This window comes from Fringilla coelebs, assembly GCF_963513975.1.
Source record: "Fringilla coelebs genome assembly, chromosome: 15".
Taxonomy (NCBI): Eukaryota; Metazoa; Chordata; class Aves; order Passeriformes; family Fringillidae; genus Fringilla; species Fringilla coelebs.
In genome coordinates this window covers 18,980,220-19,052,308 of record NC_140041.1, presented here as the reverse complement: position 1 = coordinate 19,052,308, position 72,089 = coordinate 18,980,220, and the positions used below count along the sequence as shown (strand labels likewise).

The window sequence follows — 72,089 nt, the reverse complement described above, 5'->3', positions numbered from 1 at the left end:
GTTCAACTGCCATAATTGAACTGTTATGAGACATGTCTCTGCTCTCTCATGTTCAGTGGTTTTATGTTATGCTTATACCCTCTAGTGGACAAAAAATAATTCACAACCCTCCTAGTGCCGTACTGCCTTTAGATCAGCACTGTGCTAATGGGGTCTTGGATGTTAAAATGCTGAGTCAAACCCAAGCATCTCTAATTTGAGATTCATTTCAGAAATAATCTAAGAGAGGAGTCAGAAATGATGAGTTCATTAATGCAGTGCTTTCCCAAATAAGGCAGCAACACAAACACAGAAAGTTTATATTCAATACTAGGTTTGACAATCAGGAAAATTTCTCTTCATTTTATAATTTTAGTCAAATTTTTTGAATTCTTTCTTTTTTGTAACTTACTAAGCATTACTTGTCATAAAAAATTAGTTCCTTGGTATGTAAATTTTTATATGCTTGCCATCCAGACTAACTTTCCTCCCAAACTTACTACAAAGACCATGATTGAATGCCTTACCTTTGTAAGTCAGTATAGCAATGCATTTCCACTGCTGCCAGAAATGCTTTAGTGTTTTACATAGTCTCAGACAGTTACATATTACAGAAGACTTGAGCTTTTGCTCCTTTCGTGTTCACTTATTTTTGCATTATTCCCATAAATGTTACTTTTAACATTATCTGGTTAAACGCTGACAGAATGCTCCTGTCCAAAGGGTCTGCAGTAAGCACATTTCAGCCAGAATCCACTGGAAAAAAAGGGAAATTTGTCAAACTACGCTATTTGCAATAGATGCTTACATTCCACCTGGGAATCTAGCCTTAGGCCTTGATGTACCAGTTACATGTATCAATCTAGGTCACAGGTTTAAATGAAAAAAGCTAAATTACAGCTCTAACACAGTATTTTTCAAGTCTCCACAGTCAGTAAAATGGAAGTCAGCCCTTGCTTAATAAAGAGTAAACAAAAAACATAACCAATTCACAGAAGAACAGGAGCTCTGAAAGAGAGCAAAAAAATAACAGCCTGCAAGGGGCTTTAGGCAGAGATTTTAGGCATATAAATAGCAATGACCTAAATCTACCTGCAAAGTTGCAATAAGACCAAAAAAACACCATTTTGCCACTGTTTCTTTTCACTTTGTATGATTTTAATTCCTGTTATCAGAAATAGAGCACTGGACATTCTGACATTGAATTGTGGGATTCTACAGATAATTGCGTGTATGAGCATAGCTAAGTCCAGCATTGGTTCACCCAAAAATGCAGGCTTTGACAGGGGACAAAGAGTAGAATTTTCCAGGCAAACACATCCTCTGAAGCTTCCTGCTAGTGCTCCAGTGTAACACATCTACAAAAGTGACGAGAGATACTTGATATTCATCTGGTCCTCCCTGCAGATCAGTTGCCTGCTGAGGTAAAAGTAAAACTTTATTGCTCTGAAGGGATGAAAGTTTAAAGAATCTTAATGTATGTAGCTCAAGCCCAGTTTGAAAGGGACGGGGAGGAGGGGGGAAGCAAAGGGGGAAGAAAGGAGGGAGACAGACAGACAGAGACTGTCTTCAAGTGAGAAATCAGGCTCAAAAAAGAAATCAAACTCTCATCTGTAGAATGCACAGTTTAAGTGTTGCTTGAGGCTCAGAAAGTTAGCAGTATTTATTGGACAACTCTGCAACATACACAGCTCATTTTCTACTCTAATGCTATCTATCTATCTATCTATCTATCTATCTATCAGGAAAGGTTCTTAGCTGCTATGCAGTTATTGTCTCCATTTACTGTTAAAACCAACTGTTTTCACAATTTACTCTGCATACCTCAAGATCTTTTTTGAGGCCTCTAGGCTTCTTTACACTACCGATAAAGAACATAAGAATGAGTTATGTTTATAGTGTCTTACAACAGAGCCAAATTCCAGATAAAAAGTGACCAGGAAACATTTCTCCTCAGTAACACTAAAACACATTCCCATACAGCATATGCATTTCTGCACATATGATCAGCTCTTAAACATTAAACTCAGCAGATTCCAGACCAGAAACAGCACACAGGAACTGGCAGTGGGTGGCTCTGACTGAGTTGAGAGGTTGAACCAGATGACCCTCAGAGGCTCCTTCCAACTCTGACACCTCTATGGTTCTACAAGCTCATGTAACTTTGAAGTGCTTTCCTGGTTTTTCACATCTCTGACTTTGCAAGACAACTCACAAAGCAGCACCACAAGATGCTTCAGTCAAACAGCACATTGCAAATTCCTAGTGGCTAAAGCAAGAAAAGCTATAGTACAGACCAGTTACATAGAGATGTCATTCAGCATCTGCCCAGCAAGCAGTAATATGACAATACAGTGTCCCCATTAGAATACAACTTTTCCCCCCAGATTTCTCTCTTAGGGAGCAATCCACACTTTCCAGCATTATATGCAACTTTGGAAGACAGAAAGGAAACAGCTCAATTCAGCTGCTCTCAAACACACAATGACACTTCACAGTTAACTTGTGAACCTCCTTAATACAATGCTCTGTGTAGATCAGAGAACCAGCACAGTTCTCCATAGATATCTTACTTTTCTCCTAAGGCACTAAATTTCCTGCTGATTAAGATGGCACAGAATAAATAACCATTTCTGGAAAGTTGTGGTTCTCGTGCTTTCCAAGGAAGTATATTGTGAGGGAGTCATACTTCCAAGAGCGATGTATAAAAAAAAGCCCAGCACTGCAAAAGTACTATGAATGGAAATCAATTCACTAAAATGAGGGAAGGTGAAACTTCCCCAGAACACGCTTTGCAATTTTAAGATCACCAGCACCCCTCTCTATATATACACTCAACCTACCAAGGAAATCATTCTAGTCTAAAGGAAATCAGTCCCAGAAATGCAAAGCTGGAGAATCACAAACTCCATTTTAAAAAAGTAGGTAACAATGATGTTTAGGTAAAGCGTAAAGGTTTAAAACCTGACAGTCGTCTCCCCTGTTTTTTCATATTTCTTACCCACCACGGAGGATTACTGCCAAACAAGAAAACATTTTCCCTTTTATGAAACAAATCATTAAGTTTCTCACACAGGAAACCACATTTCAGTATTTTCTTTTCCAACAGCAGAGCACTGACTTGTACTACTACAAAATATGAAAGTAAAACATTTCTTTTCAAAAGGCAGTCATGGCTTCAGCTTTGTATGTCATGGTACAAGTATTTTAAGATAACCTTTAGGCACACGAAGTTTGACACACACATACCACCCTCTTCAGCCCCCACCTTCAAGTATCATTTTCTGTTACTGTACTTCTCTCTATGGCCAGGCAGATTAGGAGAAGGCTCTAAACATTTACCAAACACAACAGGGTTCTACTGCTAGGTGAAGATTTAACCATTTGCTTACTTGCATGATGAAGCCCACAGATGATACTGAAAAGAAACTACATTCCAGCATTTCCTGCTGAAAACACCGAACAGCAGCTGATAAAAGCATTTATCAAAACAGCACATTCAGTGTTCTCATTTACAAGAGAATTTCTATGCAAGACAGTGCATCCAATGCAGAATTATATCTAGAAACTCACTAAGAGGTCACGTGGGTGGTGGTAGATCTGCAGTGGCTTTGATCAAGCAAAGCACAATCTAGCAGTCACATGTGTACTAGAAGAAGAAAACAGTATCCATGCTAAGACATTGGTCTTGCTCTGGGTAAGTTCTGCTGCTTGACATCATCAGCTTCATATCACACACTAGATAGTCCCACACTAGATAGACTCTACTGTAGACTCCCCTCTTGCAACCAAAAGCCAATTCCCCTGTATAAAGAAAACTCAGAGTAAAACTGACCCGTATTTACCCACAAGCTAACAACATCAAGCATCAATGCTAAGTAAAAGCTACTTAGCACAGGCCCCAGTTCAGGAAGACAAAGATAAATCTAAATACCAGAACTGAATCTTCAGACATTCTTCCTGTGCGTCAAAGCAGAAAAGCCATTACAAATAAATGAATTCTAGAAAAGATTCTGGAAAGTTGCTCTGTGGAAACCCAGTAATCGTAGACTATCGTAGTGCATGCACAAGGCAAAGGCAAGAAGAACAGCACAAGGGGAGACTTGGCTTCCAAATCAAGTCCCTCAAAATGATTTATATAAATAATTTGCTATGCACAATTTTAATTTTGAAAAAAAAAATCAAGAAACATAGTCATAGACATACTTGGTACATAGAGAACAATGGTTCTCTCTTGCTCAGTACAGTAAAGTCTAGGATAGCAATTCCTCACAACTGGATCTTCCACATAACCATGAAAGAATTTATCTGTTGTCTGGAGAGAGGAATTTCCTTTGGAACCAGAAAATATTCCAGCTTCAGGACATGCATTTGCATGTGCAAGTAAGACATGAATATGAAGTTTGCTAATAAACCAAAAAAGAACAAAACAATTGGGTTTTTTTAATGAAACTCAGAACCAAATCAAGGATTTTCTACTGGCTTCTGGATAAGGCCTTGTGGATAATTTAGGACAAATATTTCTGACAAGACACAAGTTTCTAATATGGATTGTAAAGTTTAAATTTTTAAAAGCTACAAAAAATAGTAAACCAAACTTAATTGGCTTCCTGAAATAACTGGTGAATTCAACAGCAAACAATTTGCCACCAAGATAATGGAAAACAGGAAAAAAATTCAGTCCTAATCTTCAACTTTATAAACTTTTGAAAGGCTATTCCCTAGGACATAAATACTTGTGGAGCATTAGCTGCAGAATTGCTTCTATACCTTGTCAATACCAAAATACCGGGCTCTGTGAAGAATTCACTGTGTTTTCAGAAATGTGACAGCAAGTCACATTTGCATCCCAAAAGTATGGGCTGCAAACACTTGCATGTAGGAGCCAGGTTCCTTTGATAACTAATTTCAGTGAAAATTAACACCATCAAGTATTCATTCAGACATCCATATCTATAATGGTGCACCTTCTTTATAGATCTTGATAACAAGAACCCTACTCTTAAATTTTCGTAGGCTCAGCTGGCACGTGTACAGGGGGGTCTCACCTTAACAACGCTCAAGAGTCTAGTGTGGCCCGTCATTATGCAAATTTTCTTCTAGCACTACAATTTCCCTCCCAAAATACATATTCTACATTCCTTGTAGTTTTCTGTCCCAAGCATTAAGTATTGCTCGAATCTCAGGACACTGATAAGCATGGCATATGTCAGACAGAAAATCTGTGCAAGGGCTGCAGCAGGATATAGCAAGAGGACAGATTAATCGGTATTCACCAGTACTGTGCCCTAGTGCCCGCTTTTTATCCGCCATAAACGAAATCCTGAAGTTAGAGGGACTCAACTGTTAATAAATCAACTGTTTCAGTTCTTATGTCTGGAGGATTGACTCTCCTAAAGCTGAAAGGTGAGGGCTTCTGAAATTTACAAGTATGTCCGCAGACTATTTTGAGACAGATTTTCCCCAGACATCTGCTAGAATAAAAGAATTTGTCTGAAGTAACAAGCAACACAATGACATGAGTTCAACCACTAAAGGGCAAAGCCAGTATGCTTGCCATGGAACTGCATGAGACTCGCCTCATTCTGATGATCTCAGAGGAGTCAAAGTGAGCATTAGAACCTGAAATAAAATTCAAGCAGTTTCAAAGAGCCAAAATCTCAGAGATGCCAAACTTTCCTTCTCAACTGTAACTCCTACCTACCCCATCATATAATGTGCATGTAATAGCACATTCCCTTTATCAGCTTTTCCAATTATCTCCCTTCCAGAGAAAATAATCACCTTCCAGAAAAAATAAAATGAAACCAAATCTCTTCATCTTCCAGTATGAGTAGTGGGAATCTAGCATATACCTCCCATGAGCCAGTCCTTTATGTTCAAAAGCACTCAGCATACATCACTTCAGTCACTTTCTCAAAGGCAATGGACATATCAGGGATGGTCCATTATTAAGCAATATGACTCATGGTGGGCACTTTGTAACAACACACAGCTGCAGGAGAATACCCAGAGCAAGATAAGACATTTTAGAGCCACCCACCCTATGGAACTCCAGTGTCTAGCATTTTTCCAGCTTCTGTGCAATGGATGTCTCTAACCCTAGTCAGTTTTTCCAGCAAAGATTCTCAACTAGAGTTATACAGTGGAAATTCCAAAGCAACTGGCTATGTACAGACATATCAGCATTCCCTCCAACAGAGAGATGAAAAGGAGAAAATTCCTGAGGATTTGTATCCTCTACTCTGCTTTCTGAATCCCAGCCTCCCCCTTGCCTTGGAATGAGCTCTGTAAAGCAGTATCGGTTATGTACAAGAATCTCAGCTCCCTTCCTTTGGAGAGTTTCCCCATAAAAGCGAAAGGCAAATCCCAGGACAGAGACAGGTGCTGAGGGGCGCAGGTCGCCTTAGGATGACTCGCCAGAAGCAAGAGAGCCAGCAGCTTTCTTCTTAGGGCGGGCTTTTACACTTCTCACTGGAAGCTGAGGAGAAATAAAGAGGCATCTTAGGCTAGTTCTGATGTGTAACAGAAAGATGCAAGAATGCAGAGTGAAAAATAAGACAAAACAACTACAACATGACCCTATTAATGTCATCTGTTGTCTCAAAATGGTCTATTTAACCACATTTTAATTTTTTTTACAATAAACAAATCACTCAACGTATCCATCAAATAGCAACCAGGAAAAGGCATTCTAAAACAAGGTATGTACAGTAGTAAAATCAAAGCCAGCTGTCCAAACAAAAAGTTAAACACAAATATTTCTGACTGGTAGCATTCACGTAACATTTCACTGCTCTAACTTTTCTGCTTCTTAACTTCCAGCGCAATTCTCTGAAAGCCGTAGAAACATCCTGAACTAATTTGCACACTTTACTTCTGTGTCTTTCATTCTAGATATCGGTGATGCATTCAGCCCTGGCTGGCAATCTCAGAGATCTCAGTCAAAGACCTCCTACAAGTCCTGCATCTGACTCAAAGATCCAACAATCTGAGCATAAATACCAATACACCTGCAAAGGGCTTAATCAGTACTTCTGTACTCACAACAAACAGCACAGAAGAGTTCTTTCTGTCTTTTCATAATTTCACTTTGAAAAGTCCTCACTAAGAAGCTTCCACTCAAATTTTGAGCCTCTTGTTTCCCTGTTCCTGTCTAATACAGAAGACAGGAATGAAGAGTGGACAACTCAGAAATAAGCCATAGAAAGATCCTAGGTTAAATTAAAACACATCTTTGGACAGAGATGTCCGATTTTTTCCGTTGGAAAAAAATCAAAAGCCACCTGTTCCTGGTCCTGGGAAATGGTTCTACACAAGCAGTGGGTTTGAACCAGGTGAACTCAAAGAACACCTCCAACCTCAATTATTCTCTGAGTCTATTACAAAGAGCTCTTAAGCACAAGCAAAGGTTTCCTGTACACTATAAAATCAGGTTAACAGTACAACTTAAAATCATGCCTGAAGCAATTACTTTCCTTCAAACTATTTAATATTTAGCCTGAATAGCTTGACAATGTGAGTCAGTTATATAGCATTCTTTATCTTAGATAAAAATAATAACATTAGAAGTCCAAGTTGAATCAAGCAAATAGGACCCCAACTTCATAAAAAGGGAGAAGCATTTTATCATGTGCAAATCAAACTGTAAGAAACAGTCAAGCAAGTGTCAAAACCTGGAAAGCAGCACCTCAAAAAGCATTTTCTACAAAACACACCTGAAAACATCTGAAAAAAACGATTGCTAAGCTCAAGTGATTCTTGGACACAACTGCATTTACTTTCATGTATGGTTTATTTTAATAATAAGAAATCAGGCATCTCATGTCCCATCTGAATGGCTGTAAATACCTTGGATCATCATGTGAACATAAGGAGACAACTGAGCAATCACTAGTTACTCAAACTTCGAGAACAAACTCCAGGAATGGGGTAGCTGGGGACTGGTGTGATTTCCCATACCTAATGTGTAAAAGTCAAGGGAGGCCTAAGAGGGCATACAACTGCTGCATTTAGATTAAGAGAAAACGGCCGTCCCAGGGAAAAATGTCACTATTATGTATTCAGACTGTAGCAGACAGGAGAGGATAATGTCAACGAATATCTATCAGGCATGATAGATATTTTTATCAACAGGCATGATAAAAATGCAAAAGCTAGAGACAAGTACAGCAAGTAGACAAGTCCTCTGATGTAGGACTCAACTAGAAAAGACAGTCCAACAAAATTTATATATACAGCTTCTAAATGCTGAGACTATAATGCTAGAGCCTTCTGACCAAGCTCACAAATCAGTGTCAGTGCTGGAAATTATCTATACACCAACTCACTTCAGCTTTCATCACCTTTTTAGGAGTTTTGAGACTCTGGGTACGTTTAGGAAGTTTGTCTCCTGCATCTTCATCTGATGGGTCTGTTCTAGTATCTGAAGGGGACCGATGTGCCACACTGCTCTCCTCTCCTGAGGAGTAACAGGAAGCTAAGGAACAAGAACAAAAGCTTTAGCAAATACTTTTAAAGAATCTCATGAGGTTTAAAATGGCCCACCCTCAAGGAACACATGACAGAGAGACCATCTTGAATAATGATTATGGGATAAGTATGGGATAAGTACAGAGATGTATATTAAATGAGAAGGCTCTAGGGAAGACAATGCAACTTCTCCCAGATAATTTACAGTCTGGTACTCCTTTCTGAGACCCAAGGCTCAGGGAAGCCCTCCTGGCTCACAATCCCATACAATGGCCCAGCAGGTGCTCTGTACCTGAGTCTTCAATAGTTTCCAGAAGACTCGAACCAGAGGGGTGCAGCTGTGGATCACGGTTTTGTATATGCACAGTATCTTCATCTCGGATCAGAGTGAGATCCTGCATGCTGAAACTTCGAAGCTTCTCAGACAAAACTCCCTGGCCCTAAGAGGACATAAAATTAGGATGAAAGGCACCTCACCAAGACCTCACATGGAATTATTCATTCAGAAGAGGAGCAAAGGTGCCCTATTCCCCACTAGGGTACTCTGAAAAAAACAGAGAAGGGAAAACAACAAGTAAGAGGTTAAAGCAAAATCCACTCCATTCCCCCTCTACTTTTTCTAAGTCAAAGGATGGAATTATCTGTAGGGTGAACTGGAAGGAAGGAAAAGTAGGTTGCTGGCAAACAAGTACTAGTATCCCTAAGAGACCCACAGCACCTAACTGCTGGTACACAAAAATAAACTGCTGGTGAATTCATGAATATTACAGAAGGCACTGCATTACCTTTGCAGCTGCAGTAACTGCTGCATTGGCAGCAAGGTTTAACCCTCTCTTGCCAACTCGCATCATGGTTTCGTAGCTCTTGTCACAAGCCTGAGTAATGTATTCATCAATTTCCTAGGAATACAACACAGAACATGGCATTAAGTTGTTCATTACAAACATCATCAAAGTTTCCCCATCGTCACCCTTAAAAACACAAAGCTCATCTGGACACTCTTTTTTCAGAATACTAGCATCAGGTGTCATTGATCACATAACTTGAGTTTCTCTGCTAATTACAGAAAACATGTAAATGCAGCTTTAAAATACAGTACACTATTTCCAAATTATAACTACTGAAACAAAGCAGTTGCTTATACCAACAATGTGAAAAAACAGACAGGCTACAGAACATGCTCCTCCTATCGTGATTCAAGAGGCTTAACTACCGACAGTGACTGTAAGGGCTCATGACACTGGGTTAGCCAAACATGCTTTCTAAGCATTAGGCAAACTATTGGCTACACTGCAATCCTCAGTAAGCTGCAGTATGACATCATTGTCAGACACAGAATCATTCTACATTCACTAAGGTCAGCACAAGCAAGATTCACTGATTTCTGTTTTTATTGTGGCATAACTGAATTAGAAGTCAGTCAGGTCCCACACAGGTCAGTCATCTTCCAACAACAAGCAAGTACCTTCTCCTTATTGGAGAGCGTTGGGTGCACAAACTTCCTGTAGAGGACACTGGAGCCCTTGGTGTAAGGGGAGAGCAGCCAAATCACAAATGCAATTTTCAGCTCGAAATAAAAGGGAAACCTGAGAGAAAGAGGAAAAAAAAAAAAAAAAGAAGAAGAAAGAGAAAGATGGAGAACTGGAATCAAGATCAGCACAGAGACAGATGGAGATAACTAGCAAAGAGCAGCACAGGCAGAAACAGTGTAGGTAAGGTAAAGGCTCAGAAACAAGAGAATCAATTATTCAGGTCAGAACAGCAGAACCCTTTTTAGAATCCTAGGACATACCTTCTTCGAGTATCATTTAGTCTTTCATCCATAGCCATGAAAACTCCATAAACAGGGCATCTCTCAGCCCTGCAAACACACCAAATTACAATCTCATAGCTACTCTCATAATTCTGAAGTTTCTTCAGAGAGCATCCACCGGATGTTAACATCACATTAGTTTCCCTTCTCAATTTCCAAAATTTTCAACTATGTATCTCAGTAATGTCACATTGCTGCTAAAGCTGATGGCTGTTTCTGAAACTTCCAACAGGTATTCCTCAGATAAGACACAAAAGCAGGGCCAGTGTAAATGAAAAAGAGCAGGCAGAACTTATGCCTGACCTCTCCAACCCTTATCCAATATAGTCTGAGAAGATACAACAGCAGAGATTGAAACAAGTGAATGCAAATTCTCTACCGACTCAATTAGTAGGAAGAAACTTCTGTTTTCAGAAGTCTTTTAGGTGAATAAGCTGAAGTTCTTATACTTTTTCGATCTTTATCTGCTTTTCAGATTTTATGCAGGTAGAAACAAAGCTGCTGAGCACTTTTGTAAGGCATGTATAGTACTTCATGATTCTTAAGAAGATGAAACTCTAGACTAACATTGTTTCAGAGATGTATGCAAAGATCAAACACTAAAGCAGTGAGGCAACTGAAGATACCTTGTTTCAAAGGTTCAGTTGAAGCCCTCTAACAATGACTTGTCATTTTTGGATGCTTCCATATTACCAAGCATGACACAGAGCACTGAATGAAGTAAGAATCTCCTTTCTTCTATTCCAGTCTGTCCCACCCTTCCTAGGGAAAGCAAACTTCATCATGCAAACCACTCACAGCACCGACATGCGTGTGATCTCTTGTTCTACATAAAAGGCTGTCAAAGCAAAATAGGTCCCTTCCTTCTACCATTTTTAAGGTGTCTTTTAGATTATCATTTTTCAAACTGTATCAGTTCACATTAACAGCTTCTCAAAAGTATTTCAAGTTATGAATGGATGAAGACCCTTTTACAGATACTGTGCATTTACCCTAACTTTGCAAGCAAAGGAGTTGAAACAGCTAAGATGGCAGCTGCTACCCACAGTATCTCAAAACCTGCTAACTCTTCACAGGGACTGAAAACTCCCAAAGGAGACAAGAGTTTATTTTCTTAGCATCCTAATACTTCTCCTCTCTGCTTAAAAAAAGGCAAAAAAACAAAACAAAGACACAGCAATAACAAAAAAAAAACCCACAACATGCCACTAAGGAACTCACCAAGAAAGAACAATGTCTGTGAGTGTTTCTGCAGTGGTGAAAAAGGCAAACACAATCCAGTACATCATCCACTTCACCTGCAAAAGAGCAGTCACTCAATGGACATACATCAGAACCAAGAAAAAAAGTAAAATGTCTTCTCAGTATAAATGACTCATCTCCACACACTCAGATGGATTCAAAAAGAAGGCATATATAATCTGTAATGGACACATACTAAACGGTACATTTTGGTCTGAGAAAACATGTAGGATTACTGTGCTCTAAATAAACACATACAGATACACTGATGAGAATGCATGCCCTGGAGCAACATTATGGTGCAACAGCGTTAAGGTCCCAAATGACCTATCCAAAAGGATTTATCCATTCACTTTAAGAAGTTGCATTCTTCCACATATCATGAATACCATAAAAAAATATATAAACACACATATGTAAAAGCTTAAGTTTCAGCTGCAGCCCTATATTTTCCTGATGTGAAGTTTTTCCTTAGGAAAAACCAAAAACAACAAACCAGGAAACATATTATTTTGTGCTAACATACTAGCAAGCATTCTTTGCCTTAATCATTATTCCCAGAAATCACACAAGTAATTCATTTTTCTTTTTCAATAAAGGCTCACTGAGAGAGGTAAAAGAGCAAAGAACAAGCCACATCAACCTAATCTTCTTGCCTAAAGTTTAGAGCAGATTCATGTACTATTATGACACATTTGGACACCTTTTCTCTATCTCTCTACTTCCTCACACACTTATCTGGGGCAGTATTTCTTTCAAAGCACAAAATAATTTCCCCCTAACAAACACAGATGCACGCTGCTGTTTTGGCAACTGGTTTCTCAGCTACAAGCCAAGAACTCATTCAGCTGACTCCTTAAGAGGAGTCAGCTGAATTCTAAGGGAAATTGCTAGTTTTCTATCCTGTTGAGAATTAAAAAAGAGCATAAGTAGCAGATAAATGAAGAGGACACCTCAATTAAAAGCAATTTAACACTCAGTGTCATGGAGAATGGGAAAAAAAGACTAAACTGAATCAGGGAAATGCCACATACTAAATCCATACATTAATCAATCTATTAAAATTACATGAACAATTATGTTCATATAATAATGACATGTTGACAATCCTTGTTACATCAAATACTATAAAAGCAAGTATTTCCCCAACCTTGCATGTGCTGGAAAATTTGGTCATTTGTTCTTGAAAGACCCTCCACAAGTTTCTCATAAAAGAAAATTAATCTGCCTCCAGCTGCTCTAACACAGTGAATGAGTTGTTAATAATACAAATTATTTCCACTTTACTGCAAACTCTCTTTTCAACAGAAAATAGCAAAACCTTGTATGGCTCTCTCCTGCCTTTTTTTTTTTTCTTGTATCATCAGTTTGGACAAGACCAGGTGTCATTCAGCTGATCTAAAGCAACTTTTTGAAAAGAACAATTAAGTCATCGGTGCAGCAACGTGAATCAGCTCTTGTATGAAGAAGTGTGTGAATAATGATAAATCTAAATTTGCAAAAAGGGATCCAAAAGGGTGAGAGATTTCAGAAAGCCTATACAAAACAAGTAAATCTTACTTCAGCATTAAGCGAAATGAATGCAATAATAGTAATAAAAACAATTAGCAAATACCTACATACATGTAACAAAACAAAGATTAAGGGCTTTTTTCAGAAAAAAAAATTCACTATTATAGCAGAACTCTTTGGTTTCCATAAGACTGCGCTAGTTATAGTGCTTTCCTTACAGGGCAAGGGTTTATGAAGTTTCTAAATAGTTTCTAACAGGTCTATACAAACACTTAAAGAAACAAAATCATCAGGGATAAAAATGAAGGGACTATTGAGGATTAACACTTGGTTAAAAAAAAGGAAACAAAGGATAAATGGCCACTTTTCACAATGAGGAAAGTTACCAGTGGAATCCCACAGGAATCAGTGTTGAGATCTGTGCTGCTCATCTTCATGAAACATCTGGAAAAGGCTGTGAATAGTGAGATGACAAACTGTGTAGAAGACACTTTTCTATCCAAAAGATTAGATAGAAGTTGATTAAAGAATTCAAAAAGGGATCCTGATTGATCTCCAGCTGACATTTTGTCTCTAAATGGGATTAAATACAAAGCAATGAATTTACAGTGTCTCCTTTTTCTTAGTGAAAACTACTGCATTTACATATATTAGCAGATGTCACTCAAAAGGGGTCACTGTAGAGAGCCTTAGTGTAAGCTTTGTGCTTATTTTTCACTCCACTAGCAGAATGCTCGGAGTATGAACTGAGAACAGAAAACATTGTTTTGGTACTGTTTAAATAAAATTCATGTTCACATCTTTGATATTGGACACAGGTCTCTTGCCTCTGTCTCCTACTGGCACCCTTCACCCTATGCCCTAAAGCCAAAGAAAGAAAAGAAGTATAGCTCCTAGACAAACTAGAAGGATCCTACTTCTAGTTTTAGAAGTCTCTGCAGATGACCAGAAACTAGAAGAGCAGAAAGCAGATGGGAAGAAGCCCTATTTTTTTCCTTATGACAGATTACAAACACCTTCCAAACCTGTGGGTTGAATGAGGCTGCATTTTTTTTTTTTTAATTTACTAAAAGAAGCCAGGAGTCATTTGCTGCTCACCCTGATGATGACCAGCTTCAGGCACACATTTAGTCTCCCCAGCTTGCACCAAGAACCTAAACAAATTCAGCAAATGCAAAAGCAAAACTGGAACGCAGACTTGACCAATGCTGAAGACATGTAAAAAGAAAGAAATTGTTTTTAGGACAATCTGAGCTACTAGAAGTAGTTTGCCACAACTGATCAAGGATTTATCCTGAATTTTTATCACGGTGGTAGAGAACAGTAAATTTGCACTGTACTCTGATGTCACTGATGAACTGTTTGTGGTAGCTTTGTATCAAGTCAAGCTTCAATACACCACTTAAGCACAGATACACCTCTAAGACCTTTCTCCACCACCAAACCCTAACCAATGCTGGTTCTTAAGCACTATGAGCAAGCAGTAGTACATAAAAGAGCTAGATTTGAAAATGGACAGAACAGCATTCAAGTTTTCTGCTGACTTTTCACATGAAGAACATTTTGAACAGATATTGCCCCTTCTGCTATGTTTTCTCCTGTCTTTCCACTTGTGTTGAAAAGGAAGAAGTGTTTCAAATGTAACTGAATTAGACAGATGACAGTCCAACATCTAACTGCCTATTTCTGATGCAGTCCCCTCAAAGAAAAATAATTAATATGCAAGTTTTAGCCGTTCAAATAAATTTTCTTGAACCACTCTGCTGCAGCAATCCAGACTAACTACTTCAGGAAACCAATACCATTGAATCACTAAACAAAACCCAAAAATTAGTGCCATACTTTTCCCACATCATAGGTCTTGTCTCAAGTGATCTACTTAGAACATCACTTGTGTAAGAAGGGAACACACTACCACAAAAAAACATCTGGTGTTGTAAATAAGGTAACTGCAGCAGGGGTGTAGACAGAGAGAGGGAAACCGTTCCAGAAGGGAAGGAGAATGAAGTTTTAACCAATATAAAACACTGATCTCAAGCAAAGTTGATAGGAAGCCACAAACCAAGCAGGATTATTCAACCCTTTGAAAAAAGAAAATAAAGGCAGTACTGAAAAAGCAGTAAAGAACACAAAGCAAGGATAAAGTTACAAGAAAGAACTTGTCCTGGACTTTCATATGCTTCCAGACTGCAATGTTACCCCCACTTTCCCTTCCTCACTCAGCATCGCCTGAGAAAATACTGCCCACATATACGGGTTGAAACCTCTCATTTCAGTAAGCACCCATCCTTGGCAGCTTTTCCAGAGACGACTGGAGCTGCTGCTCGGGCGGCCTGGCCGACCCCAGCCCCTGCGGAGCCGGAGTGCCATCGTCCCGGGGACAGGCCGGGGGCTTTCCTGGCGGACGCGAAGGACGAGGCGGGCGCTGCGCCGGCACGGTGAGCCCGTACTCACATATTCCTTAACGTTTTTCGTCTTCACGGCCTTGTAGGAGGAGTATGCGGGGTAAAGGGTGCCGAAGATCAGCCTACGAGAAGAACAGAACCCCTCAGCGCCTCGCGGCGCCCTGCACCGTCCCCGGCCGCAGTGGCGGGCACTCCCCCTGGGATGCCGGTGCCGGCGTGATGCCGGTCTTCGGGCGGGGCTCAGCCGCCCTCACCGCGGCACCGCCCGTGGGCCGCAGCAGCCCGCGCGAACCCGCCCGCCTGCGGCCGCAGCCGCCCGCGAGAGTGCTCGGCCCCCCGCCGCCCCTTCCCGGGCGTAGGGTCCCGCGGGGCAGCACTGACGCCACCGCCAGAGCCCCGCTCTGGGCCGCGGCCCTCGAGGGACCACCGAGGAAAGGCCCCGCGCAACGGCCCACACCTCCCCGCGCCCCGGCCGCACGCACTCACACCACGAGGCGGGAGATTATCCAGGAGACCATGGCGGCACCGGGCGCGGCTCAGGACAGAGCAGCGGCGGGAGGCGGCTCTTAAGGACAGGTTCCTGCAGCAAGCGCAGCTCCGCCCCGTGTGCTCGCATGGGAGGAGCCGACGCGGCGGAGGGAGAGGCCGTAAGGCCCTCAGCATCCAGCCGCGCTGCGGAACCGCGCGAGTCGTGCGGCCCGCCCCCCGCGGGGGGAAAGCCCCGCGTTCGCTCGCACCAGGTCGGGAGGTGCGGCGGGAACCCGGGAACGGAGCTACGCCAGCAGAACGGCAGCAGCGAGGTAGACAAGTGGCGTTGTTGGAACGATGGCAGAGAAGCAACATGCGCAACGTAATGAAAATTACAGGAGAGTGCTGAATTGAGATCACGGGCACTTGGGAGGACAGAGTAAGACAGACCACAGAAGAAGCCATCTTCCCTCCAGTTGCCTCTTCCAGGGAAATCAAGGCAACAGCTATTACATGCTACAAACAGGGTAGTTAAGTGTGAAAGCGTTTCAGAGTTCCACGGCTCCGAGTTTCGCCCAAAACAGGATGCAAAACAAAACTCAACTAGCCAATACTTACGTTTACGTTATCAAACCAGAAGAATAAATGCTGTTTCTTGGGAGTTTCCAGGTAATTTCAGTGTTGCCAGATACTCTTTCTCGTAAGCTGAGTGCTGAAGAATTCCTTTGTTAACTACACAAACGAGGCTGAACAGTGTATGTGTTGGAATATCCTTAGTGCAGGGTGGAAAATGTGTATAAATGTGCATACTTAAGCATACTGGAGTACCGGAAACTTTTGTATTTTAACAGCTCACCCAGGAATACTGTTAAAAGAATCTTCCTCCTCAATCAATGCCAGAGTTCATTACTGGGTCCCTGGGAGCCTGTATGTATATTACAGTGATGGATTGATTAGGCCCTGTACACAGATCTCTGAACCATTACATAAGTTGGTTTTTAATGGAAAAAAAATCACTAGAAATCTACCATGGTTCTTCAGCTAACAAAAAAAAAAAAAAAAAAAAAAACAAAACAAAAAGCCAAACAAAACACCAACAAACAAACAAACAAACAAAGCCCCCACCACCACTAAAAACCAAATCCAAAAAATCTCCCCAAAAAATCTCACAAAAAACCCAACCAAACAAACAAAACAAAAACCGAAGAAAGGCACTACGGCAGTCTCATTAGTTGCCGATGGTTGCTGAAGAGCCTTTATGAAAATAAATGAGACCAAGGAAAGAGTCATAACAAAAACAAAGAGCTGTTTGGGAAGAACTTTCTCATGAATGCATGAAACTCAGTATAATGAGCAATGATGACAAATACAAAACATTGACAACTTCCCATTACATGCAAGAGATGAAAACACAAATGTCTCTACAGACAGCGACAAAGAACATTTTGTCACAGTCTGCTTTTGGATAGAAATGGCCACAAAATAATTGCATAAGGGACTCCATAATTTACACCACTGATGGCATAACTGACCTACTAATAGGATAAAAGGAATCTGCTTTCACACATCCAAATAACACGCAAAACCTTCAACAAAATAACTACATTTCTAACTGCATCAGTTTCCTATTGGTGACCAACACAGCAACAGGTCTGTTACTTCAGTAATTTGTTCATGCTTGCTGCGTGGAAGATACAAACAGAAGAGGGAAAATGCAGAGATCTGCTGAATAACACATATGACTGTGTGAGAGTGCTAAATAACTGCAGCATGGGTAAGTTACACCTAAATAAAATGTGCCTTAGTGTTTTAAGCTATTTAATGTGCCAAGGGGCATTATGAAAATCTACAGTGCATTAGACACAAATGGTGGTAAGAAAAACAGAATCTCAACATCAGTAGAGAAGGTGGTGTTGAAAATGTAGTGCCAGCTCACTGCTAAGTAGCATGTTAAGCTTTAGAAAAACTTCAGAAAAGATACTTTAAGCTAGCAATTTACATTTAGCAATAAGTTGTTCATTTTTTTCCGTATCATAAATAAAAATGAAAGATTAATTAATTAACTTACCTTTCCACAAGAAGAAACTACTGGTACTTTAAGGGCTATTTTTGCAACAAAAGTCAGCTGCAGGTTAAGTGAAAATAAAAATATTTATTAGTAGTATTCTTTTTAATAATTAAGTAATATTGTATAATGCTGTGTAATTAAGACCTACCCAGAAGAGCAATTCATCACTTGTTTTCAAATTAAGGCTGTATGGTTGTTTTTTTTTGCAGCTATGCTACTGCTGAAAGAAGTCATGATAAACTTGTGTTCTACAAATAGTCCAAGTAGGTCACCAAATATCTATCAATCTGCTATGGCTAAAGAGTAAAGGATAGAAATCAAATAAGCTGTTACTCAAATAGAGCAGCTTAAGCAAAGCTACATTAAGAAAAATACTAGGTCAGATTCAGAGATTCTGCTGAAGCTGAGGTTCAGGCAGAAGCCGCTATGATGAAGAAGAAACAGCAATTCATCACAGCTCAAGAAGACAGGATTCCTTCTGGAAAAGTTTAGCAGACCATACATGGGTCCTAGGAATACAGGTGAAGTGGAAAAACACAATGGGAACCCTCTCTGAAGCCCAAAAGTGCAGAATGTAGTGGAAGAGTATCAAAAGTTGAAAGAAGTAAGGAAAACAGAAAATGTGCAAGCTGACAGCCAAAAAGAAGTTGACACTGTAAGAGCTGGAAATTGTTCTGAGAACATTTCTTTTAACAGTTTTACTTTACGACAGAAAGCTGTTCTTTTAGAAGATACCTTCCTAGAGGAAACAGCTGTATTTTGTTGTATCCAGCTCTTGAAACTTGTATTACCTATTAGACTATATAAAGGAAGAGAGAAATAAAAAGTTCCCCTGCAAGGCAGGGGAATGAGGGACATAAGAGAAAAAAGTAAGATGATTTCTCCCTGGTTATTTTTCAAATACTTGGTGCAGGTGCAGCTCTTTTTCAAAGTTGAGAATAGGAATCTTTAAGATACTGCCAACTGAGAGGAAAGAAGCTGTGGGCTGATTTTAGATTCTGAGATACACTGGAAGATAGTAAACACAAGCAGGCATTGGCATGCATACCAGCTATTGGGGTAAGTTTGGGGAAACACTGAAGTTGACAATCAGAAGATTCCTTACCAGTAACCAGAACTGGGAAGATGCACTGTCAACATCTCCTTCTATGCTATGCTTCACTCACATGCTGTGTAGTTTCACAATCATTTTCCACTGAATCAATGCTTACAAGGTGTGGCTGATGCACAAATAAATCACTAGTATGTCCATACACCTCAATCATTACCTCAACTGTAGAAGCTCGGAGCTATCAAAGGGCTATCAGGAGTGAGGAAGAAGGAAATTATACATACAATGGAGCAATAGTTTTAAATAATATCCATGCCTCGGAACTTCTTTAATCTTATTTGGATTGTCGGTAAATTCAAGTTACTGCTTAGGATCTAACTTCACTCCTCCAATTCTGATTCCACATCTTCATGTTATACAAAAGGCTGTCCAAGAATCTTTCACAGAAACAACACATGGTGCATAACTTTAGATGTATTACGTACTTATTTTTTTTTCCTATATTTATGTTGCCTGGTACAGTTGCATCAGAGTAAAGATTTAGGTTTTGTAAAATTAAACCTTGCATGCTGCTACATTTTTATTTAGTATCAAGAAAAGGGAGTCTTTTGGTTAAAAAGAAGTGAAATCTTCAGGCTGGGGACATTATGGAGACATTACACCTTTACATGGCTGAGTACACACCAACTTTCAGTATTGTGAATGCAATCTAAATTCACTAGGGCAGACCAACAGCCATATAATCCTGAATTCTTGCTTCATCTTGTTTGTAGTTACAGAGGACATTGGCTAAAAGACATCAGAGTTTAAAGCCCATATTCTAAAATGGTGCTGCCCACTGTCTCATGCACCTCCATTTAGTAATGGCAAGAGAGCATTAGATAGAATAAATGTGATGACCGCAGCAAACTATATTAAGTCATGTAACTCAAGTTTCTATTCTCCCTCTGCTAAAACCCCTATGATTTATGATGTCTGCTTTAATCTGCTTACATTCTATGTAACATACCAGCTGCCCCTTAAAATCTTGATCTAGAAAATACTGGGATAAAAACTACTGATTTAATATCTTAAGTCAATTTTATAACCACTTTGGCTGGCTACTTGTGGTATAATCTCTGTATGATATATGTCAGAACAATTTGATGATCTTTAAGATCTCTTCCAATGTAGGCCATTTTATGATTCTATGGTATTTCATAATTTTAGTAATCACTCTGATTTTGGCTGAATATTGCTTCACGTTGATTGTACTCCATGATTAGTAAAAAAGAAAATTCAAGAGGCAGAAGCAGTACTTGATAGACTCAAACTAAACAAAGGTTTAGAATGAGATGCAAAACTCTTATTGTAGATCACTGGATTCAAAATTATTCATGCTACTGTATTAGATATAGCCAAGTCTCTACCCTTTTGATCTTTATCCAATTCTAATGCTTATACACACAAATGAGGGAAACATCTCAGCTATAATTAATCTGTATGCACAGAGTACAACAGATGTGCACAAGAAATTGTACACAACAGAATACAGTGAAGCTGAATGATTCATCCACCTGGAATAACCCTTTTTATCTCTAGCAGATAAATGAGCCCATATTCACAGGATAGCTGCAAGGGTATGAGGCAGCAAAGGCCTGTGACTGGACTTCGCATCTAATAACCAAACTGAGAAGCTGCTAGAATGCCACATGTCAGTGAACAGAACTGCTGCTGCCATCACAACCTCCAAGGTCAGAAACCACAGAACTTTTACCAGCCCATCCATATCTCCATTGGAGAGGCCATCTCTGGACCTGCTGGGAAGACAAAGACGGGAAGCTGCTAGGAAGATAGAGACGGGAAGCACAGTACAAGAGATGTTTTTTATGACAAGACAAATCCTCTACCCAAACTACCTTGAAGAATCAAAAATTAGCAGGCAGCTTGGCAGCACATACTCCCAGCACATACTTGGGATGCCCTAAACCACACGAGCCTTCTGGCCAAACACAGCAGGTCAAAATTAGCAGGCAGCCTACACTACCAGGGGCAGAGGCTGAGACAACCTCAAGGCAGGAAGATCAGTGTACAGGTATGAAAAAAACTGCCCAGGCTGTTACAGTAAATGACTTTTATTTTTTAAAAAATGAAATAACCGTGAACATATTAACAGGCCTGCAAGTGGCACTACAGTACAGCTGGAGATAAAGTCAATACATTTCCCCATGTACCTGGACAATGAAATCCATTGCATCAATGCTGACATTAGTAAATTCTGAATACAGTTCTATCAAGCAGGAACATTTTACTTAAAATAGTTCTGGACAAAGTTGACACCAAAAGTTAACTTTTCCTTCACTTTGGAAAGGATATATGTTTTATAGATGTTTTCAGGTAGCACTGGTATTGGGTGAATATTGCCTCCAGTCACCAGTGCAGGGAGAGATGTACAACATCTCCTTCTGAGAACAGGGTTTATACTCCTTTTTACTTTTCATTCTGAGGAAGCAGGGTGATGTAGAGAGAGCAGGGAAGATAGGTGAGGTAATATGGGGAAGGGAGGTGGGATGTCAATTTCTATTCAATTCTCCTTTGGCTGTTTTTGTGCTATTTTGGACTGCTTTTTAAAAACCACTTCTTGATTTTATTGAAAGGAAGACTAAATGTAATACACCTTTCCTTGAAAATCCAGGAACAATTGTGGTACTTCAAAAATACTAAAAATATCTACTTTCATGAAATATTAACTGTTTCACTACAAACCTATTTTTTCACTAAATACACAATTCTCTTATTTCTGGAGTCTCCCTGGGGAAAAAAAGTGGATTCTCCCTTTAGTTCTGCAACTCTACAGTGTATAGAGAAACGGCTAGAAGAAGGGGAGTGCAGAGAATAGCTTTATCCTTTTCCTTGGCCAGTATCTCACACAGGGAGTTAGTTTGAATTTCTGCAGTTGGGCTACTGTCGGTCACATTCTTTCAGCAGTTATCAACCAAGTCTGCAGTAGGACAACCCACCTCCAACACGTTCTCTCTAACTTTGTGGAGACTAAGTAGGCATGAGGGAAAAAACCATCCACACTCTTTCTACCATTTTTGATCGTAATATGCAGGAACACCAAGTGGTTTCCATGTTCTTTCAATTTGCAAAAGGCCACAGGAAAGGGATATGGCACCTTTTAGAATCTGGAATTCTGCATTTAAGAGTGTGACCTTCCATTAGACCTTCAGTGTTGAGGCAGCGTAGAAAACAGTGGCTGAAGAGTGTAATACTGACCACACCAGCTCCCAGTGAGAAGCTTTTGCTCCTGCAGAGGCAGTCGTGTGCAGTCCCTGTATATACCGTGAGCAAAAGGCCTACTTGACATGGCATTTGGAATTAGCAATTCCTACGATCTAGCTAGTTTAGATTCATGAGCTTTCAGTGTGCCAACAGCATCTTTCACTGCATGGTAGATAATGTTCTTCACCTGCAACAGGAAAAAAAAAAAATCAACTTCTACAGACTAACAAGGAGAGTCTTACATAGCTATGCAGTCAATTTTGACAGCTGAATTTGTAATAGTTGGCAAGTATACATAAAATATATACTATTTTGCTTCAGAATACCAACAGCACAAATTTTAACTGTCACAGACGACAAGTATCTTAGACACCTGCACTGATTTATTAACTCATTTTCTGGTCACCCAGCAACATATATTTATTCGTGTTGTGTTAAGATAATTCCTTCTCTTGTGAGAGCTAGGAGGAAGTGCAGTTATACAAAGTTATATATATATGAGTTTATTTTGAAAAAGTCCTTGTGATCCAAGTCACTTAGAGACTCACGTGAATCAAATCTGAAAGATGCAAGAAAATTATATGGTTTAATCCTATGAAAATTAAGATGATGCAACAAATCATCCTGCTGTCTTTGCATGGAGGCTAGAAATACTTCAAATTTGTCAATCTTGCAGAGAGACAAGCCCAAGATGAGAAATCCACTAGTACTCACTGCTATCTTTTTCACAGTTACCTATTAAAGAATCAAAGTTCTGTCTAGTTTCTGATTTTTTCTGATCTAAGTTTATTTGAATTCTGTTTCCAGGTGCTGAACAGAACCTCCTAAGTGAGTGGCTCAATTGCACTTGCTCAACTAACAGCCAACCACCATCATCTTTTCCTGATGTACATGTGACCTCATTTTTGGTATAATTTATGCAGCTGTTATTGTCTCTGTGTATTTTAACATATAAAAATATAGACAGAGGTTTATATAAAAATATACATTGAAAATTACTTTTTTTAAAAAAAAAAAACGACTGAGACAAATACAACCAGTATTCCTTTTCACAGTATTACTGAGTTGCACTTTGTGGGTTTTTGTTTCTTGGTTTGTTTTTTTTTTTAATAATAAGCATTATTCATTTGCAACCTCTTAATTTACAGAAACATTTCCGCATTTGTATCATCACAGCTGAAGAGGTACAGTGTCAGATGCCAGAATGAGAGTTGATACTACTTCTGCTTTCCTTTATAATCCCATGAAAATTCACATAGAAATTTATAGCAAACTTTCACTGAATTGGTATGAGAGAATTAACATTGTAGATTCTGACATCCTTGGGTGACATTCTGGAGAGTAACCATATACTGTGTACTTTGATGAGGACAGCCATTCTGCAGATCTCCACCCTCCTTCCTTTCACATACATGTAATTACTGATACACAAAAAATGCTGACGACAAAATCTGCAAACTGAGCAGTTACTAAAGTTGCTTCAGAAGCATTAGACAAAATCCAACAAGATCTCCTATGGTCTTCTCTCTGTAGAACTTACTGTCTTACATCCTGTGTCCTTGTGTATCTATTATGTTTGTGCATAATTATTAGTTGAAGCAGTCACGGTTCCTCAAACCAAATCACATTTAATTTTAGGACTAACATATGTTGGACAAGACCTTTAAGATCATTGAATCCAACCACACACCTAACACTGCCAAGTCCATCACTAAACCATGTCCCTGACTTAAATAAAACATTGGCTTTCAGAGGAGTTTTCCTTTAGGAAATAAAGAAACAAACTTAAGTGTACTTGGTCAAAAAAAAAATCTCTTCAAAACAAAGCACTGCTCTTTCCTTTGTAAGATTTTTTTTTTCTTCTGGTCTGTTATGCTGTCATTAGGATTCAGCCGTTCAAAAACTTATTAATACCAATATGTGCATTAGTCTAATGGGGGAAAGTTCTCTGGAAATGCAGAAGTCTATTATTAATTTTTGTTTACATAGTACTGTAGACAGAAGTACTTAATTTAATTTAGTACTTAAGTAATGTACCTATCAAATGAGAACCTCCAGATTTGTGGGAAGTTGTTACTGTTTCCTTAGACATACATTTCTAGTACTGAAGTAAGCTGGCCAAACAGGATGTATTTAATGTTTACTGACAAAAAATGGTTACCTGCAGTTTATCCTCATGGTTTGTATGAGTATTAGACAGATGCCTGAACTCCTGTGTCAGACGGAAGCAGTGCTTCACGTGTTCGGGAGATACAAAATCTTCTGCCACTTTAATGCAGCTGTACAAATTATGAACCTAAAAACCCATATCAAATGACTGATATATAAAGACAATGAACCATACAAAACAAAACAAAACCCCAAAACACAAAAGAAACATCAACAACAACAAAAACTAAACCCACAGAAACCCCCAATAACCGCCCCCCCCCCCCCCATATTTAGGCTCTGCTACATTTACTCATGAAAACCAGAAACTGACAGAGTTGTATCTAATAGTAAAATGAGAACAAAATACATGACATTTAACAGGTTTCCTGTTCTCCCATATACATTAGTGTTCCCCAAAGCAAGTTCTCTTAACCTTTGAATTTGGTTTCCTTGGCTGAAGTTTCACTACACAGAAATGCTTTCCCTCCATTCACCCCAGCTTTTTTTTCCCCCTGTAATTTCATCACAGTTATGTACACATCATTCATATATTTACATAACTTTTAGTAATATAAGAACTGCATTTGTAGGAAAAAAAAACTTTAAGTGTGCAATATTAATTACCAGTTATTTTAAAGCTGCAGCTGTTGTGCCTCCAATTCAATTCTATCTGTCAATATGGCCTAGAGTTGGTATAGTTACCTGATGGGGAGCACCTGCAGGAATGAACACGGCATCGCCAAGGAACTGCACTATTGCCCAGCCTTGCACACCATACTCATCATATAGTCTCTTACGTAAGGTCTGGTCCAAGTACCAACTTTGGTCATGAATGGGATCATGATCTGGAGGATTTTCTTGGCCTTGTTCTTCTCCAACCTAGGGTCAAGATATGGGGTGGAAGGAAACCATGACACAGCACCTTGATATTGCTGGCTCACAAAATGGTCTGTACCTAAAAACTTAACAAACTGTTTCAAGGTAGAACATTATTTTCATTAAGGTCATTTAGGTCTTAAACAGCAACATGCATTAGTATGAAGATTCCAGACCAGGCTGAAAACCTGTGAACATAGTAACTATCAGTGCCCTCAAAGACAGAAGTGCAATACCTACGCACTTCATGTTGACAGCAATTTGAATCATTCAGGTGCTATAAGCAAGCTAGTCAAGGAACCCTGTAAGCTCAAGCTTTCTTTGCAACCAGCATACCTTCCGGAGAAGTTCCCGTATCTTTTCAGCATCCTTGGCAGCATAGATGTGCCACAATGCTCCAGGTTTCTCTCTTCCTTCATGGATTCGCTGCTTTGTTACATCATCAGCATCTCCCTCATCAATTGTTTTCAGAACCTCTGAAAGGGGAATCCATGTAAAAGCTGCTCATTTTTTGACACAGAAGAGAGGAAAGAGCATTTTGAGCTACTAAATTCAGTCACACTGCATCTGTGGCATCATATAGTGCCCTTTCTAATGCCATCAAGCTTCATTTTAACAGAATTCAGTGAATGTGTCAATTGACAGCTAATCACACAGCTCGGTATTGAATTTAAACTAAGCTACAATTATTCAAATAAAAGGAGAAGAAAGGGGAATAAGCTACTCTTTCTCCTTTTTTCTTCAGGAATGTACCTAATTTCTTGCAAAACTCTGCTGCTCTCACAGTTGGAAACTAATGAAGCATTACTGCACTTTTAATTATGCGCTGCAAATGTATCAAATTGTATATCTGAATTATCTTAGAAATGACAACCTTAAATAATAAAAGATACTCTTCTTACAAACACAATTGATTTTTAGTGTACAGAAAATAGCTTTCCTTAAGCATTACCATCATCATGGCTCCCTTCCCCAATGGGAATCCCAACATACACCATGACGTTAACAGCATCAGAGACGTCCAAGTGCAGGTTTGTGGTACCAACTCGTCTGTCTTCTGCAGTAATTAAGCCTATAATAGAGCGCAAAATAAAATAAAATTCTGTGACTAATCTCTTCTAGAAATAGCCTAGCTGAAAAATCTGTCTGGAAAGCTAACTTTGTACAGCAATGAGAGCAGAAAACAAAGTCAAACACCAACTGAAACAGGTATATTTATGTCATGTGTAGCGTAAGTAAAAAGTTTACTGATAACCAGTATTTTTATTTTACATGAAAACAGAAACCTCATTTACCCAAGTCATGAGAAAACAAGCATTTTAACACCAAAGCCAGACCTTGTACTTTACAATTCTGAGAGTCGTTTATACAGCCTGTACTAGAGAACTTAGCTATCATAAGCACAAAGCAAGTCTTCCTATGCTTGGAGGCATGAGAGAACTGCTTTAAGTGGCATTAGCATCCTACTGTGTGCAGCAAGTCAATGGTCTGTTAGAAGTATAAGCCTCCAGCCATTTTTTATTTTCTCATACCAGCTGCAAAATCCATGACCAGTTGAATTCACAGCGGTTAGTGATCAACTCATCATTAACAATTCAGATTACAATTCAGTAAGAAGAAACACCTGCAGACTTAATTGCTTGTACCTTTGCATGTTGAAGGAACTTATGTCTCTCAAGTTACTGTAAGTAATGGAGAAAGATTTCAAATGTTTGCTTCTTAATTCTTTGACCTTCTTATTAACATGTTCTTTTTTTTTTCTCTGGTCTTTCAATAGCACCCTCTCTTTCTACCTTTGCTTAACCATCTCTAGCAAGTAACATGTCAGGGATCCAGAATATTATAAAAAAAAACCCCAAAACTTTGTATCAGGAAACAGTAACACAAGTGTGCGCCCACAAGAGTTTTTAGGATCACGATCATATTTATCTATTTTCTGTTTAAAATACAAGCTTCTGAAGTTAGGAACTCAACTCACTGAACAGTACCTATCATAACAGACTAGAAACAGGTCAAAGTCCCCAGAAGGTGGGTAATTTTAAATACTTCAGTTGCTCTCAAACACATACTAACTTTTCCTTGAACCCTGTATTGGTATTATGCCTGTTGTATGTATTAATAATTGTTTGCAAACTTAACTTACTGTATGTACATCTATCTCTTGGATATGCAAGGCAGAAAAGGGCACATCTGACAGAGAGAGGGCTAATGTAAGAATAGATTTGCAGGACTAAATGAAAAAAAAAAGAAACAGCAGGTTCTAGGATAAGCACTGAGTTTTGCCACAGCCATAGCCTTGTGTAATGCCACAGCCTTGTATTTGCCCTAAGTGTAATAAAGAGTCACAAAAACCAATATCTGCAGACCTATACTCACATACCATACGCATTGTACATTTTGGGACCCAAGTCAGGACGGACAAAGTAGCTTGGCAGCCTAGAAGCCAAATTCAGTCTGCCATCTCTCTTGGTATATTCAGGAAGAGGAAGATTTTCCATCAAGTCCTCAAACCTAGAGAACAAAGACAAAGGCGGGTTATCCTCCTGTAGCACCTACAGCAGTCCTGTCAGCACTGATACTAAAGGTTACTTACCTTGTAGGCATCATATCTCTGAAGTCCTCCCCTGGAGGCCAATCCTTTAACTTTAGTACCATTGGCTGACCATCATCTGACCTGAGCCGTTCTGCAAGAAAAAAATTAAGATTTCTTCACGTAGTATCTTTTTACCACAGTCCACTACCTTGTTAAAGCTGTAAGGGTTTTTGTACCTCTTACAATGCACAGCAAAATGGATCCTGGTATTGTTTTGGGCTTCAAAGCAATATCATAGTATGACCGACAACACTTTAACAACTATATAAGTATACATACACAGATATAATCACTGACAGCAGAAGTTTGACAGATCTTGCACAGCTGCTAAGTTTTAGAATAGTTTTTATTCAGATTCAAAAGCCTTTCCAAAACATTCTTGATTACTCCTTTTACCAAAGTCTATGGGAGTTTTATTATTAATTTCAAGAGAAGGGGTACTTCTATAAAATTAAAGTTATTGGTTCTTGTTCTGAAATCAATCCTTACTTCAGTGTAAAGCAAGAAACAATCGTACACTACATTCAAAAAAGGTAAAAGGCAGCTGGTCGCAAAGGAAGACAGCCTTTAGGTTTCTTTAACTCTTCTTTGCTAGAGGAACTCAAATTAGCAGAGTGCCAAAACCAAACATTTTTCCTTCACTTTAAGACTTTTACAGGAGTCCTGACTGGAAACAGAAAGCGAGCAGCACAGAAAGATGGCATTACATATGCAACAGTGGATGTATGCTACGACAGCAGTAACCATATCAACTGCTGTTCTACCTCAGATCTTAGGGCTAAGACAGTCTATCTGGAAGTGGTACACAAGTAACTGAAAACCTACTGTAACATTTAGAGAAATCCATAGTTCACTCTTCTACCAGATTTTTCACAACTCTACAAAAAGCCACCAATTAAAAAACTAGGTGTACAGCAGTCTTAAGACCTTAGCATCCCCATTTCCCCAGAGAGTAACACCCTTAACTGCTTCCTACCTTACTGAGAATTGTCAGCCAAACTGATCTAGCAGAGCTCCTGACAGCATCGGAAGAGAAAGCATATCTAAGAAATTAGGACTTGGAGACCTGTGAATCACATTTGTGTTACATATCAACAGACTACAGAAGACAGCCTGAGTTAGCAATATAAAAAAAATCTTCTTGAAATTAAAAGGAAATAAGAACCAGAGATATGTAAACTGAAGTGACTAATTTAAAGAGAAACTTTGATAAGCTACAGATTTTAGAGAGGCGAGTGAACTGAAAAGCTCAAGGACTTGAATTTCAAGATGTTTCACAACTTCCCATATTCAAGATTTTGAATTCATCAAGAATCTTTGCTCTAAAGAAGAAGCAGCTTGTAGAAAGGCTATTCAGAAAGGACAGAGTGAAGAACTACTTGGATGATAACATACAGATCTGACAAATCACATGAAACTGGACAAACCCCAGAAAATATCTCATACACAAAGAAAAGCAGGTGTAAGAAGGATCAAAACAAAAAGTCAGACCTTTCAAAAGTCCATTTTGAGCCCAAAAATATTACAAGAAACAGCAAAAGATTGAAAATAATTAAAGTATCATATAGAATAATCTCAATAACACCTCTAAAGTCAGTGGCTGTTCCACATCTCTTTGGTAACTTAATGTGAGGGTGGGTGCCAGCCACATATTTCAAAAATTTAGAATTCATGTAATGCAGGGAAGTCAGAGACATTAGGTAATTTACCAACAGTTTTCATAAGAATTAGAATGTGAACTATCTGGACTAGCAGCAAATAATATTCCTCTATCCTAGGGATTGAACATGGCTGAAGAAACTCTAAATAAAATATATTTTAAAACTATCTAGAGTGATAAGGTTTTCCAACCTAGGTCATTAATATTTCTCATGTATAGTGTGGTAAAGGCTTTGTCTAAAAGAAAAGCCAAAGGTGATTTTGCAGAAAGAAGCATATCTGTCTGGAGACAAACTGCAAGTAACATTTCTCAAAGATAACTTAACTCATACAAATTCACTATTTTCATTCATGACCCCAGCAGAGAAGTGAAGAGTTTGTGAACTTTCCCAATTACTGTCAATACACAAAGACCACACCATTATATCCTCCAAGGCCATTTATTTCTGATTAGTAACAAAACCAGTATGAAATTTAACAGTACAAAATATAACACTCTGTACTAACCATATAAAAAAACAAGTCAAAAGCAGGAGTTTATTGATTGGAAAACTACTAGGAAGGGAATATTCTTGGTCTGCAAATCTATACTTTCATTGACTGTTGAATGAACATTCCATTAAGTCATCCAACAGTTCACCATTTCGGCAATATGCACACAGCAATAAATACAGAAAACATTTTATACACAACTCTAAAATCAGCAACATTACAATGAACTTTTACAGCTCTAACACCTGTAACTATAAGACCACTCAGATCTAGATATATACAATCTAAAATGGAGTACTAATCTTTTCAGAAGCTCTTTAACCTGGCCTGTTATGTCCTCAGAAATTTTAGGGGTTAGTTTCCCCATCCCCAACTTCACAGAAGGTTTTCTCAAAGAACTCGAGCATTAAATAATGTCTTATCATGTGAGGCATGCATATAGCATTGCTATCCATAATAGATATAAGTTTGCATTTGTATGTCAAATTTACTCAACTGATGTATTCCACCAAATCCAAATTTTCATATCAAAAGTCTCCATCTGTTTTAGCAGAGCAGGTTCCCTGTAGTTTTACAATAAAAACTGAGGTTGAAAGGAGAACGAAGGTAGACACATTACTTACTTTCTTAAAAATGGTAACTGTGGATTAATTTTACTGGGAAAAGTTAAAAAAAACAAACAGGCAGTTTCCCATGAAATGAAGCATTGTTTGACACATGAAAGTTACACACACCAACACACTGCAGTACAGACAGTTCTCTGTGACAGTCCTGCCCTAATCTTCACCAATAAAGTATTTTCCAGGGTGTGCTACATGTAAGGAGCAATGGCTTCTTTGGATGAGACTGATAAGTATTAAGATTTTTTCTTATATTATTTTTTAGGAAAATAGGGGGAAAATGAAGAGTTGACGATAACAAGACAGACTGCTCAGTTAAACTAGTCAGCCATAAATATTACTTACTAGATATTATCTCAAAGCCATCCCAGAAGTCACGCACTTTCACGTCTGAAATTATGGCACAGTTCCTGCAGTTCACCAAATCTACATCTTGATCTCCAAATTCCAGGCTGAAAGCTTCTGGTTTCCAAAGCTCTGACTTCAACTTCTTATGGACACCAGATACCAGCACGGGCTGAGAATACAAAGATGAATGCTTACTCCACCATAACCAATTATCTTACATATGCAGCCAAACTTTCTTAAGAGAGCCAAGACTCCTGGCTACCATCATACAAAAGACACCACAAATCTATTTTTGTCATGTCTAGCTTTTATTTTATTTGCATCAAGCAAATAACCAGAGTCAAAGCAAACTTTAGTTCCACGCCATGTGCAGTTGCCTTAGAAGTGGCGTTGGATTAGACTTGCCATGGCAAGTGCATTAGGTCTCCATGGCAAGGTGTTGGCAGCAGGTATAAGCTCTCTCAGAGGAGGCTGGGAGCTGCCCCATGGTGGACACAGATGGTTCCACCTGGCTCAACAGACCCATCACTGGCCAAAGCTGAACCCATAATTGATGCTGGTAGCATTCTCTGTAATAATGAGAAAGGGTAAAAAGTTCTCCACAGCTGATGCACATGTGTGCGCGTGTGTGTGTGAGAGAGAGAGAGAGAGAAAGAGAGAGAGAGACAGGGGGACACACGGATGGCAGGAAGGAGGAAGGGAGAGAAGCAGCTCTGCATACACCAAGGTCGGTGATGCAGGAGGTGCTAGCAGCCCATTGAAGAGAATGGTGAGGTAGGCTGTCCCCTGCAACCTGTGGAGGACCACAGTGAAGTAGAGATGCACCTGCAGTCCACAGAGGATCCACTACAGCAGAGGGATATTTGCTGGAGGAAATCCATGGAGAGCCCATACTGGAGCAGGCTCTGGCAGAAGCTGTAGGGAGAATCCCACTTATAAGCAAACTTTCTGGAAAAAACTGCCCACTGGGGGCCCACACTGGAGCAGCCCATGGAGACAACTCATGGTGGAGCCATTTGTGAAGGACACTATCCTGTGAGAGGAACTCCACACAGAGGAAGCAGCAGGAAAGTGTGAAGAGGAAAGGGCAGCAGACATTGTGTTGTGAACTGACCACAACCCCCATCATCCCCCTTGTGTCACTCCAGCAGTTGTGGCAGGAAGGAGGTAGAATAGTCAGAGATGAGAGAGTAAAGCTGAGCCTTTAGGAAAAAGTTGAAGTGGGGGGGGAGAGGTAAGGTGTTTACTGATTTTTCTTCTCTCCTAGCCTACTCTATTTTTAAGTGGCAATAAATTAAACTCCTTTTTCATAAATTAAACCTCTTTTGCCCATGACAGCAATCCCTAAGGGATCTCCCTGGCTTTATCTTGACCCAGAAACTTCTTCACCTGATTTTCTTCCCATGTTCTGTTGAGAAGGGGGAGCGAGAAAGCAGATGGGTAGAGGGGTCTGTCAGCCAGACAGGGTCAATCCACCAATCCACCTGTGTCAGTAGAGTAGGTTTAGAATCCCACTACCTGTCCCTTTTTTTAAGCATATGTGCAACTACCACTAGAAACAGCATTTGTACTAAAGCCTTCTCATGTGAAATTTTTGTATTTTAATAGGAATTGTTTACTATTTCACTTATTATTTATGCATAATAATAGATCAACATTAACTCTGTGGGACAAAACCAAGTAGTGGAAAAAAGGCCGCTCACTTGCAGAAGGGGTTTTAAGATGCTTAGGCTAATAATGTACATATATTCCAAACAGACATTTCAGTGGCCTCTCCCCATAAAAGCATTTAAAATGCTTTAATTAATTAAATTAATTTATTTAATTAACCTCAAAGCATTTGCTAAACTGACAACAATTGGGAAAGCTATAATAGACAATCCTCCCAACACTGCCAAAACCTTTTCAGTTCTTCTCACCCTGCCATCTCAAAAGACAGTTACCAAACTTGAGAGAAAACAGAGAGGGTATGAAGTGAACTTGCACATGGACTACTCCCAACTGAAAAGCTTTAGCTTTTGTAACTGTTACCTATGTTCAAATGGCAGTTCCCATGCCTACGCAAGTTTAAATTAATTCCAAGCTGTGCCCTATACATTAACAATGATCTGATGGTGGGTCTTGGTTTATTCACATGAAGAGCTCAGCACAGCCCTGAGAAGCACACGTCCCTAGATGTAATATCAGCGTGCTAGGCAAAGATATCTAGAGAGCTATATACAAGCAACTTCAAAGTTATGCTGCTTAAACACACTCCAGTAACTAACAGCTGCTTCTTTTGTATTGTCCAATAGCCTCTAAAAGGCCTAGTTTTGATTTTAGTCCCTAAATGAGGACAATTATTGACTCAGAAATGAATGTAAAAATCCCAAGTCTGGGGATAACAGAAATGGCCTTGGTTTTCAAATACAACACAACACAGCCATTAAGTTCTAGAAGGCAGCAATGAAACCTCAACTTCAGAAGAGTGAGATTTAAGAAAACAAAAAGGGGGAGGTTTACTTTACTCCTGTGAATTTCAGGGGAATTAATAAAAAGCAAAAAACCCCACAGAAACATTTTGACTGGAAATGACTACCCTCACACCAAAAAAGAGTATTCTCTTGTGTTGAGGCTGAACTTTCTGCACCCACTCCCACTTCTCCTGTCAGTGGGTACTGACAAGAAGAGCGTGGCTCCTTCTTAAAATTTCCTCCCCACATTCTCCTGAGCCTCCTTTTCTCTAGGCTGAACAGTCCCAACTTGCTCAGCCTCTCTTCAGCTAAGTGATGCTCTAGTCCTTTCATCATCTTTGTGACCCTTTTCTGGGGGTCCCTTCCCCTCCTTTGAATTGGGGAGCCCAGAACTGAACACAGTAAGGTGAACCATCACTTCCTTTGACTTGCTGACAACCCTCTTTCTCGTGAGGACAGATTCTTGGCTCATGGTCACTCCCTTGCCCACTGGAACCCCAAGATTCTTCTAGGCAAAACTACCTTCCATATGGTTGCTTCTTAGTAACTGCTTCAGGATGTTATTCTTGATGTACAGGACATTACGTTTTCCCCTGCTAAACATCACCAGATTCTTCTTGGTCCAATTCTCCAGCCTGTTCAGACCCTCTGAATAGCAGCAGAACCCATCTGCTTTATCAGTCATTCCTCCTAGTTTTGTATTGCCTGTAAACTTGCTAAGGGTGTATGAACCCTATCGCATCTAGGTCACTAATGACATGACAAGTACTACTCACTGCAGAAGTGACCCCCTATGATATACCACTAGTGACAGTGCTCTCACACATGGCATTTCAGTCAATTTTGAGTCCATCACACTGCTCACTTACCAAGTCACTTTGATGACATTATGACAGTGTAAAAAGCCTTTATTAAAGACAAAAAACTACTTTCCCTTCATGTACCAAGCCAGTCATATTATCACAGAAGGCTACAAGGCAGGTTAAGCATGATTCAACCAGTATTCCTGAGCTCCTCTTCTTTTCATGACCATATCCCCACGGAATTCTTCCAAGCAAGTATCTGAAAAGGCAAAAGCCTGCTCTCCCAAAGCCCAAATTTGTGATCATGATTTTTTGTTTTGCTCCCTCCTCTCAGAATCTTGACCTGAATGCCACCATCTAACAGTCACTGCAGCCAAAGGTACCCCGTATCTCCACATCAACCACCAGTTCTTCCTTGTGTGAAAGCACAAGGTCTAGAACAAGCACCCTTCCCTAGCGGTTTCCTTGATCAGCTGTTTCAGAACATTGACATCAGTGCACTCAGAAAATTTCAGGACTGCTTGTGACCTGTTGTGTTGCTCCTCCAGCAGGTATCAGGGCGGTCCCATGAGGCCCAGGAAATGTGAACACAGGGCTTCCTCCAGTTTTCTGAGGCCTTATCACGTTTTTATGGTCAGTTGGTCTGTATGAGAAACTTGTCATAATGTTGTCCATAATTGCTGCTCAATAATCCTGGCCCCTAAGTTCTTGGATGGCTCATCATCAGTTCCTACACAATTTCAAGCATTCTACATTCTTCCTCACAAAACCAGCAATGCTCTCTGCTTACTTTTCTGGCTTGTCATTCCTGTGTTGTCCTTCCTTAACAGCCTCTACCTATTCCTTCCCATACCACACCTGCATGAGCTATTGCACCACTTTGTCATACCAATGAGACCATGGCTGTGCTCTCATGCACACCAATTCCTCCTCTTTGTTCAATGTGCTGCACGCATTAGTGTACAGGTACTTCAGAAAGACATCAAGTCATGCTGATTTCCCAGAAACAGTGTGAGAGCTTTCTTAACAATGCTGTGATGCACACAGACCCTTACTTACACACATATACTTGAAGTGGACATCTTTCATCCTTGGTTTCTTGAGTACAGGATTATTCCTATTCACATCACCTCACACTGCTTGCTCGCCAAATCAATCAATTCCTTCCTTGGATCACTGGTCATACTCTCCCTCCCTTGTTCCTGCTTATAGCTTTCCTCATAAGGTTAGCCAGCCTGTTGGCAAGGATGCCTTTTTTTTTTTTTTTTTCGCTTAGATGAATCCTATCTCTTCCACACAACCCTCAATCCTCAAAGAGGTTCCCCTCTTGGTTAAAACCAGCTGTGCAAACTATGGTTGACATGCAGCATCTGTCCACTCCCCTACCCTTCACTGACAGGAGAAAACCATGAGGGCTCCATGGCCTTGATTAACACTTCCAGAGCCATACAGCCACTTCTGGTACTGTCCTGGTGTCCCCAGTAGTACTCTGAGTACCAATATGGAAAAGCAGCAGAGGGCACATGCTTGACGGACAGATAAGCTTTGGTAGTCTTCCCACTAGGTCCCAAATGTGACACCCTGACAAGCAGCAAACCTCCCTAAGATAACAAAGCAAATACAGCAATCTCAAATCTGAATATACTCCCTCATCCCAGCAAAAATGGTACATTAAGGCAATTAAAAAGCTTAAGTATATTCTACAACAAACACTAGGGATCACCTATGACTAAAATAACCTTTCTCAGTACCTCTCACAGGATGTGTAGAAAGCATTGCCTGGTAGACTTTAAGCTGATAGCTAAACCAGCTGTCTCCAGTACAGAAAAATGACATTTTGATCCCTGCTGTATTCACTTGACCACTTGTACACAGCAATTAGAAGAAACCCCAAAACAACCAAACTACTTAACTTAGTAGAACCCTTCTGGCTATTAAGCAGCAAATTTGCAATGGAAGAAAGAAAATATTCTCTCTAGTAAATAACACAGATAGGGCTTCAAGATGAAATGACAGTGGACTCGCCTGGTAGACATCTCCTGCCAAATCTGTTCAAACTACAGGGAGATAAAAATAACAAAAAACACACCAAAAAAAAGCTCCAGTACCATACCATATTTTCAGTGTCTCAAAAAAGAGAAATCCTAATATGAAAAGTCATAAAATACCAGGTTGTTATAGGATGAGAATCCTAACAGTATATCCAGATGAGCAACAACCATTTTCAGGAGAGCAAAATGCTCTTTAAAAACAACTTCAAGAATTACTCTCAGTGAATTCTGGGATAAGACAAAGTTTAACTTATTTCTCACAATTTCTAAGATGAAGGACTCAAAAAATATTGCTTTTTTTGAGTGACACTGAAAGAGTGCCACTTATTATCTAAGAATTAAGGGAAAAGAATTTTCTCTTCTAACAATTTAGGATGCCATCATATCCAACATCTTCATATGGCACAGACCTAGTGTCCAGTGCGGATTTATTGTGCTGGGGAAGGTGGCTAAGGGGTTTTTTCCAAGTAACCTTCCCCAAAACACAAAACAGGAAGGGGATCTGGGGAATAGTGGTAGAATTAATGTTCTTTCACTTCACTTTTAAAGATGCAGCTGGGATGTACACGAGGATGTAAGCCAAGGAAGAACAGTGACAGAGAACAGTTTCTTCAGAGAGTGTCTGCTTGAAGAAATTCTGTTTAAAATAACCTTGTTGAGACAGTAACACCTGCCTGGGTCACATGCTCTCTCTTATGCAGGAACAAGGAAGGTTGTTCAATTCCTTTTCACATTTCAAAGGGAAACTCCAATGACTGCAACACCACCTTGAGGATTGCTGAAAAGGACTTGCCTAGTCTGCTCCTATTCAAGGGGTCCTCTGAATGATAAAAGAAGCAGAAGCATCAACAGCATACCTTGGGGCAAAGGCTAAAATAGCAGGTCACAAAGAGTACATGATCATGGCAATTGTAGCCAGTGCCTCAGGGTGTGCGCTGCACACTGCAAGCTGCACATCAGACACAAGATCCATAATCACATCTCTAGACTCCCTAAGCAGATCGCCAGTCAAGAACCCCACGGTCACAAGCAGCATCTTGCACATGGTGATTAACCAGTCTCACTGGCAAAGAAACTGACAAGCACATTTTTTGTAGGCATTCCTAAGATGTTTAGAATCCTCCTAGGAGAAGTAGTAGTATTTCCTGACAGAAAGTGTTGAGAAAATTATCAAAGTGTGCTAACCAGAAACTAAGAAGCTCTTAGCAAAGAAAAGCAGATTATGGACACCACAGCACTGCAAAAGAATGATCTGAAATCCCTCGTAAATCAGAAAAATATAACAGGATGAAAAATAAAATTTAAAAAAAAAAAAAAAGAAGAGATTCCTATGCACCCCAAAAAAGTCAGGACAGGAAGGCAACTGCACTTAGTGGGAAGCTGGCAGTGAAGTTTCTAGTCAGACAAGTGAGGGCGTGCTGCACAGTACCTTCCTCCAACTATTAGGAGCTGGCCAGAGGAATCATGAACAGAAATGAGGTTCACGGCACAACATCCATCTTTGCAGTTCTCACGGCTATGTGCTAGCTGTGCTTGTGCCCAGGCAACTCAGAGAATGTGCAGTTCCATGGGACAGGCTACATTTAAATGAAAAGTACTTCTGTCAGGACAGTGCCAAAAGAGGTATATGCAGCCTGTTCCTCCACCACACCTCAGCACCTTGTGAAACACCACAAATAAGTATGGAATATGACTGCCAAGCGCATTAGCACTGTAACAATAAACTATCTGACAATAAGCACTTCTCCAGAAAAGATGATGACGGACCTAATGGTTTAGCACTAATGGCCTCAATTCTTAGTAGTTAGTGAAGGTAACTAACTGTCAGAGGCAGCTGCAGAACCAAGTGCCAAGAATACAGTTTGAACGGCAAGGGCCATTATCCTCTGTTAGAGCTGTGGGTGCACTTCCTTTGCAGCAGCAATTACTCAACCATTTTTTAAGATTCAGGTTGTCTGACCAGGCTGATCTTACTGACTCTCTGGAGAAGTCTAAGCTGCAGCACTACAGACTGACATCTGAAAAAGTGGCTATGCTGAGAGCGGGTCTAAGGTATAATCTGTTGTCTGAAGGCCTAAGTGTTTGATGGCACCTCAGACAATCCATGAGAGCGCTCCATGCATGAGTTGCTGAGTTCACAACAATACTTGGCTTCCCACTTGCTGTAGGGCTCAGGATGAGACACTGTATCAAGTACATTCAAAATTCAGTAGACTATTGCATGCAGCATTTTCACTCTTGTACACACTGTAGCTGGAAGGAAATGCATCTTTCCCTGAGGCTATAAAGCACCAAGTGTGGGGTAGATGCTAAGGTGCACTCAGGAAATCAGAGTGGATTCACTACTGGGCTGTAGTTGAGCAGAGGAGGTTCAGCACAAAGCACACTACAACTAAAAGGGCTGTCACAGCAAACACTCTCATGATGGTAAGCTGAGAAAAGCTCAACATGCAAGAGCACATGCACCCAAATTAATATCGCATAAAGTGAACAGGGCTGTTGTGTCCCCTCTTTATAAACCTACAGTTGAAATATTAATTCACCATATTCACTCAGGAGCCAAAGTTTGAACAGACTGTTTTTACCAACATACAGACTGCAATTTCAGGACACTAATAAGCAGCAAAGGTGGGATACTTATCACCCACCTGGCCTTGTTTCCAGCATTCCCTGAAGATCTTCCAGTTGTTTTTGTTGCTGGGATCATGAAGGCAAAGAAGTCTACCATCACAAAGCCAAGAGTGGGAAGTGTGTGGATCCAGCACATTTAATCCCATTACCATTTCCTTCACCTCCCTCTGTGGGTCAGCTAAATTACTAGCTCGTTTTGCAGCATCAGACGTCTTCTTATTTTCCACCACAGAAGCAATGATATGGTCCAAGAAGTTTGGCAGGCTGGCTTTACCTTTAACCCCCTAGAAGATGTAAATCCAGAGGTAAATTTAGTCTTACAACAGTACAAGGTATTAAAGTATATATGGTCTCCTTCAAACTTTAGCACAGACACCTAGCTACCAGGAAAACATGCATCAGAAACAAAGTAGCTCAGAGACAGACATGTATCCAAGTAAGAACAAAAATGGCTACGGCTCTGTTTTACAATTGTAGAATTTAAAATAACCAGCTAAAGGCTACCTAAAAAATATTATGCAGACATAAAATAGAAAACTTAAATTATCTAAATTCAGTTACTTTGATATTAAAAATAGTTAAATTGTTCATAGTTTTCTCAACTTCATTAATATCTCAACTCTATTTCCCCATTTTCCTCATCCCATTACTAAGGAAGTGAATTCAACCGTGGGACACATAAGCTGATGGATATGTGAATACTAACCAAACATGGACAGAGAAAGGAGAAAGTGTTTCCTGTATGTTAGTGGAACCACTAGTAGAGAGACTCTCTGGTTCTGGTTGCCATGCTCCCCAAGGAACATTTAAAACTCAAGAGGTGTTTAAAATTCGTAACAGGTTATCAACACAATCTTAAAATTTCATTTTTACCTTAAAAAATAAAAAGCCTGCCTATAGGCCTTGTTTATAGCAAAATACTTAAGACACTACATAGATTTCATATATTCAACAGAAAATAAACACTTATTGGACCTTGTTTCACACATTTGTGGGAGGAAGCAGGGCAGTGATAGATTTCTGGTAGAAAAAACCTTCTCATTCAAGTGAAAAACAAAACAAACATAGCAAACCAATCAACACCACTCTCTCCTCCCTCCCAAAAACTCCCATCATCTTAAAAACTAAAATTCAATAGATAAAAAATTCACCATATATAGAACTATCAATCTAAAACATAACATTATTCATTAATGGTCTTAAAAATGTACCATTACTCTGACTCACTAGAGGCTGTAAGATAGATAACTATTAAAGTTTAACTATTAAAGACAATGCTAATTATTCTTCACAAAAGACTACCAATGCTCCAGAAAGATCAAGATGATTCTCTCCATGAGCAGCAGTCTTACTTCTCACAATTTGAGTAACACACCTGCTTCTCAGGCTTGTTTTGTTCATTTTATATGAAGCATCCAGACATTCAAGTCAGGAGATGGACCAGAGTTCTCCATAAGTTCTTTAAATCTAAATTACTCAGTGAAGATCAGAAATCAGGAAAGTGAAAAAACACATTACACAATACATCTGATTAGATGTGGTGAGACAATGCATAGAGTTGCCAGGACAGGAACACAAGTTCAGACAGGCTATCTCAAGCCTTGAAGGAATAAATTGCTTTGAAACAAGTGACCACAATTTCTTTGCCTGTACTCAGTGATGAGAGGCAGAAGTATTCTTGGATTCACTTTCCTGTAGCAGCACCGTATTTTCACATACAGTTCCCTCTCCCAAAAGCAACCAACATGAACTATTATCAAGGTGCTAGCCAGGCAGCCTGCCTGGCAGAGAGTTAAAAAAAAAATCCACTATGAGACAAACCATTTAATCTTCCTTCTTACTCTATCTGCCTAAGCTTTTGGAGAAAGTAATCACCAAAAAGAGCTAAGTGTTGATAAATTCCACAGAATTTATCCTTCTCCTTAAACTAAATGCTTCTAACCACTCCAAATAGCATTGATTTGTTCAGGCTTTTTTCCAAGTTATTTCTTCAAAAATGGATTAAAGTATCCTTATTCCAGGAAAGGCATTCAGAAATAGCAACTACACCTTAAACTCACAGAATCACAGACCCATAGAATATGCTGAGTTGGAAGCGACCCATCGGAATCATTGAGTCCAAATCCTGGCGCTGCATAGGACACACTAAGAATCCCACCTTGTGTCTGAGCACACTGTCCAAATGTGACTATTCAGCTGGCTGCTGGACATTTTGTCCAGAAGGATATTTAGAGAGACATCATCAAAAATTTACTTCCAGAAAGATGACATCTACTGGCTTTCCCAGACAAATGAGGCGGCCTTGTCATAGAAGGAAATCACATTCAACAAATAGGACTTTTCACCCACACAAGCCATGCTGGCAGTGACCAATGACTGCATTGTACTCCAGGTGCTTTCAAATACTTCCCAGAAAAATATTTTCCATTATTTCACCTCACACTTAAGTGAGACTGACATGCCTGTGGTTTCCATGGTACTGCTCTTTGCCCTTTTAGGAAATCAGGACAATGTTTGCAAGCTTCCAGTCAGCTGGGACCACTCCAGACTCCCAAGACCACATGAAATGCATTGAGAGAGGCTTTGTGATGACATCAGCAGCTCTCTGAAGATTCTTGGCTTAATCCCATCAGGCCCCATAGATTTGTAGTGATGCAGCAGGAGCAGCAGATCCTGCTCAAGTATATTCTAGCTGAAACGCCTTTCAAGTATACATAAGTTTAAGGAACTGGTTTACTCTGAAGTTTTTGTCTTTTTTTCTGTGGTATGCATTTACAGTATTTTTAAAGAAGTGAAATTTAAAGTGAACTTTGCAGGGATGCTGATTATCAACCAAACAAGTTATAGGTTGTATTTAACCCACTTTCTTGGTCTCTTGAAGAGAATAGCCTCTCCTCAGCAGTAGTAAACTAAAACTAAAAATTAGCATGAAAATTCTCTACAAATTTGTGGGGTGGTAAGTTTTGGTGAGGCATTACATTTGTTTCAACATTCAAGAGTAGAATACTATAAAAACATTTAGATGAAAATTCTTCCCGAGAACAGATATCATTGAAGGAATACAAAATTATTTACCGTAGAAGCTGCAGAAAAGACTGGAGGAAAGGGGATTCCTGTGTCTGATGGGACCTGAGGAAGCTTTCCTGGCCCTGTGTGTAGCAGATCTCTGAGGCTGGAGCCTTCAGCTTTGTTGCTAGATGTCACTGGGCCCAACAAGAGGCTATTAAACAGCTTTGGGGTTAGCGGGGAAACCTTTGTACTGGAGTTGAAGGAATCTAATCCAAAGGGTGAATGGGATTCTTTATTAAGCACTGATCTCAGTGATCCTGATTCTGCAAAATAAATATAAACATTACAGGGAGGGGAGAGAAAAAAAATCCCCAAGAGGCAAAGTTAAAACTATCACAAAGTTTTCTGACATTATTTGCTCTTGCATTAAATAGAATATTAACAGAATCTTGTGGTAACAGTAAATTATCACTATAACAGTGAATGAGGCACCTCATTAAGCATCAAAGATACTTCACATAGATTTTGCCCTTCATATGCTGCTAACAGCTTTTGAACAGCACAATAGATCTGATCCAAAAAGATCTGACACATGTAAACACAACTTTTTAATGGATTCAGTTAAAGAAACATTTCCCTGACTTTCTGAATTGATGTTTTGATATTAAATATTTCAAATTTTAATGGTAGTCAAAATATTACAGTGACCTGCAAAACTTGCAAGTGATTCATCAACATTTAACATCAATATGTAAAGTAGTTCTTTCTAGACATACGGACAGGAATAAATCCTGTGTTAGTCATGCTACCTCTGACTTCTGGGAAGTGTATTCATTCCAGCTACTGAGTATTAAAGATGCTCTAAGCCTTCATCTAACTCTCCAAATGGACTCTAGTCTCAGTTCCCTGGAAATACATTCTTCACATAGCACACAAAAGTGCTGTATTTACTTCAACAGTCATGAAGTAACAAAGCCGCATCTGAAATGAATTATTATCATTTTACATCAGGATAGCAGCTTCTGAGAAAATAAATACACAACCTGGCACAGAAATAAACTGTGAGACAGTATTGTCTGCAGCTGCATCATCTTTCCAGCTTTGCATATTTCTAAGCCTGTAGAACAAAACTGGTTCTAAGACCAGGAAGAAAAGGAAGCAAAGGAAGAAAACTTACCTTTTTCTTTTCTATTTAGGGCTTGACACTCTCACAAAGTATAGCAATCAAACAGTATGTTATCATTTATCTTTTAACTGCAACCCCAGAGGGCATTTCTTCTGCTCACCTTTTGTTTCCTCTTTCGCTTTTTGCGTTGCTAAGTCTGCAAGCCAGTGTAAAGCTGATGATGGAGCTGTTTCTGGACAAAGTGGTCTGTTAGTCTTTACTTCCCCAGTGTTATTGGTTGGTAGCGTCTCTGCTTTTGCAGATTCTTCTATCCTACTGTCAGTTGCTTCAGATTTTGGTACAGTGTCCATTTCTACTTGCCCCACTCCTGCTGTCCCTGCTCCAGTGGAAAAGGCGTTCTCATTTCCAGAGACTGATGCACTAGGATTTACAGTTGGAAGCTAAAACAAAAAATATTTAAAAACTGCTAAATGTTGAATAAAGGGAAGACATTTTCAATATCCAATGCATTTGGTTTTGTCCATTTTTCCATTTGCTATAAGCTCACAGTAAAATTCATTTATGCTTAGCAGAATACAGGAGCTTCTTTATCTGCATGTATTCACCTTTGCACTGCAGTATGAATTCTTACCATGTCATCTTTTAGTCATCTTTTAACATAAGCCATATCGTTTTGATTTCTTTTCTTTCTGGCTTTTTTTTTTTTTATTGTAGGAGGATTTTTTGTGTTGATAGTTACAGAACTGCTCTAGATTCCTTCAGAAAGCACAACAAAATAAAAACACATATTGCAAGCTACTCATAGTGGTTTGGTTTGAAATACGGCACCAATACTAATGGCTTCCTCCCCAGTTTCTACATAACAGTATTAGCCCAAATAATACCTAACTCAGTAGATAACAGATGCAGTTCATGTCCCCAAAAAGTGACCCAGAAGACTCTTGCTACCCTCAGAGTAAATAAGGAGAAAGCAAAACTCCTGTTTCACAGCAGATTAGCTTAACGGATCTAACATCGTAATAGATCTTAAAAATGCAAATGTCGAACAAGATAATTTCAGCTTCAAATTACATACCTGTGATATTCCATTAGTGACAGCTGGTCTCAACACTGATTTGTTCTGTCTGTTAATACATGGACAATTGGCTTTAATACCCCATTTGCCTCGTGCTGCATGAACCATGTCTCCAATATTGTAAAGTGCTGTAAATAAAGTTGGATCTTTAATATCACATGCAAAGAAATCTAAAAGAAGGCCAAAACTACATCTTCAAAGAGGTGGATTTTTTTTAGTATTACTGCAAAGTATCTTTAAGGTCACATGCTATATAACAAGACATTGTCCCTGAACAGTAGAGTGTGTCAAACAGTGCTAACACTGCCTTCACAATGTCACTGAGAGGCTGTCAAACCTGGCAAATCCTACAGATTATAATCTGCTTCTACTATTCCATGTAGGGTCCAACGATACTGCAATGAGGTGACCTTAAGCCACCACAAGAAGCTATATAACCCTTGAAGCAATGCTGAAAGGATCTGGAACACAGGTGTTCACCTCTGGTACACAGACAGATATAACAAACTGACTAGATGAATACCTGGTGCCGTGGCCAGTGCCCTATTCAACAGTTTTGCCTTCTATGACCACAAATCTATTTCTGAGAAGTTAGGTCTCTTGGGAGCAGATGGGATTCACCTGCCCAAGCAGAGCAAGAAAGCCTCTGCCAAGAGGTTAACCAGTCTTTTATGGAGAACTTTAAAACTAGATTTAGTGGGGAAAGGAGATGCAGATTTGAGCAACAGGCAAAAGTCAGGGGCTACCAACATATTAGGAAGCAACAAGGAAACATCTGTGAAATAACTCGAAGGAATTTGGTCATGTTCCTATCAAGAGGGGTAAGGTTGATAGCCCAGCTAGAAAGCCTCTTCATACTAATGCATGCAGCTCAGGTGATGAGCAGGAGGAGACAGAAGTCATTGTGCAACTAGAAAACAACAATCTAATCTTTATGACTGAAGCATGATACAATTAATTGTGGAACTGGTGAACTGCGGGGAGGTGCTCTCCATGTGGAACATCATACTGACCACAGAGAGCTATCCTTGAAAAACAGTGATGAACAGGTCAAGAATTTATGGCCAAATTGGGGGACGAAGCCAACAAAGAAAACCTCACTGCTGGGGTTTACTCCAGTCCACCCAGCTAAAGGAAGCCTGTTAGAAAAAATGTTCTTACTTCAACTACAGGAAGCATCATGCTCACATGAAGATTAGGGAAATTCAATCACCTTGATGTCTGCTGGAGAAGCAACATAGCAAGCTGCAAGCAATCAAGGATAATTCTGGAGTGCTTTGAGGATAACTTAATCCATGACATAGAGACCAACCACAAAAGAAGCGTTACTGGACCTGTCGTATACCAACATGAAAAAACTAATCCGACATGTCAAGACTGGTGGCACCCTGGGCTGCAGTGATCAGGTCCTGGTGGAATTCACAACCTTGAGGGGTGTAGGCCAGATCAAGCATAGGGTAAGGAGACTAAGTTTTAGGAGAGCAGATTTTCACTTGCTTAAGGAATTAGTGTATGGGATGCTCTGGGAAACTGCCCTCAGGGACAAAGGAACAGAACAGAGCTTGCAGCTCTTTAAGAACATTTTTCTTGGAGTGCGAGCACTGTCAATTCCCCCATGTAAAAAATCAAATAAGGAAGGCAAGGGAAGAACATGGGTCAAGAAGGACCTCCTGATCAAACTAAAATGTAAGAATGAAATGCAGAGGCAGTAGAACCAGGACATGTAATCCTGGATGCTGCCTGGATGTGCACAGATGTCATCAGGAAACCTAACGCAAAGACGAAAATGGATTTCACAAGGGATGCAGAGAATAATAAGGGTTTCAACAGTTATCCTGGCCAGAAAAAGAAGATAAAAGAAAATGCATACAACACACACCATCTGCACTAAATAAGATCTCCAAGCAAGTGATAGCTGACATGGAGAAAGCTGACATACTCAACATTTTTATTTCCCATCAGTTTTCAGTTGTATTCCCTTTTCTCACTTCTCTCGAGTCCCTGAACCTCAAAGGAAAAACTGGGGGAATAAAGTTCCTCCTCTCATTGGAGAACCATACAGAATCTCAAGCAGGAAGAGGACCATGAGGATCACTGAGAAAATCTCCCTGCTCCTCACAGGAGCACCTAACACTAAACCATACAACTAAGAGCATCATCCAGACACTCCTTGAACCTGCCAGGCTTGGTGCCCTGACGACCTCCCTGGAAAGCCTGTTCCAGTGCCACACCACCCACTCAGTGAAGCAGAGTCTGAATTTCCCCTGATGCACATTCATTCCATTTCCTTGTGCCCTACCGCTGGTCACCAGAGAGAGGAGATCAGCACCTTCCCATCTGCTGACCCCCTTGAGGATGCTGTAGACTGTAAGCTTCTCAGCCTTCTCTTCTCTAAGCTGAACAAAACAAGTGACCTCAGCTGCTCCTCCTAAGCCTTGTCCTTGACACCTTTCCGCGTCTTGGTCACCCTGCTCTGGACACACTCTCACAGTTTGATATCCTTCTTGCACTGAGATGCCCAAAATTGCAGACAGTATTTGAGGCGGGGCTGCACCTGAGGAACCGGAACTTATAAAAGTCCATGAAACCTGGTAAGACGCATCCCAGGGTCCTGAGGGATTGGGCTGATGTAGTTGCCAAGTCACTCTTCATCACACTTGGAAAGTCCTGGCAGTCTGATGAAGTCCCTAGGGACTGGGAACAGGGAAACATTACGCCCATTTTTAAAATGGGTCAAAACGAGGACCCTGAGAATTACTGACCCATCAGCCTCACAACAGTAACCAGGTAAGATCATGCAGCAGATTCTCCTAGAAGACATGTCAAAACATACAGAAGTCAGAGGAGATTAGAGACAGCCAGCACAGCTTCACCAAGGGCAAATCACACTTGACTAATCTAGTGGCTTTCTTCAATGGAGCGACTGCATCATTAAACAACAAAAGACAAATAGCTGCAATCTACCTATACTTCTGCAAGGCCTTCAATATAGTACCTCACAACGTTCTGTCACTAAATTGGCAAGACACATTTTAATGAATTGACTATTCTGTGGGTAAGGAAGTGGCTGAATGATCACATCCAAAGGTTACCATCAATGTCTCTATGCCCAAATGGAGAACAGTAACAGGAGGTGTCCCTCAAAGCTGAGACCAATACTATTTTGTGTCTTCATCAATGACATTGACAGTGAGATTGAGCACACCCTGAACAAACTTTTGGATGACACCAAGCTAAGGTGTGCAACTGATTCCAGCACGTCCTTGACAAGCCTAAGGATTGGGCCCACCCAAGCCTCATTAAGCGCAACAAGTCCAAGTGCAAGAACCCACATCTGGTTTGGGGCAACCTTCAATATCCGTACAGTGGGGGAGTGAAATGGATTGAGAGTAGCCCTGCAGCAAAGGACTTGGATACGTGGCTAGATGGAAAACTAGACATGACTTGGTAAAATGCACTTGCAGCCCAGAAAGCCATCCTGCAGGCTAGGCTACATAAAAAGAAGCATGGCCAGCAGGCTGAGAGGTGGTTCTTCCCCCCTACCCCAGCCCACCTCCCCACCCGGAGTTCAGCATTCCAACTCTGCGGTACCCAGTACATGACAGACGTGGACCTGTTCAAGCAGGTTCAGACGAGGCCATGAAAATTATAAAAGGGCTAGAACTCCTCTCCTATGAAGAAAGGCTGGGACAGTTGATGTGGCTTGGCCTGGAGAAGAGAACACTCTGTGGAGACCTTTTTGTGCCTTTTCAATACATCAGGGGGGATGACAAGCACTGAGAGAAACTTTTTTTCCAGGGTCTCTAGGGACGGGATATGGAACAACATTTTTAAACTGAAGGAGGGTACGTTTAGATTGACTATTAGGAAAAAAATATTCCCTGTGAGAGTGGTGATGCACTGGCATAGATTGTCCAGAGAAGCTGTGCTTGCCCCATCCCTTCAAGTGCTCAAGGCCAGGTTGAATGGGGTTTGCAGCAACCTGGTCTAGTGGAAGGTAGTCCCTGCCTGCGGCATGGGGTTTCAACTAGCTGATCTTTAAAGGTTGCTACAAACCCAAACCATGTTATGATTCTGTGATTTTTTTAGGACCAGTTATTTAAATAGTCAGCATTCAGTTTCCATTTAGTTTCCCTCCCTGTCACTGGAGAAGAAGAAAAAAAACCAAACCATCCCCCAAAAACTCTTTCTTGCTATTTAAACAAATTTACTTAAAATACAGCTTAAAAACAGCTGACCACAAGTCACAGCTAATACTAGAAGGATGCACACTTCAAATCCACAGCTTACTTGCATTACTTCCCCTTCAACCCTTCTGAAGTAGCAAGTGGAATTTTCCTCTAAATCCATCCTAGAAGAGGTATCAGCTACAACATCACCTATCTTTATATTTTTTCCATTTGCTTGCTCAGAATTAATACAAAATTTGCTGTTTTCCTTTTGTGTTTCAAGCATTACCTGTACCAGGGATGATCTGTGTTGGCATGAGATTCTCTGGTTCATGAGACTGACCCTTTGCACACTTCAGCCATGAGAAAACTTCTTCATCACCAATCTCCTCTGTCTCTGGAATAAGGAAAAAAAATAGATTTTTGTACTAAAACTTTACAATACAGAATATTTGTGCATTAATATTGTTCATTTAGATTCTTTACAATGCAGGAAATTAACCTGGTGATCTCAGAAATAAACTATAAATACAGAAATTAGGACTGGATATACAGCAACTTCTGTATATCCTCAGATTATACAGCTACCACAATAATTTCCCCTCAGTTGTCTCTAGCAGCTTGTTTTCTATCACCTAAAAATCTTGGCTTCAAACCTCAATTTTTAAAATATGACACTCCTCTTCTCATTATGCTTTTCTAAGTTATCATAATGAATAGACAGGAGTATTCACACTTATTAACATCCAGTTAATGTAACTGTCACTAATTAATCTCACTGAGATTGCCATTTGTTTGCATCCATGCTACCAAATGCTACGCAATACAAAAAACCCAGCCAGGAATCTACTTTCTCATGCATCTGCTTCTTAAAATTGAACTTACTGAACTTCCTCCTGAATTACAAGCCCTGGTGTATCATAGAATTAAAAAAACAAACAAACAAAAAACAAACATACAAACAACAAAAAAAACACAAAAAAAAAAAAAACCCAAGAGAGAAAAAAAAAGGAAAACCTTCCAATCTAACGAAAACCTTCCAATCTAACTCCTTAGCAAAGACAGCAAAGACAGCAGCTCTGCAGTGTCTGCTTACTAGTTCCCCATACAACAGTTCTGAACTGTTAAGACAGTACATAATTTTTCTTTTGTGCTTTCTGAGGAAAAGAACTATACAGTCTGAGACTGTCAACTGTCTCAGTAGACACTCTATGCCTGTGCCTGCTGATGCTATGATTTTAATAATCCCATCCTGTGTAAATAAATAAAAGACAGGTACATAGGGAAATGAAGAAGAGAACAGCAGCATATAAGACAAGTTCCAAACATGCAGCCTTCCAAGCTGATACTCGGTAACTCTCCCATAAACTTCTACAACTTCCCAGAAACTACTTCCTGACTATACTCAGTTCAAAGATGACAGTGGGGGAAAAATGCCCAGTACTCACCACTACGTGGACGATTCTTCCTCAGCCGGTAACAGTCCAGACAGACACCAAAACCACACTTCCGACAAACCCAATGAATATTGAAGAGTGTTGTCTCACATACATCACACATCTCCCTCACACCACGTACTGCTCGCTTCCATGCCACCTTCTCTATAGAGAGAAGGCATACTACGAATTATTGCTTAGACATTTTGCATTTCTCCCACCTAATCTGAGAGTATCACAGCAACACTGATAAATTCATAGCAACATGACCTGAAGGCAGAGTATAGAAACACATACTTTTTACATTCATAGCGCCATTCTTTGAGTTGCTAGTCCAGTGACACTATTAAAATTCCCATTTCTAAGAATAGGTAAGGTCAGGTATCAAAATGCACACTAAAGGAAATGCAGCACCTTACAGTGTTCTGTAATAACTGAATTAAATGGAGCACTAATGGAACTTACAGCAAAATCACAAATCTTCTGCTAGTTTTATGAACAAGTAATATCAATATATAAAACCATAAAAAATGTGTATTTAGTTTTACTAATCAGATCTCTGTCAGATTCTACACCAACATATTTGCCAAGGAAGGGGTTCTCCAAATGGCTGCCCTTGTACATTCCAGAAATTAATGGGAAAAAATTAGATAGTCAGTTATCTCCATGTGATAAGCTAAATTGGCTAATTTCCCCCCCCCCCCCCCCCCCAAACCCTTTCCTCCTGAAATGGAAAGCTGGCAACTAGATGATCAGCTAAGTCCTTGGGGGCTGAATTAAGGTACAATTCCCTCCCTAGAAAACCCTGAGCTTTTACATGAGGTCCCTGGAGCATAAAAGGATAGGAAAACATCAGAAAATCTGTTCATTAAAGCATAGCTGGTCAGTGTGGTAGGTGCTTGGGCTTATTTCTATTTTCTTAGGAGCATGAGCCAGCTGATTTCTGCATTTAGTTATTGAAAGAATAATTTAATGTCTGGGAAAGTTACCAGTAGCTTCCTTGGTGGTAATGTTGCATTGATCCAAAAGAAAGTCTCAAATTCTGGTCCCTCAGTTACACTCCCCACCCAAGAGTGAATATAGCCCCTCTTTGGAAGAGCAGGAGAAGCATTTCAACAAAAAATTGTAAGACATTTTCAATTCTATTCCACTGTATTGTACATGCATTATACAGAAAGGGTGGCAAAAACCATGACAAAAGCCCAACGTACGATGTGGCTCCACCATCATCATTGCCTCCTTCTCTGACATAACAAGCTGGCAGAACTGGTCCCCAACATTGGCCAGGATATATTTGGAAGTTTCCAGATCGATCCCCTCTGCAGGAGAGGAAGAAGGAATCCATAGGCTCATAGCATCAGGGTCACTTTGTTGTGGGTTCAAGAAACCTTCTACTCGTAGTATACCTTTCCGGGTAAATACCAGCCTGCAGGAAATAGGATGGAGTAATTTAGAAACTGCTCAACCACCTTTAATTAACTTACAATGACATCTATATCAGAACATAAACCAAGAAAGGGGGGGAAAAGACTTCAGCTAGAGTGCTATATTCCACAGACAGTACATTTATTATGCAAATCCCAGTAACACAGAGAATAAGGCATACAAAGCTGCAGCTACAACACCCATTAGAACGAATCCCAAGGTCCTAGTAAACATTGGTGGGAAATTCCACCTAAAAGAAATTGCTATAGCTTGCTAAACCCCACTTCTCTATCTCCTTAATAGAAAGAGATAACAAAATTCAATTTGACCTGCTGCACGATGCTGCTTGCAAAATTCTGAATGGCTGTCATTCTCAGTTTTAATTAATGAGAAAGTTTTTCCCAACTTTTGAGAAAACAGTATTTCCGTTCTGGCTAGGGCTGCCAACACTTCGCAATTCTTCCAACAGCTCACATGACAATACATGCAAAAATCCTTGTCGCACTTGTCTCCACATAGATGAATCACTACTGTTTTACCAATAGCTGTTAACCCTCCTTTTACCTTGTGTGATAAATGTGTAAAAACATATGACAGAGCCCTAAGCCCTCCTGTCAGTATCAAAGATAACTTAATTTTTAAGCAGAAACCATCTTATCTTTAACCTCAAGCTAGATTAATTTTTAAGAAATTTAGGAAAAGAAGCAGCATGCTTACTGGATGGGTGACACATACTAAAAATTCAGTTCATCCTTTACATTGCAGGAAATCAACTAACTACTTTCGGAAAAAGATGCATAGCGCTTGCTAGAACAGACAGTTAAGGAAGACGAAGAGAAACATAACAGGTCGAAGAAGTGTAAGACATGTATGTAACACAGAGGGAACACAGACATAGCGTTCTACTCCTAAAAATTAGTCCTGTACTCAACAGAATATGGTCAAACATTAGCCTCATGCTGGCAATGTTTAGTTACTTGTTGGGTGGATTAAAATTTTACCTTTGTTCTGAATGCCTTATGAAGGAGGGAGAGTTGTTGTCTACAAATTGCCACCCAGAAGTAAAATTCTACCCAAAAAAGCAAATTCAGTTTCCTGAGGCTGTACCCAGAGGCTCACTTAGTATCTTATAGCTTTATCTTTGAAAAGCAGCTCTTTCTGGTCCAGTGAGGGAACTCCCATCAGGTGATGCAGGAAAATGCAAGACACTCAAAACCTTCATTATTGTACCCAAGCATATTTAATAAGTAAAACATTAATTATTTTGTGCTTGGACATGGCCCAAGTTCTGCACACAGACTACATATGAAGAAAGAAAGAATTTGAGCACCTCCGGAAATGGAAGAAGCGACATGCCACAGTTGAGTCATCCTGCTCTTGCTCCTTAAATTTGCGGTACCGCTCCAGACGGCACTCCCGACACTTGTGCAGATGTGGAGCTACATTGATGCAAGAGCCATCCTGGAGAAAAGGCTCACCTGACTGCTTCAGCTTCCTCACCTTACTCATATCTTTCAGCACAGACTGGCCAACTGGGTGAGGCAAAGTAGAAGCAAAAATCTATTAGTTAACTTCAACAGCAAAAGGATACTGGCTCCAACAATCATCTTTTCAGAGATCTGTATGTTCATACCCATGTAAAACCAGTAAGTCTGTTTGAGCCTACAGCATACCACACACAGGCTTAAACATTTATTAAAGTGAACACCAAATTCACATACATGAAGCATTAAGTTTCTGCCTTGTAATCATCCTGTGTGCTGCCTACTGAATATGAATGAGGTCTACAACTGTGGTTAGTTTACGCAGTTGATTACACAGGAGATAACCCAGTATCCCACCTCCTTGTGCTTCCAAAACATCATCTACATTCAAGTCATCACCTTTTAGGGGAGCTGTGCGGGGCCGGCCCTTTGGGGCTTGCTTCCCCTTTCCTTTACCCAGCAGTAATTCTGCATTGCGCTCCACATTAGGGCCTAGCTTCGCCATCAAATGGTCTGGGATACCCTTCATACAAGCCTTAGCCTGCAACTGGTCTTCAGAGTCACTCAAATCTGACAGATCACTATTTGTACTGGAGTCTGAGTCCTGTTTGGATGTTAAGCTCCGCTCATCTAGCGAGAACCTTTTCACAGCTTCAAAAGGGGCTTTCTTCTCCTGTGGAAACTCTGCCTGTGAAGAGAAAAGGGTAGGTGGATGTCTGCCAAACACATTAGAAAAAGTTTTCAGAAGAGGATTGTCCTGCTGCCCAGGCCCAACAGCTGGTTTTTCTTCTGTTGGGCTGGAGGACAGTGTGGGCATCTCAATAGGCTGTGTCAGGCTGCTGCTCGGTGAGCTGGAACGGCCATTCCCTACAGTGGAAGGGCTTTGAACACCAGCAGCAGCTGTTGAACCAGAAGCACTAGAGATCATCTTTGAGGAGTCAGTTGTTATAAACAAGGTCTTCTTCTTAGCTAAAGAGTCTGTACAGGTGAGTGATTCCGGCCAGCCAGAAGTGGCCTTATGACCCACAGGTGTTGACAGAGCACAAACCCCTGTTGGAGATGAAGATGCAAAGCCACTGAAAGGACTGAGTTCTGCTTTCTCAGCAAATGCCAGGAAAGGGTTTGAGGGTTCCTCTCGTGATAGCTTTGGGGGCTGTAAAAATAGGTTTTCATGGCTATCAGAGGGACGAGTATTCAACAGACTTCGTGAAAAGGCTGGAGTAAGGGTAGGCATAGATTCTGTGGGCAGCTTCCGCTCTACAGAACTACCAGACTGGGCTCCTGGCTTACTGTCCACTGAAAGAATTTTGCCTTTACAAGTCCCAGCACCCACACTCTCTGTACACTGCTTGAATGAGTCTCGACTAGAGACATCTTCAGTCAAGCTCTCTGAAATGACCGTGAAATAGTTACTGGAAGGAAGATTCTGGGACATGCACTGGAAAAACAAGTTCTTGGATGCATCAGAATCTTTTTGAGACTCTTGTCCAGTACCACAGCCAAAAGGAAATCCAGAAGGTTTGCTTTCTGGAGCCATCACTCCATTTGATTGGCTCCTTCCAGCCCCAAATACCAAGGACTGGGAAGCACTTGGGAGAGAGACTCCAAATCCAGGAGAAGCCAAAAGTGAATTTCGGGAATTCTGAAACAAAATTAGTAAACATTAGTCTATTATAAGATTGTTATTTGAAACAAGACTACTTTAGTTCATCTCCTAGTTCTATTAGTATTCTCCTTACCCATCAGGAATAAAAATTTCCAGCAGACTTACAATTACTTCTTTAAAGATTCCTACCCACAAGCTATTGAAATTGAAGACACACAGAGAAAACTAATACTTAATGTCTTCTCACACTTTAGAACAAAGGTGAGGCACCAGACAGGTAAACTAATTCATAGAAAAGCAACTTAGTAAAACTGCTGATCATCTGAATTCATTTGAAATCAACAGAAAGGGAACCTTAATTGAAACTGGTTTTGAATACCCTCCAATCTTTCACCCTCCCCCAAGAGCATTCTGATAAGCTTCATCCACTTAAGTAGCACCCCTGAAATAAGTATCTTAGTTTGCAAGTTAACTAAACAAAGCAAGCCCCTAGTGGTTAGCAGACAAACTATTCCTGGTCCCCACAACCAACATCTGCTGACAGGTAGATAGATGCCTAGGACATGGAGCCTTCCAGGGAACAACTCAGTAGACGTTAAGCACAAAAGGCTTAATTTTTATGACCATTAAATACAGTAAAGTTTTGTGAATGACAAATTTCTACTAGAACCATAACCGTGACATGGAATATTCACTTGTTCTCTTCTCAATTGGTACTTGTTCAGATTTTCCAATTCTGACAGTCCTACTGTAACTGATTACATACTGTGACTAATTCCTCATAGGATCATTTAGATCAGCTCTACTCCTTTTCTTTGAGTTTCCACTTAGAAATCTGCTCATCATTAACACAATTTTATTTCAAGGTCATGTTAAATACAACCACAGACTCTGTGCAACACATCCTACTGGTCACTAGTGTTCCTGCACACCTACTCTACTGCATACTAATGTTTAGCTTGTTTCTCATTACCAATCTACAGCTGTAATGACTTTAATAACGTATTAACAGTTCTTCCAGCTATTAGAATTTTAGATATTTCTTTTTAGAGATAAAAATAATTTTAGAAAACTGTGTTCTAGTAGTTTTTAAAAGAATATGAATTTGAATAGAAACCAAGGTTGTGAAGTCATCTCAAGGACCCAGTCACACTATGATATAGTAGACAGTCTGAAACAGTAACATATGTGAACTATCTACAACACTCTTACAGATTTATGTCAGGTTCCCTCCCTCAAAAAAAATTCTTTAAAATGGACTAATGGTCTGTCTGCCAACTCTGAATCTGAATTATTAATGTTTAAAAAAAGTGATGTGGGGTTGGAGAGAGGGAAAGAAAGAAGGGTAGTACCAAAATTTGTCAGTACAATTACACAATCTGTAGTTGCTTCCAACTCTGAATGTATTTATCTGGGGGGGGGGAGGGGGGGGGGGTGCGGTTTGAGGATAGAAGAGTTCATATTACATTATATTATGCTCATTATGCAACACTCCTGTCTTCCACAATTCTATTCCTCCTTTACACTTTCCCATCCAGGAATCTTTATCCCAAGACAAATACCTAACCTTTCCACCCATTCCATTATCTAATACAAAGACAGGGATGATAACAATGCCTTCAACTTCCTGGCAATCACACTGGACTCTCTTAACTTATCTCCCATTTTCTTGACTTTCTTTATATAGTAGATGGCGAGATCCTTTATTTCTTTATATAGGAGATGGCGAGATCCTTTATTTTTATTGTACTTAACTGAGGTGGGTTTAATTTTTGTTTTGTTTTTACAAACCTTCAGATGATTTATTTTAGAAGTCTTCTATTTTGCTTTTAACAGGGTTTCCCTTCTGTTGTTCCACTCTTTTCCTTGTAAACAAAGGCATAACTAAAAGGCCTTAAAGTTGCTTCCAGACTCACCTCTCATCTCAAATATTTTATTATTTCTTTGGTTTTAGTCCTAGATAGTATACAATGCAACTGGCTCCTTTTTCTACTGAATAGGTAACACAGCTCTAACACACAAGACAGGCATCTTTTAAAGGTCCTCTAAATGTAGTCTCATTGTTTTTCTGGTTTTGAGGCTTTTTTTCTTTAAGTAACTTCAATGTTCAATTCAGTGTACATGTGCATGCAGATTTGTTTATATAAAGCAAGAGATTTTAAGAAGGCTATCTTCTGTATGACACAACAAAATTAATTAAGTGCAGTGCTTAATTATTTTAAAGCTGCATTTATCAGATTAAGGCTGAATAAGCACAAGAGTGCTCCAGTTATCTCTTACTACTCCTTCACCAATTATCTCAATTTTCTTTTGAGTAATTTCTTAGGTCAGATAAAAGGTTTTCTTTGGGAGGAGATGGACTCATGAGAGAAAAAGTAGTTTTTTCAGTTCCATGCACACACATTTTAACAGGAGTATGTTGCAGAACATCTGTTGCAAACATGTAAATCTTTCTAGAACAAGGGGGATCATGAGCTACTCACCTCTCCCTGGGCTTGTGATCGGACTGTTTTCAGTTTCTCCTGTCCAGTAACAGCTGGCAAACTGGTATCAGAGATTCTCACAGTTGTCGGCGTCAAAGCAGTTGTAGTAACTGCAGATGCAGAAGTCACTGTGCCTTGGCCAACCTGTTCCAGTGACTTTCCTGCCTCTTTACACCCAGATCCAACTAGTAACGGCTGTCCAACCACAGAAGAAAATGGAGTGAAGGGCAATGGTGCATCACCACCAACTGGCTCATCTTGGACTACTAGTGTTCGGCCATTCTCTTTGGTGTAAGTAGCAAAACGAATATTGCGATTAATCTGAGGAATAAATGAAGGCAACTGCTTGGCCCTTGGATCCAGTCCTGTTTCACTACTGGAGACTCCTTTCCAGGGACCTCTGCTTGCCTCACCTCCATCACTACCATTGCTATCTGCCTCACCCCTCTCCTTTAGCTTCTTTGTTGCAGGATCACAACCAGGATCTGATACATTTTTCCTCCTCCTTCCATCCTTTCCCTCCAGGCTTTCCTTCTTCTTTTTCCCTTTAGATGATGATTTAGCTGCTTTTAGGCCCCCTCCCTATAACAGACAAACCATGCAATCACTAAACAGAACAGTCCAGATACCCATTCAAAGAACTTTTTTTCTGTCAGAACAGAATATATTACACTGCTCTGAAGTTCAGGAACACTTTATCCCAAATTGAGACATCTAAAGTGAGATGATTTGTAAACACAAAACACAAGCATTAAGTGCAGTCCTGTCTTTTGTGTACTAGAGTAAGATCTGCACAAGTAAGTTTTTAACTGAGCTACCTTGCTGTAGTACAAACCACATCCTGGCAAATTTTGAGAAATACACAATACTCCAACAAAGCTCTTTGTAATGTATGAATACCACCTGCACACTAATTTTTGCTGCAAGCATAAACCCCACGGTTCTTTTGAAGGGCACGCTTTCTGTCCACTGCACAAAGCCTACAATATCTAACTGCATGAGACAGCTTGCCCTTTAGCCTAGGGTAAAAATTCAGGTTCAAGCATTATCATGGAACATCTCAACTGAGGCACTGAAATGCCACAAACATATAAGCTTGCTTACAAGGCACAGCAGCCAGATGGCAATTTTTAGAAATGCCTTAAAAGGTCTGCGAAGCAGCACAGAGTGATCCTATTAGAGAAAGGCAACAACACTACACCTTAAAATGGAGTACAACCACCATGGTTACATCGCTACTGATCATCCCTCCAAGATCCATGCTAAATTTAGTAAACAGGCCTGAACAAAAAGAGAAGATTGCTTAAAGAAAGCTATGACCATCAAAATGGTAAATAAAATTTTCCTGTTCAAACTTTAAGAGGAAAATTACTAAAATATCTGAAGTCTACAGTCAACACTGCATCCTTTTTTAGTCCTTTCCAGATTTTACTTATTTCACATCAAAAATTTTACAAAGTTGCACACTGTATATACAAGACCTGAATGAACGGCCATACTACCTCGCCTGGAGAAGTGTTATCCATCACCACGTGAATCAGTCGAGGATCAACCGACTTTATCTCACCACTCTAATTTTCAGCCAGATTGATAATGAGGAAGTAGAAGAAAGAAAAGCAGAGGTTAATTTTTAATTCAAAGTATACAGTATCAACATAAGAGACACTGTTACTGCGCAGGCCCTCTCCCATTTACCTTTTCTTACTATCTCACTTCCTTAGTAATACTACAGCCTTCTAGTTAACCTTCTATCCTTTTGCTCTTCTCCATTTCAAAAACTTTCAGATTTGATTCCTACCACTGTCTGTATATTTGTTCTTGCATATTTGTTCTATTGAGCATTTCTAAAGGTATTCATTCCGTTAAATGTAGCTCTTGAATTTTATTTAACATGGTTACATGCATGCTCACTCCGCTCGATGTAGAAAGGACTACTGGAAGAAGCACATCAGTTTAGCCTAAGGATCCTCATCAGTGTCTCCCCAAAAGAAGCAGTGAATATCCAATCTCTTTAACTGTTTTTGGAAGTTCCTTTCTATTTCACAGTAAGTACATCGGAAACTCTGTGCTTCCTAGCATGTATGTGCTGAACACACATAATCCACAATTACTATGCCTCTCCAAAGTACTATGCTGATTTACCATACAAAGTACACTTTTTTCCCCTGTGTGCCAGCAACAGCAGTAGTCAGAGCGCAGGATTACTGCTCATTCAGTGCATTCCATCTAGACATGGAAGAGGCTACAGGGGCAGTGGGTGCAAGACACAAGATGGGACCTAAAACCAAGATGTGTGCTGCTGCTACACAGCACCATGGACCCGCTCCCAGTTGTTCTGGAAAAAAGAAGCTATGAGGAGCAGGCCACTGGCAAGACGGAGCTACCTGTCAAACTGCCCAGAAGCACATAATAAAAACCAATAACTAGCAGTTCAGATTCTCTGTGCTGTACACAGGTTTACTGATAGGAACAGGGGAACAGGGCAAAAGGAAATAGTTTGAGCTAAAAGACATAAATTTATTTATATTAAGACTTCATCTGCTTTGCTACAATTGTTTCAAGCCACTTGTACAGTCTGTCAGAGGGAAACCAAGAGAAGGCATAGGAAAACCACAATGTAAGGAACCCAGAAGGTAGCTTTCTATGCATCAGCACGCTTTCCCTTCTGGAGAGTAATTTCCAATATTTTTTCTTACAGCACTCATTTCCAATGAAACTCTTCCAGCTTTTTTTTTTTTTAACAGAAGTGGTCTGTGTGACCATTTTTTTTCTATAAAGTCATCCTAACAGGAAAAAAAACCCTGTGAATTGCAACACAAATCATTACTCATCTTTTAAAGCAGAAAAACAACCCAAAGTAACAAGTTTTGGTGAAACTGTCATTCTCTACATATAGATATTGAGGAATGCTGCACCAAAGCACCACTTCATATTTTTACCTCAGTCACAGACACCTCCATAAGACGAGTTATTGGGTCTTGGTGGCTCACAACACCACAGAGCCAGCTATTTTCATCCTCTGGTTGATAAACTTTAACTCGCTGGCCTTGGACGCTGTAAGGACCTGGAAAAGAAGGACTTTGAGAACACTTTCCAAACAAGTTTGTGTCATACAATAAAATGGTTCTCTGCACTTAATTAGGGCTTGAAGTGTCATCTTCCAGGTGGAAAGAAATTAAAACACCAGGGCTTCTGCTGCAAATCCTGTGTAAGCAGGCACTTTATCCTAAAAAGTCAAAAGGTCCTCATTGCTCTAACTCATGAATACAGTTTACACATAAAAAAACCCAAACATGAAAGACCAAAATTAACTCACTCCTTTGACAAAATCAAGCTACATGGGGGCTCCTTGCTAACTAAATTCTTTTGCTTTCTAACCTACAGGTTACTAATTATGCACCATCAATCCAGTGAACAGTCCCAGTATTCTGACTTAGTCCAGATGTGTCAAATCCCAGAAGAAAAGCTATGCATTTCAGAGTAAAAACATGTATTTGGATATCCAACATCTCTAAACCAACCAGTCTTAGTTCTTTGACACAGACAACAGATCATCTACAGAAAGGTTTCCTCTCACCCTGCCCTTGCTCTCCAGATCAGTGTGCTGAGCTTTCATCCCACCCTAAGTCTAGACAAAATAAAACCTCTGCTTATCTTGGATCAGCACAATCTACATGATGCAACAACCTGTATGTGACACAGCCAGAATTAGGCACTTTAGAAGAAGGCTTCAAACTGGACAATTCTTAAGCTACTTACTCATCAAAGAAGTATTGTCCTCAGAATTTCTATGAACACACATTATATTTGACCAAAAGGCACCAAATTCTCATGAAGAACTATATCTTCCTTCAAATGTAAGACAGTGGTCTGTCTGCAGGGTGGCTCCCTGGCACATGAACTCTGGATAGAAATTATTTTAGTACTTGACCAAGATGACCCAAATCTGACAACCAAAGCCACAATCAGGCTTAACCCTAATACACAATCCAGACAACATATATTAACTCTATGCTGACCAGCCACATCCACACATATATTCAACTTAAACAATTGATGTATAATTATCAAAATGTGAAAATGTGAATTGCCATTACAAGAAAAGTTTCTGAGGATCAGCAGCTACAAAGGAACTTCACTTTTAAGTTTCCACAGTTACAGAACAGAACCACACAAAAGGACCAACACTTGAAAAATTCAAAACTAAAACTTAAAATAGGGAAATTGTAAATACACAGACACTGCCCTACTTTAACTAAACCTCACGTGACCATTCCCAGTAGTTACTTCCTGGCTGTATGTAAGCAACTGCTTACCTGTATCTGTGATAAAATAATGTTACTTTGTAAAGGACTTGCAAAATACAGAAAACTGACCCCCAAATGAAACAGTAACAGATACTATTACTATCTCCCTTCACAAATTCCAGCATAGCCTTACAGCGGTTGCACAACAAAGTAGCTCTGAGAAAGAAAACCCACCTTACCTCTACTAAATATCTCCTGAAGCTTCTGGTCGCTGATCAGCGCATTGACAGATTCTCTTAGTGAAGGCTGCTCCTGTAGAATCTGATTTTGACACTCTGTTCCCATCTGCCAAAAACAAACAGTTTTAACAAAGTATAGTCTTCATGGATAATAGAAACATTAGTTTTTACAAAACAGCTCTTCTGACTGCAGTCAGATTGACAAAAAAGAAAAAAAAAGTAAAATTAAGAAAAATATTACTGAACATGCCAGGAGGAATAAAGGAATTAACTATGCAAAAGCTGTATATATAAAATGTGTATTCATAGAAATTCTGAGGACAAAACTTCCACTGTAATTAACAGCTACACAATGACAGCTAGCTCTCCAATTGAACAATGTAGAGAGTGTCAGTACTTTTCGAATGCAAATGGAGGTCAGTGTAAGGACCTGGAAATGCAGGGAAACAAATACAAATATGTGACAGAGCACTGAAAGGAGAAAGATGGGTATGTCATTGAAACAGTAAATAAAACCCAAAACTAATCTGACAAGCACAGCAGAAGGCTAAATTTATATGTCAACTGAACACAGTTCAAATACCTGAAATAAACGTAATCCACTGGCATCAGACAGGAAACGTAAATGTCTGTCCAGAAGAAACTCCACTGGGACCACAGAGCCTAACCCCAGCTTATCTACTAGAGGAGTAAAGGTCTGTGATGAACAACAAAAAAAAAAGTTACCAAAATGACTGAGCATGCATGCAGGCCAACAACAGTTGATTTCATACTACTCAGGGTTTTAAAAAATTAGAAATTTTCATTTCTCAACTTGTACTGTTCAGTGCTTGAGTTTTAATGTAAAATACTAGTCATTATTGTAATAAATGGTAACAATTATGTCTAAGCCAGTAATTCTTGCATTACAAACAGGAATTACAGAAAACTGGACCCACTTTTTCAGCAGATCTTAAAGAGGAAATGAAAACACCTGTGGTGGTGTTTGATTTTTCATAGGTAAGCATCTTCTGATGCTCAGGTTTAAAAAAAAAAGCTTTGTTTAAGGTTAAAAAAAAACTTTGGTTAATAGTTCAAACTCTCTAACATATTTCAGATACAGACTCATGAAAGGAGTGGTTTTATTCTTCTACAGAAGCTAGCTGTAAGGAATTTATACACTTATCAAATGAGAGCATTTTTGGCTACTGTTTTGTGAAAAGCTAAAGTTCATAGCAAGTGTATTACTGATGTTCAAGATGCAGAGCAAATCCCTAGTGAATTCAGAAACCTTGTAATAGTAGAATCAGACAACCTTATAACACAACTTGCTGATGGAAAGGAAGTTGCCAACCAGAGTCTTTGAAACGTGTTACTTGACTCACGCTCACACTTACATGATTTTAACACAAGTATTCATGACATTTTTCCCTTAACAGCTCTCATCAACTTTGTTTACATTCCATTCTTCCCACAAGAGAATAAATATAAAAATTTAGTTACTCAGTTTATGCAAAAGCAAAAAGGATTACAAAAAAGAGACAAAGAAGAATGAAAACACATTCACAAGTGATATATATCTTACAAAAAAAAAAAAAAAAGAAACAAAACCCACCATCCCCCACACTCCTGAAACATACCATTCCCTTTGTAATGGTAAGTAGTTGGTTTCCCACTGCAAGTATGTACTCTGGTGCTTTGACTAACTCCAATCTGCATTCCCATGCAGTTATCTGAGTAGGCCTGTAGTACCTAGAGAAATCTTCAATGCTCACAGAGGATGGAAACATTTTTTCAGCAAGCCTACAGATAAAGCTTGGGTTGTAGTGAAAGTTGTCTGGAATTTTACACGGTCAGCATGCAGACTATGGTAACACCACCAAATCACTCAGATTTTGACCAATTTGGAAATCAACTGAAAGACGCTGATCCCGTGTAAAAAGAGTTTCCCAGACGAAACTAACTGGAGTTCTTTCCTGGAGACAAGCTGGAAATACACCGAAAGGAAAACTTCACCTATGGAAAAAATACTCTCTACAGACTCACTGCTGTAAAGGCCTGGTCTTCCTCTGCCTTAAACCAAGAGCAATAAAAGAAATCCTCAGAGAGAGATGCAGTGATGAACTTACTGATTTGAGCCTGAATGCCCATTTAAAACACTAAGTTCAAATTCTACCAAGGCACATGATCCTTGACAGGAAAAAATGTTTCAATGTATCCAGGTACAAAATGTATTAAAAAGCAGAGAGTAGGATCCCAAGCAGTCCAAGGCCTGTGGGAGGACCAAAGAAACAAAAGAAGGGGCAAATAATAAAAATTAAACAGCATAAAAATGAGTGAAGGATTCCTACATACAATGATCTTTCCTATTCAGAAGTCACTAAGAGAAGAAATACATAAGGAATGCTCTTCACTATATACTACTCATCAAGATGTTTGCAGAATGGGTATATTCAGATATGCTAGCTAAAATAAACTGGCTTTGTTTTTAAGTGTCATGACATGTAACTGCCATGTAAATAGCAATATGGTTAACCAGATCAAGAAACACGAGAAAATTTTGCATGTCATGTTAGTTAATGCTGACAACAAAACAGAAATATTTTTTTTAGATTAGGAGTGGCCAATTTATGGTTTATATATCAGGCACAGCATGCATTCTCTTCCTGAAGACTGCTTTCTGGTATATCTATTTAATTCATGCAACAGCCTTTACCATACAGAGCTCTGGGAAGTCCTTTGTAAGTCCAAAAGGCTTATTCTCACAATTCAGAAAAGCCTGACATACACAAGGTTTTAAAATAGGGAAAAATAATCTTTTCAGATATATAACACATTTCTTCAGAGACTAACTTTAAATAGTAAATATCACTTTTCGGTACAATATGTCATAGCAATTTCTGGGGTAGGAACTGGAAGCATACTGCCTCTCCAATGCCTTCCCAAAGGCACTATTAAGTACCAGTTAAGGAACTCGTATTAGTAAAAGTCCATGCTCCAAGCAATTTTCAAATCGGCAAAATGGTGCCCTGTACAGTATCCAAGCCTTGAGTTTCACAGTGGAGCTGATGAAAACCTCTGAGGATCTAAGGGCTTCTGGTCAAATACTCACCAGCGCAGGCCACTGCGCCTGCGAGATTCTAGTCCCCTGAAGAATAACTGGGTCATTTCGAGGTGCCCAAACCAATGATCCTTCCAGCAGCAACACTATAACTTCTTCAGCATGGACTTTGACCCACGCATGTTGTTTCCAGTTACAGCCATCAAATTCCACAAAGATCTGATTTAAAAAAAAAAAAATTCATCTCTTTTCAGACACTTAATAGAAAATAAGATTCCTACAATCCTTATGGAAAACGAGACTGCAATTTTAGTAAGAAAAATCAGGGTAAGTATTGCAATGTTATCACTGAGACTACATCTACATAGCTATGGGAATCAAATTAACAATCACTAACCTAGGAAAAATTATTTAACCCCAAACATACATCACTGGCTCCAAATGCTGTGTTTTCCTATACAAAATTAAAGACATGAAAATTGTTCATCCCAAAATACAAATGATGACCCAGTGCAAGCCTCTTCCACAGTAGGATTTTTTAGAGAATCTCAACAGTCTTACTTGGCACTTCAACAGACAGCCTGTATCACCAATACATGTATCAGTATGGTTAACTGACATTCACAGAACTAAAAGCTTCAGCCTGCAAGGTTTGCGTTTGCAAAACCCATTCTAAATCGGAAGCTGCGTCTTGTCTTCTACATTATTAAACTCCCTGAACAAATGCAAATGTTTTGGATGGCATGAGATTACCCAGAATTTCCTACTTGCTAGATTTTTAATAACCTTATTTACAAGTGTAGCAATATAAACCACACTACACACACTACAAATCTAAATCACTATTCTGAAATATCATCCTCTTTTTTTTTTCCCTATTACAAAGGACAACTGTTAAAATATTTTGAAATTACATGGCAAGAATGCTAAGCTTACACATCTCATTCCATGTCCTAACAACTGGAGCTATTATGTGTTAGAAAAGTCACATTCCAATCTCTCATCTACAGAACTTACACACTTGCCAAATATAATCAAACACGTCAGATGAACAGCAAAAAATTACTAATCAGTTAAGGAACATCTTAAGCAGGATATCAAAACAGGGTTTTATAACCATTACAAGATCACTGGGAAGCAACAAGGCTAACCAGAGACAAACAACTCTCTGCGTTACCAATACACTGTATTAAAAGAAGTATTAGGGACCACTTAACTCCTCTACCCCACTCCTCCCCCCAGACTCAAAAGCTCAAACCCCAAGGGAAGAATAGGAAGTAACTCTCTTCATGAATTCTTGAACTACATTACTGCTTAAGCTGCCCTGCTGAGAAAGAGTGTCAGACCTTCCAAGATATCCTTCCACCAATTAAACAATTTTCAGCAGTATAGTGGAAATTAGCCTTTCCGTTTTCAGTGGGCCTATAGCTTTCTTAATATTATATTTGTCCTACTTTGCCAGTAGTCCCTACTCAAAACACTTTGTGTCCCAGGCCTCCTAACTTTTATGGTACTGTAGAATTTGCCTATCCATTAAAACAATCATGTCTCATACTTCTGTTCCAAATAAGAAAAGCAGTACTGTCCTTCATGTGACGCATTGAGTTATTTTCCCATTAGCATGCACTTTTACAATATTAGGAAAAAATTAGGAAAAAGTACCATGTACTTTTACAATATTAGGAACAGACTGAGACAAAGCTCAATAGGTCTTTAATGATCCTGTTCTAGTAAACATTTTGAGAAAGAGGGCAATACCTGTTTCCATTTAGAAGAGGCAAAGTTGTTTTCTAACAGCAGCATAATTTTTCCTCAGGATTTCTTCTAGATGCTCTGAATATGGGACAACAACTATGACTGACATTTATACGTATTCTTTTGCGGAATAACCACAATTAGGTTACTCCACATTATATCAAAGTAAGAATGTCTAAGAGCTACTCTGTAACCAAAATTTTACAGGGGAAAAAAACCCAAAAATCTTTCAGAGGCTTTACTCTACCAGAAAAAAAAAACCCTACCACGAAACCCATACTTTTAAGTTTTATACTTCTTGTCTGTTCCCAAGATTTCTGCCCTAGGAAGGTGCAGATATTCAACTGCACTTTTGTACTTCTAAAAGCCCAACACGAGATTACATGCTAGCAATTGATACCATCCTTACAGGATGAGAAAGGACAGACTTACATAGACCAAAGAGTAGAAAATAAATTTTTCCTAGCCTTTATCACACCTAGGCCACACTGTTACCTTAGAAGAGTATTTCCTAAACAGTGGTTGACTGCTTGACGCCTGCTAACTCATCACTTCTGACAGAATTACTTTAAAGAAAACTCTTTTCCAACAGTATATCGTTGTCATTGTCACAGCAGCATTCATTATGCAGGGAAGAGTCCATGAAAACACTGAATGTCTCACATTACCATAAATTCTGCCTCGACTATTTTACACAGTTCACATTTTACAGTTCTTGCATAGATTTTTGAGAATACACTGTTTAGAGACAGCTACACCCCTGAAACAGTATTAAGCAGAAGCGTACTGATGCAGTGCTGAATGAAAGTAATGAATTCACACACCAATGAAAATGCAAGACTACTGATGACATGTGTCCAATACAGTCTGCTACAAGAGTGGCTCTTCAGCTGGATCTTAGCCCTGACACACTTTCACAATTCAGATAGTCTCAAACACCTGACACGTTTCCCCTTTGAAGAAACCTTTTCTGCATGGGTTTTTCCTTCCTCCTCCCAGAACAAGTTAGGCAGCAGCTACAGTACACAACTGCAGCTCTCAACTGCAGACATAGGGTGCCAGGCCCGCCAGGTTTGCAGAGCCAAACCTAGCACAACGCTTCCTGCTGACAGCCATAGGTGCAGTTCTAGAACAAGGACAAGAAAGCAGTACCACTAGAGGATGGATGGCAAGGAAACAGCTCAAATTTGGAACTCTGCAAACAAGCCCAAAGAACTTATGGTAACTACTAATTTTTAAAAAGCTGATTATAAAGAGAATTAAAACTCTTCACAAACACAGAACCTCATTCCTACCTACTAAATCAGACACAGCCCTCCAAAGCATGCCAGCACTTAAAACAAGTGCCTGCAGAACTGACACATGCAAAGAGACACTCCACCAATACATTTCAAGAGGTCTTTTTAGGATCTCCACTCAAGCATTTCACTGAGCTATACTAGAAATAAACGAGACAAATGCTTAAGAGTGCCTCAATACATGATATGAAGCCCAAGTTCCTACAACTAAAAACAAAACCTGAGAAAAAATCAAATGGATGAGCCTCACTCAAAAGTCAGCCCTCAATATATATTTTCACATACAATTCACGCTGGTCGAGAACACTTAACATCTTCCCGGCGGAAAAACAAAACAACCCAAAAAAACCCCAAAACAACGTTTTGAGGTTATATACATACATATCCATCAGCACCAGAAACGTCCCAGACGTATTCGTCTCACACGTATGTTACGTCCAACCACCGCACCGGCGGTACCGGACCCCTCACATATCTGCCCGGTCGCTCCGCCGTTGCGCTCGTCGCAGGCGGGACCCGCCGCTTCCAGCCCCGTAGCGCGTCCGGCGGGCCGGGCGCTGCAGGCGGGCTCGGGCCGCCAGCACAGCTCGGTCGCGGCACTCCGCCCACCACCAGTCTAGCCCGGCCCGTCAGCGGCCCTCGCGGGAGTCTCGACCCACGGCCCCGTCCACGGAACTGTGCGCCCCGCTCCCGCCCCGGGCCTCACCGCCAGGTCCTGGGGCACCGCTCCGCTCATGGCCCTCACGGTGCCGCTCCGCCAGGCCCGTGCGGGAAGCGCAGGCCCCGGCTCCGACCCCGCCGTCTCGCCTTCGCCCGGCCCCGCCGCCAACAGCAGCAGAAGCCGCTTTCCCACGGGAGAGGCCGCCGCGTCCGCCATCCCCGCCGGGCAGAGCCGCCGCCGTCGCCCGAGCGCTCCGGCCGCAGCCGCCGCCCGAGGCACCGAGAGGCTCCTGCCCCGCGCTGGGCCCGAGCGCCGCCCGCCGCCGTCCCGGCGTGCACTGCGCGATCGACCCGGCCCCACAAGGCCCCGCGCGGGACGGGCGGGACCCGGGCGGTCCGAGGGGCCGTCGGGAGGGACGGGCATCGCGGCGGAGCGGGAGGGCCGGTCGCCGGGCGTGGGCCTTGCCTAGGCAGAATCGCTCCCGACCGCCAAATTCAAAACCTGGAATTATCGCAGAAATGAAGGAGTTTTAACCTAAATTTTCATGTAAACACACAGAAGAACCAGTGCCCGCGCCTCAGGCTGTATCCCACAGAGAGCATGAGGAACTCCTGCCAGCCCCAGAGGACCGGCAGCACCGCACAGAGCGGGGTGCTTCACTTTCCACTGAGGCAGATTTTGGAAAGCAGGTGCATTTAGGAAGTAATTACAAAATTACTGATACAAAATCAGTAGGGGAATTAATTCAGCTGTCATGATTAGCTACTAAATCTGAACAGTTATCATGTAGCACACCACAGTGTTCTAAACCTGCCCCTTTTCAACATCAACCACAAAACACTTAAGCATCCTCTAGTTAGAAAAATGACATGTGATTTTATATCTGTTTCTGCTTTTGCAGTAAAGGTACAGTAGCAGTGCTAGAAACTGGAATGAGGAGCAGATGCTATACTCCATACCAGCATAAGGATACTCTTGTGAAAGTAGGTTGTTCTTTTGCACATAATCTTTCTTCACTCTGGCAGAGACCCATTTGACACTGAATTAGCAATAGCAAAGACAACTTGCTTGCTTTCACTTCCATTTATTAAAATGATTGTGCCCAGTTGTTTTAAGCGGATGACATTTCCTCTTTGTTACTTTCTAGTTAAAGGGATGCAATGTACTGAGCGGAACATAGGTAAGGCAATGCCCAATACCAGTTGAACAACTACACTAAACTTCAAAGTTATCAGTGGCACCAGCACTCTGTGCTCTCCTCCTGTCCTATACAGCATCTCTGAGTTTTGACTTACTACACACCACTAGATTTACTAACTCCCCTCCCCTGTTTTGTTGGGTTTTTTTAAGTACAGTACCTACTTGAAACATTATGGAATGGTAGCAGAGCCATTATGTCTTGCATCTAAGTGAGTGCCATGGTAAATCCAAGATCAGTACTACATTCTTTGAAGACCAGTCTTTGTCCTCATGTCTTAAGTTTCTTTACTGAAACAATAATATTATCAGCTGTGCAGCAGAAATAGTACCACCATGTGAAAGATTCCAAGCGCTCCTATGCGGCTTCCCATTCCACCAGTTGAGACTCCCATTGCTGTGATAAAGCAGACCAACATTTCTCATCTCCCAAGCATGAAGCTGGATATTCCAAAGGCATATAGCACCAGGTGGGCCAACAGTGATAAAATTCACCAATACTAGGGGTTTCCTAAGTGTCATTAATAATTGACCCAGACAGCATAGGTCATAAAACATAAATTAAATTTAATGTAAAAAATACCTAACAACTTTTCTATGCTAATTCTGTTGCACCAACCTCTACTACAAGTTAGAAAAATTAGTTTCATAAGCTGTGTGTTAATTTCAAATACTGTTTTACTGTGAAAGGGTAAAGACAGCTACTGCTGCTAAACTACATACTTAAATGGCTGCAAAACAGCTATCGCAATTTCAGATTGTGAGAAATCAGGTAAGTAACCACCACACTACATCCAAAGGTGTCCCTAAAGCACTGAACATGGCTTCTTCTCCAGACTGCCACCTGTACAGCCTTGAGCAATGGTCAATGCTATAGCATACAGAGAAAGTAATTTGCCAGAGTGGCTGATCCAGGGACCGATTTTGTGGAATTTAAATAATTTGAGATGTGGACACTCACCTGTACAGGTTTTCAACCCTCCCTTTCAATATTGTATCTAAGGCTACCCCTTCCATAGACAGCAGCCATGTTCTTTGGAGAACTTTATTAAAATATATCCAAGAAGTAACCAAACATTTTCTAATGAGCCAGGAGAGAACTGAAGTGAGGAAAACATCTGTACAGAGGACAGTGCTGTAAATTTTTGTTTACATGCTTTATTTCAATGTTTCACAGTTTAATCATTGTCTACAAAAATATATTTCTGAAACTCTGAGTTCTCTATAAAAAAAGCTGGTCAGCAGCAGTTACCCTGGCAAACAGAATGTACCTTGGGATAGCGTGAGCACCTCCTGTAAGCAGATTAGTGTGGCTAGGGAACGCCTGCCTCACCCTGGGAGACTTCTGTTCTTTGGGATTAAAGCTCTGCACTAGTTCTGAAACAAGGCATTAAAAAAAAAAAGTCACTCCATTTCTGTATACTGCACTAAGCTTGGAATCGGGAGCTGCAAGTTCAGTGTATCACACAACAAAGAGTGCTAACAAAGTACTTGGCACTCAGGGGAAGAACTCAGGATGCTTTAGTACCGGTAGTTTTTTCTTTGAGCTATCCATTCAGAACAGCCTTTGTCTGGTGATAATAGGTTCAGGCTGTCAGCAGAGGTACAAACAGCACACAAGCAGAGTAATCCTATAAATGCAAAGAGAATCCTTCTTTGAGGACAAGATGAGGGTTCTGTTCATTTTTACCTCAACATTTTCTGCTGTGGCTTTAACCAAGAGGAAAATTACCGTCATATCCAATAACAAGTGTACATTGTGTTAGATAGAACAGAGCCACTATCAATGCTGTCAGCTTCAACTCCTTGGTACCCATAACTGGAAATATTTCTTACATCATCAATCATTTAATTCCTATGCTTACTAGTCACTAGTGTATCTAGCCACCAAAAATATGAACTGAGAAACTCATGTTTCCCCCAAATGAAATTTTTCTACTCTTCCTCTGCTCAGTTATTTGACTGTCTATAGAGATACTTGCAGTAACAAAGAAAAATAAAATAAATTGCCTCTTCTAAAAAAATAAATCTATCTTGCATTGTGCTCTAGAAAAGACAAGGTCAATGTACTCTGATCCTCAAAGCTTGTAACTAGAAGCCCCTTACCACAAAATAATCTCAGTCCTGAACCCCTTAGCAGGGCAGGAATTTTCAGCAGCAAATAAAGAGTAGTTATTGACAGACTGCTTCCCTAATGCGGTAATAGAAGATGAGCTCTCTGAAAACTTTTCCACACCTGCCTGTCAGAAGATCTCTCTGAGCCAGCAGCTGGTGAAATCTGAATTTCCTAGAGATTAGAGAATTCAGGAAAGTGCTGATGGTTATTTTAGATACACCTGCAATCAATGGGCTTCTGAGCTCCAGGCTTTTGTTCAGAAAAAGTTCTCCTGTAACTCATGCCTACCACCAGTCTCAGTCTGATCTGCTAGACCTGAGCAGCCAAGGAGGTATATGAATTTGAAGTAGAATCAGAATCATCCACAAAAACATAGAAGCCAAGAATCTTCACTGAGACAAATACCTTATCAAAAAAAGACACTCAGCACTAGAAAACTAGTATTATCTCACTAATACTAAACAGCTCAAGTGTAAAATTTGTAAGAAAACACCTGAAGTTTACTTCTTGACTATTTTCCTTTCTTGAATTGCTGAGGGGAGCGGAGAAGGGGTAGAGAAAGGAATGAATCACTGTATTAGTAGTAAGCCACAATAGAGAAGGCAGTATTGGAAAAAAATTTTAAACCAGAAAAAAAAATCTGAGAACTTAATTATTCTGAAAGCTTTCCTTACCTTCCTAAACTAAACAGCCTAAACAGAAGATTTTGTCCATACTTCAAGTTGTTTCTCCAGTCTGTTCACATCTGTTCAGCTTCCAGTCACAGACACAC

At 40.1% G+C, this 72,089-nt stretch overlaps 3 protein-coding genes across 8 annotated transcripts in view; all 3 read right to left on the bottom strand.

Annotated features, from left to right (window-relative positions):
• Positions 1-1,045: 1,045 nt before the first annotated feature.
• On the bottom strand, positions 1,046-16,016 carry REEP2 (receptor accessory protein 2). Of its 2 annotated transcripts, none has more exons than XM_084215637.1 (8): positions 15,910-16,016; positions 15,473-15,545; positions 11,486-11,562; positions 9,917-10,037; positions 9,237-9,350; positions 8,744-8,891; positions 8,310-8,458; positions 1,046-6,460 (listed from the first exon to the last, which is right to left on the bottom strand). In XM_084215637.1, exons 1-8 carry the CDS (start codon positions 15,939-15,941, stop codon positions 6,386-6,388), a joined length of 789 nt encoding a protein of 262 aa, XP_084071763.1. In that variant the 5' UTR covers positions 15,942-16,016; the 3' UTR covers positions 1,046-6,385. The 2 variants fall into 2 exon arrangements, with proteins under 2 accessions (XP_084071763.1, XP_084071764.1); XM_084215638.1 differs by having other exon boundaries at positions 8,325-8,458.
• Positions 16,017-21,119: 5,103 nt separating this feature from the next.
• On the bottom strand, positions 21,120-68,330 carry KDM3B (lysine demethylase 3B). Of its 4 annotated transcripts, none has more exons than XM_084216075.1 (24): positions 68,050-68,330; positions 64,342-64,509; positions 61,834-61,947; positions 61,251-61,356; positions 59,704-59,828; positions 58,267-58,335; positions 56,765-57,346; positions 53,075-54,317; positions 52,522-52,723; positions 50,978-51,192; positions 49,779-49,931; positions 48,620-48,727; positions 44,162-44,289; positions 43,247-43,526; positions 42,027-42,283; positions 38,969-39,235; positions 31,011-31,182; positions 27,895-27,985; positions 27,682-27,812; positions 26,254-26,373; positions 25,638-25,777; positions 25,128-25,304; positions 24,436-24,570; positions 21,120-22,461 (listed from the first exon to the last, which is right to left on the bottom strand). In XM_084216075.1, exons 1-24 carry the CDS (start codon positions 68,218-68,220, stop codon positions 22,381-22,383), a joined length of 5,235 nt encoding a protein of 1,744 aa, XP_084072201.1. In that variant the 5' UTR covers positions 68,221-68,330; the 3' UTR covers positions 21,120-22,380. The 4 variants fall into 4 exon arrangements, with proteins under 4 accessions (XP_084072201.1, XP_084072203.1, XP_084072202.1 ...); XM_084216077.1 differs by having other exon boundaries at positions 56,765-57,085; XM_084216076.1 differs by lacking the exon at positions 49,779-49,931.
• Positions 68,331-70,296: 1,966 nt separating this feature from the next.
• The window catches only part of LOC311159773 (C-terminal-binding protein 2-like), an 11,142-nt gene continuing 9,349 nt past the window's right edge, over positions 70,297-72,089 (bottom strand). For both annotated transcript variants that reach the window (XM_084216080.1, XM_084216081.1), the window contains exon 9: positions 70,297-72,089. This exon is cut by the window's right edge and continues 1,834 nt beyond it. The gene's annotated coding sequence lies outside the window, so the exon portion shown is untranslated.

Bases quoted from the DNA above. Each gene is read 5' to 3' on its own strand.
- REEP2 (XM_084215637.1), bottom strand. From the start codon at position 15,941: ATGGTCTCCTGGATAATCTCCCGCCTCGTGGT. The intron at 15,546-15,909 runs GTGAGTGCGTGC...TTCTTCTCGTAG, and splicing joins ATAATCTCCCGCCTCGTGGT to GCTGATCTTCGGCACCCTTT. The intron at 8,459-8,743 runs GTACAGAGCACC...CTTGTTCCTTAG, and splicing joins GGAAACTATTGAAGACTCAG to CTTCCTGTTACTCCTCAGGA.
- KDM3B (XM_084216075.1), bottom strand. From the start codon at position 68,220: ATGGCGGACGCGGCGGCCTCTCCCGTGGGAAAGCGGCTTCTGCTGCTG. The intron at 54,318-56,764 runs GTGAGTAGCTCA...ATTTTGTTTCAG, and splicing joins GATCACAAGCCCAGGGAGAG to AATTCCCGAAATTCACTTTT. The intron at 43,527-44,161 runs GTATGTAATTTG...TTTTTGTTTTAG, and splicing joins TCACTAATGGAATATCACAG to CTTCCAACTGTAAATCCTAG.